At 34.2% G+C, this 72,089-nt stretch overlaps 2 protein-coding genes across 6 annotated transcripts; both read left to right on the top strand.

The window, feature by feature from the left end:
* The first annotated feature begins 19,740 nt into the window (after positions 1-19,740).
* LOC144563142 (S-type anion channel SLAH2-like) lies at positions 19,741-45,136 on the top strand. Of its 5 annotated transcripts, none has more exons than XM_078312546.1 (6): positions 19,741-20,000; positions 20,287-20,778; positions 21,109-21,482; positions 21,573-21,969; positions 22,076-22,107; positions 22,201-22,855. In XM_078312546.1, exons 1-6 carry the CDS (start codon positions 19,863-19,865, stop codon positions 22,520-22,522), a joined length of 1,755 nt encoding a protein of 584 aa, XP_078168672.1. In that variant the 5' UTR covers positions 19,741-19,862; the 3' UTR covers positions 22,523-22,855. The 5 variants fall into 5 exon arrangements, with proteins under 5 accessions (XP_078168672.1, XP_078168675.1, XP_078168673.1 ...); XM_078312547.1 differs by lacking the exon at positions 22,201-22,855 and adding an exon at positions 44,473-45,130 and having other exon boundaries at positions 19,807-20,000; XM_078312549.1 differs by lacking the exons at positions 20,287-20,778; positions 21,109-21,482; positions 21,573-21,969; positions 22,076-22,107; positions 22,201-22,855 and adding exons at positions 42,190-42,681; positions 43,433-44,203; positions 44,351-44,382; positions 44,473-45,136 and having other exon boundaries at positions 19,795-20,000.
* Positions 45,137-63,022: 17,886 nt separating this feature from the next.
* TMM (Leucine-rich repeat (LRR) family protein) lies at positions 63,023-64,723 on the top strand. Its single transcript, XM_078312176.1, has one exon. It carries the CDS (start codon positions 63,085-63,087, stop codon positions 64,552-64,554), a length of 1,470 nt encoding a protein of 489 aa, XP_078168302.1. The 5' UTR covers positions 63,023-63,084; the 3' UTR covers positions 64,555-64,723.
* The last annotated feature ends 7,366 nt before the right edge of the window (positions 64,724-72,089 follow it).

The following is a 72,089-nucleotide window of genomic DNA, read 5'->3' as shown; positions in this document are numbered from 1 at the left end:
TTGTTAAAAATCAGTATAATGCAAAAATTAAAATTTTTAGGTCTGATAATGGGACAGAATATATAAATAAAAATTTCATATAATTTTTTAAACAAAAAGGAATTTTACATCAAACCACATGCATCAACACACCTGAACAAAACGGAGTTTCAGAAAGAAAAAATAGATATTTACTTGAAGTTACTAGATCATTGCTCTTTCAAACTAACATTCCAAAGACTTATTGGTCAGACGCGGTGTTAACGGCAACTTACCTTATAAATAGATTACCAAGTGCTAGACTTAGGAACATGAGTCCTTTAGAAATTCTTAAGGGTAGAAAAATTGATCTTGACCATATAAGAATATTTGGGTGTAGATGTTTTGTACATATAAAAAGACAAGACAAATTAGATAAAAATTCGGTTAAAGCTATTTTTTTGGGATACTCCTCAGAAAAGAAAGGATATAAGTGTTATGACCCAAAAAACCATAAGCTTTATATTTCACGAGATGTGTCATTATTTGAAAATGAACCATATTATCAAACAAATGAACAAGAAAATGCACAAGGTCAACCAATACAATTGTCTCCAAATAATTTTATATTTCCTGAAGAAATAAATCAAGAACAGGTTGAAGGAGATCACACTGGTGAAACAAGTGCAATCCCTTCAGGGGGAGAAAATGAAGAAACTGAGTCAAGTGAAGAAACAACTCAAGAAGAGATTGAAATTGACTTAAGCGAAGAAGCAACTCAAGAAGAAACTGCCTTGAGAAGACCGGTAAGACAAACTCGGCCTCCCATCAAACTAAGGGATTATGTAACCCATCAGGTGATGTATCCGATTCAAAATTTTATTTCTTATGATAAGGTATCTCCTACATATCGAGCCTATTTGGGTAGCATCAACAATCAAACCGAACCAGCCAATTTTAATGAAGCAAACCAAAGTCTGATTTGGCGTAAGGCTATGAAAGAAGAACTTCAAGCCTTAGAAAAAAATAATACATGGGATATTATTCATTTACCAAAAACAAAAAGACTGTAGGTTGCAAATGGATATACAAAATCAAATACAATTGTGATGGTACAGTTGAAAGGTACAAAGCTAGATTAGTAGCCAAAGGATATACCCAAACTTATGGTATTGATTACCAAGAGACCTTTGCACCAGTAGCAAAAATGAATACAGTTAGAATTTTGCTATCGGTGGCCACCAACTTGGGATGGGATATGTTCCAAATGGATGTAAAAAATGCATTTCTTCAAGGAAATTTGGAAGAAGAGGTCTACATGACTCTTCCTCCAGGTCACAAAGATGCATCGAATCCAGCACTGGCGTGTAAGTTAAAGAAAGCAATTTATGGTCTAAAGCAGTCACCAAGAGCATGGTATGCCAGCTAAGCTTTTCTCTTTTAAGAATTAATTTTAATAAAAGCACAGCTGATTCCTCCATGTTTGTTAAACATTCACAAAATTGCACTATCATTATTCTTGTCTATGTAGATGATATTATCATCACTGGAAATAATAATGAGGAAATTAGAAAGGTAAAACAATATTTGAAAGATGAATTTGATATCAAGGACCTTGGTAACCTTTCATATTTTCTGGGAATAGAAATAGCTCACTCAAGTAAAGGCTTATTTCTATGCCAAAGAAAAGATGTCATTGACCTGTTAAAAGAAACTGGTAAGTTGGGAGCTAAACCAGCAAATACCCCAATGGAAACCAATATTAAACTTGGAATTGAGGATGGTGAACCACTACCTGATATAGGACAATATCAAAGGTTAGTAGGTAAGTTAATCTATCTTACAGTCACTAGACCTGATATTGCATTTGCAGTTAGTGTTATAAGCCAATTTATGCATGCTCCACGTACCAGTCACTTGAGTGCTATCGATAGAATACTAAGATATCTTAAAAGCACTCCAGGTCAAGGAATTTGGATGAAAAAAAATAATTCTAATGAAGTGGTTGGTTTCTCTGATGCAGATTGGGCCGGTAGCTGTGACAGAAAATCAACCACAGGTTTTTGTACCTTTGTAGGAGGCAACTTGGTCACATGGAAGAGCAAGAAGCAGAATGTGGTGGCAAGGTCAAGTGCGGAAGCAGAATATCGAGCCATGGCATCTACTGCAAGTGAGCTCATCTGGATCAAGCAACTACTTAGCGACATGATGATGGAGCACACAGGGGCAATGGAAATGTACTGTGATAATCAAGCTGCACGACATATTGCATCCAACCCAGTGTTCCATGAAAGAACAAAACACATAGAGGTTGACTGTCACTTTGTCAGAGAAAAAGTACAGTCGGGAGAAATTGAAACACCATTCGTCAGAAGCAAAGAGCAACTGGCAGATATTTTTACTAAAGCACTCGACAAAGCCAGTCATCTAAACATACTTAGCAAGTTGGGCTCAATTAATTTATTTGAATCCAACTTGAGGGGGAGTATTGAAGAATAAAGATCATTAGCCTCAGAATATTCATCATTGGCAATTTTAGGCAACAAATAAAATACCCTCCAATTGTACAACTGTTCAACTATTTTTGATACATAGCTTGATTCATGTAACGGCTAGTGAATCTTTGTAATTAAGACACAATTAGGGTGTAGATTACAGCATAGGTAATTTAGGAAATAGTCCAACGGCTAGTTAGAATTTTAGCCTATATATACTCATGTATAGACCATGTAAAAAACAGAAATCAATAAAACAATATTTTCATCATTCTTCTTTCCACTCTAAATTTCAATAATGAGCTCGGTTAAAATCTAACTCGGCTCATTCTGCCATGAGTCGAGTTCAGCTCGGCTCGTTACAACCCTCTCTGCCCACCTTACTTTGACCCACAACCATCGCACTCCTTTTTTTTAGCTTTAACTGACCTTTTTGCGATTTCTCATTTCAGTAAGTAAACACATTTATTCCCTCTTCCCTGTATATTATTTTGTAGTAAGTAAACAGTACTTGACAGTAAATGTATAATTAAACAACTAAAATATCAATATAAACATCTAGCATTAAAGATATACACACACGTGGATGCTGACATTAAGTGTGGAGCGTATGGCCAAGATTGAGCATGTCTGCGTGTGGGCCTCATATGGTACACGACATATTGGACTGCGATGGACCAGTACTGTAGTTACTACAAATAATAAAATAGTTAGAAACATATATGGATTTAACGTTGAAAGTTGAGATATAATTAAAAGCTCTAAAATGAAAAAAATAATACCAACTTAAATTTATTCAATTTGAGGTTCCCACGATTTTATATATTCCGAAGAAAAATGAATAACCATAATAAAATTGTTAGAAAATTGTGCTATCCAACTATTTGTTTATATTGTAATTTTAATTTTAATTTTATTAATTTGTCTAAATTTGTCCAAATTAGATAGTTTCCTAATTTACAATAATTGAGTATTATAAAAGAAAAGTGTTGAAGCAGACTAAAGAGGGAAGACGGCAGCTAGCTCTCATAATTAATTCCCTTGATTCCCTAGTTAATTTGTTTTCTTATTCTAGAAGATTGTTCCCTAATTAATTTGTTTCCTTATTCTAAAAGATTGTTCCCTAGTTAATTTGTTTCCTTATTTTAGAAGATTGTAATAATAAGAAAAAAGTAAAGAAAGGAAAAAAAGGAAAGTAGGATCTAGAAAATTGGAGGGAGGTTCCTTTTATAAAATCTACTCTCATTCCCCTGTAAGAATTATTCTTGTGTAAGAAATTAAAAAAGGTGTGTGTGAGTGTGGAGGACGTAGGTACCAAGTTGGTACTAAACCTCGTTAAATTATGTGTTCAATTCTTTCTGTGTGAATTTCCGCTGTTCAAATTGTTACATGGTATCAGAGCCTAGAGTTGATTGGTTGTACTTATTGTTGATGGCTATGCCGAAGGTGATCTAGATACTCAATCTATTTCGTTCTTTTAAAAAATTACCAACCATGTCAGAAGAAGAGACGAGCACCAAATCTTTGCTGGAGAAGCTAACTGAGCTTGTAATGATTCAACAACCTCAGATGACACAACTAGTGTCTCTCCAATCATCTACACGACAACCAACCGCTATAGTGCCTAACCCTGATGCTCATTCATCATTAATTTCTGTAAAATTGGATGGTACCAACTACTCAATATGGTCCCAAGTGGTGAGTGTATACCTCAAGGGACGAGACAAAATGAAACACATCACCGATGATCCACCACCTCCGACGGCTAGTGATACAATTAACTTCCCAAAGTGGAGTGTAGAAGATTAAGTTGTCAAAGGGTGGTTGCTAAACTCGCTAGATACGAAGCTCATGCCGAATTTTATTCGCTATGAAACCGCGAGTGAGATGTGGAAGGTTATTGCTATTACATTCTATGATGGCAATGATGAAGCATTGGTGTTTGATCTCAACATAAATGTGTCTCGGCTGAAACAATTAGGTACATCCATAGATGAATATTATAACACTTTACAGGGTCTTTGGCGAGAAATTGACTTCCGGTGCCCTAACCCCATGACAAGTGCAACTGACATTGAGAAGTTCAAAGAATACCTTGAGAAGACTAGGCTATATACTTTTTTGGATGGTCTAGATGATCACCTGGACAATGTGAGGGCAAGTGTGCTGCAAGTGGTACCACTTCCATCTATGGAGCAGGACTATGGCATGGTTAGAAGGGAGGCCATGTGTCAGGTAGTCATGCTTAAAGGAGAAGAAGGTACGTTTTCAAACTCAGTGGTTATGATGTCAAAGGGGTTCTCAAATGTTGGTAATTAGGAAAGGTTGAAACAAAAATATTTTAATTGTGGGAGGATGGGACACATAAAAGACAAATGTTTTGGGATAGTTGGATATCCTGATTGGTTCAAAGGGAAGAAAGAAAAACAACAGGGAAGAAGTTAAGCCTATGTTTCAACTAGGCAACAACAGAATGACGTAGAGAAGGACCAGATATCTGGAAGCATGGTATGCGCAGATGGTCAGACTGCTCAGCCTGAGAAGTACACGGTCCGTGCACAGCTATGCACGACCTGTGCAGATACGGAAGATGGTGTGAATGCTTATGGTATCAATTCTCAGAAAGGTAAAAAGAGTGAACAAGGTATGTCTCTGCTAACTCATAACAATCTAAATAGTTGGGTGATTGACTCAGGTTCTACAGATCATATGACCTTTAGTGATACAGATATTAGGGAACTTGGGAAATAAAAAATTGACATAATTGTGAATGCCAACGGAATTGAGTATCCAGTAAAAGGAGCTGGGAATGTAGAAATCTCTCAAGCCTTGGTGCTTAACAATACCCTCTTGGTTCCATCTCTTACCACACATTTGATATCCGTTGGTTAGTTAACCGAAGAATTAAATTGCGTGGTTCTAATATTTCCTGATTTTTGTATTATCAAGGATACCTCACGAAGGAGATTATTGGGCAAGGTTCTAAGCATGGTCGTCTGTATCACTTAGAAGACCTAAGGATTAGAAGGACTAACTTAGTTAATGGATCTGCAAAGTCTGAAGGTCTCATTTGGACATGGCACAGGCGGTTAGGATATGTCCGACATGGATCAAAGGAAAGAGTCATCGTGTCCCTTATAACATTAGTTTAAATCAATGTGTAAAATCTTTTGAACTTGTTCATTCTGATGTTTGGGGTCCTTCTCCGGTTGAATCTATGCATGGTTATAAGTATTTTGTCTTGTTTGTTGATGATTGTACTCGTATGACATGGACATACTTGTTAAAAAGGAAAGATGAAGTGGAAATGGTGTTTAAAAGTTTTTATGAAACGGTGCAAAATTAATTTGAGACTAAAATTAAGTTTTTTAGAAGTGATAATGGGAGAGAATTTGTAAATAGTAACCTAAAGGTGTTCTTTATAGAAAAATGAGTTATTCATGAAACAACTTGTGTAGGAACACCTCAACAAAATGATATAGCTGAACGAAAGAACAGACATGTCATTGAAACATCTAGAGCACTCTTAATTGAAAATGATGTACCACAAAATTTTGGGATTGTGCAGTAACCATGGCACTATATGTTATCAATAGGATCCCTGTTGGGTTTCGGGGTAACCAAAACCCGTTTAGGCTTAAGTTGCGGAATGACCGTAGAACAAAAATTTCTACGGCCAACTTAAGCTCAGGATTAAACGGGGTATGTCAGGAAACTTTCCAAGGTTGTCCACCTTCAGTATTCCTTTGGCATCAAAACCCAATTTAATCATTTTTCAGATCTACTCCATAATTGATTTCTAAAACTTTAATCTACTTACCAATTAAATAGATTAATATAACATATTTATACCTTGTTTCCAAATCACAGTTGGAATGCAGACTGAGCGAGTAGAGCTACATCACGGGAATGATTCTCCTCGGAGCATCAGACGTCTGATGCCTCTATCGGTTATCCACCAGGACTAACCGGAGAGCGGTTTATTTCTTTTGCCAGAAATACTATAAACCGTGGTATTTTGCAAAAACACTATTCACAGGGAAAAGATGAAAACCCGTAAACACGAATTTTCAGCTACTCAGTTTCACAAATAAGCAAAACTGACATACCGCAAAATTTGGGAAAACACTATTCATCAATCCCATAAATATACTTCACAACAACCCGCAAGATTATACGTCAACTACGTATAACTTTCTTTTCTCAACCGAAACACTATTTGGGAGAGAAACCGAGAAAGAGAGAAAATACCGATTCGTTTCGACACGAAACGATACAAGTGAATTAGTGATTTTCTCTCTACCCCTCCACCCTTATTTATAGGCATTTGTGGCGGTTGCCAAATTACCAAAATACCCCATGAATAGTAAGGAGGTGTGAATAGTAAGGAGGTTTCAAAGTGAAAAGACCAAAATACCCTCGGTGGATAAGAATGATGACATGCCATGTGGATAAGGATGATGACATGTCATGTGGATAAGAATGACATGTAAAAAGACCAAAATGCCCTTGGCCCGAATTCAATTAACATCCATATAATTATTCTGAACAATTATATTTCTTGCGGTTGTTGTTTCGGTAACTTTTATACAACGTACCGTGTACGTTTATAAATTAGCCGTTGTTTTTTGCTTGTCATCTTATATGACATTTATAATTTAATTATAACACGTATAATTAATTATAACCATCTTACTATTGATCATAACCAATTTATAATCAATCACAATAAGATTCTCCGATTAACTCCTATATGGTGTGACCCAATAGGATCTGTGTTATGTTGGTAAATAGAGTTAAAACTGTTTTAACTTCTATAATCATGAGCGGTATCTGGCAGAATACATCATGACCATCCAATTACACAGATGATGCTGTACTGTACAATATCACGATCCAGTAAACTATTTACTTGTGTCTGTTCTTCTGTCTCATAGCTATCAGATTAGTTTCAAGGTAGATGTGTGTCATCGCTAACTGAATCTTTTCTTGGTCTTGAGCAGATTATCAAATATAATTACTCTTGTAATTATACCGCTAGTAGATAATCTTAGTCTATCAAGGGGCCCATTGATGCTATAGCTCGTATAAAATACGAGGGACAAATAGTATTCTTGGTAAACTATCACTTCCTCAGCTAAGTTATACATATGGAAAAGCTACCGTTATGACTGCTTTTTACGGACAGCGTTAGATAACAATCACATATACATATTTCTCAGTGGGAACGATAAATACCTCATACTGTAGAACCTGACACTGAATGAAAACATACATGACACGAACACAATTCTATTTAATGTTTCATTCGGGGTCTGTCAAATACAATGTTCCTAGAACATGTATCTATGTGATTAAAATGACATCTCGTGTCAGGTGATTTGTAAAACTTAACCATCTTTTAATCCACATACTAACCTTATCGTGGTAATTAGTGTTCCTGCTAATTACCTTGGTCAGTGACTTTTTAAGAGTATATATCATCTATATTATGGAGTTTCACAATTTCAGTCATGAACTTGAAATGATCCATAAATTCAATAATACTCAAGGCAACAAAATGATATATAAATAAACATTCAATTCATGAACAAAGCTTTATGATAATTTATCGTATTATTGACTTCTAGATTATTACAAACTAACAATCCCTTCCCAGATAAATGGATTTGAAACCACGTTGAGTAAACTTGCAAGTTTTGTACCTATACCGTCAGTCTTAAAATTAACACCAAAAATATTTGGGTGTGTTGCCTATGTTCATGTCCCAAAACATCAAAGGTCGAAACTAGAACCATGTGTTGTTAAGTGTGTATCACTAGGAGTTGGAATGAACCAAAAATGATATAGATGTTATAATCCTATGACTAAGAAATGGTATGTTACCATGGATGTAACTTTCATTGAGAATGATTCATTTTATTCATATACAAAACATCCCTCTCAGGGGAAGAAGGAGAGTGAGAGAGATATTTGGACTGAATCAGTACACAGTATGTATGAATCAAATTATCCGAGTTTAGAAGTGCACGGTCCGGATACAGAGATGCATGGTCCGGGTTCAGAAGTGCATGGTCCGGATAAGGAACTTGAATCAGTGATACAAGAAGACTTAGAACCACATCTCCAAGATGCTCTTGAGGATACTCCTGAGGTAAGTGTTTCTGATCCTCCCTCTACTTTACCACCTAGATGTAATAGGGGAGTTGCACCAAAACGGTATGTTCCTGAAGATGGTACAAGTGAATCAATCCAGTACCCAATTGCAAACTATGTTACCTTGAGCGGGTTACCAGAATCATTGAAACAATTTAGAGAAAAAGAACCTGAATATACCTATACCAGGAAATGTTGGTGAGGCTTTATAAGATCCAAAATGGGTTGAAGCCATGGATGTCAAAATTAAGGCACTGCACAAAAACATAACTTGGTTTCTTACTGAACTACCAAAAGGAAAAAAAACCGGTAGGTTGTAGATGGGTATTTATAATCAATTATGGTCCGGATGGTACTGTTGAAAGGTATAAAGCAATGCTGGTAGCAAAAGGGTACACTTAAGCATATGGAATAGACTATCAGAAAACTTTTTCATCTGTAGCCAAACTAAACACAGTACGAGTTTTGTTATCTCTTGCAGCTAATCTAGATTGGTCACTCCATCAATTCGACGTCAAAAATGTTTTTCTACATAGGAGTTTGGAAGAAGAAGTATAAATGGAAATTCCACTTGGGTATGAGAAAACTGGCTCGGAGAAACTAGTATGTAAGCTATATAAAGCATTGTACAGATTAAAGCAGTCACCTCGAGCATGGTTTGGCCGGTTTAGCAATGCCATGAGAAGTTATGGGTTTGCCCAAGGGGAATCTGACCACACGTTGTTTTATAAAAGAAGGCATAACAAATTAACTGTTTTGATTATTTATGTAGATGATATGATCATTACAGGAGATGATGCAGAGGAAATAAGTGCTCTTGAAGAAAAGTTGTCAAAGGAGTTTGAAATGAAAAATCTCGGAGGTTTGAAATACTTTATTGGAATTGAGGTAGCTAGGTCAAAGCAAGATATTGTCTTATCTCAGAGAAAATACATCTTAGATTTACTAGCAGAGGTTGGGATGCTAGACTGCAAGTCAGGGGACACACCAGTAGTTCTGAATGCCAAGCTTGTAGAAATTTCAGATCAGGTTCCAGCAAACAGAGAGAGATACCAGCGGTTGGTTGGGAAGCTCATTTATCTCTCTCACACAAGGCCGGATATTGCATATGCCGTAAGTTTGGTGAGTCAATTCATGCACAATCCAAGTGAAGAACACATGGAAGCAGTCATGAGGATAATCAAGTACCTAAAAGGAACTCCAGGGAAAGGTATTTATTTAAAAAAAACGGTCACTTGAGGGTCATTGGCTATACTGATGCAGATTGGGCTGGGAGCCTCACAGATCGAAAATCAACTTCAGGGTATTTTGCCTTTGTTGGAGGAAACCTGGTAACTTGGAGAAGTAAAAAAAAAAGTGTGGTGGTGCTTTCAAGTGTAGAAGCTGAATTGATTGGGGTAACCAAAGGAGTGTGCGAGTTACTCTGGATAAAGAAGGTATTGAGGGAACTTGGATTGGCACCAGAAGAAGCCATGATACTTCGTGTGGATAATAAGACGGCAATTGATATGTCGCATAATCCGGTGCAGCATGAGTTGGAATTTGTCATATCCGAAAGTCAACTTGCAGATATCTTAACCAAAGGTGTAACCAGCAACATCTTCAATGGAGTAGTGAGCAAGTTAGGCATGACTGATTTGTACATGCCAACTTGAGGAGGAGTGTTGAAGCAGACTAAAGAGGGAAGGCGGCAGCTGACTCTCATAAATATTAATTCCCTTGATTTCCTAATTAATTTGTTTCCTTATTCTAGAAGATTGTTCTCTAGTTAATTTGTTTCCTTATTCTAATAGATTGTTCTCTAGTTAATTTGTTTCCTTATTTTAGAAGATTGTAATAATAAGAAAAAAGTAAAGAAAAAAAAAAGGAAAGTAGGATCTAGACAATTGGAGGGAGGTTCCTTCTATAAAATCTACCCTTCTTCCTCTGTAAGAATTATTCTTGTGTAAGAAATAAAAAAAAAAATGTGTGTGTGAGTGCGGAGGACATAGGTACCAAGTTGGTATTGAACCTCGTTAAATTATGTATTCAATTCTTTCTGTGTGAATTTATGCTGTTCAAATTGTTACAAAAAGCAGAAACAAATGAGGGCGATCAAATCCTCTCCGTTTTACAAAGAAAAAAAAAACAATACATCCGTACATACGAGAGATCGTAAGCATAGTTTCTTCATCCATACAATTGATCAACTGTTAGGGCCTCATACAAATAAAGATCGTGAACATGAAACAGCTACATAGATTTTATTTGCATGAATTATTCATACAATTGACATTAATGGTATGAGTAATTGATGTAAATAGATATTTTTAATTTCATGTTAATAATTGAAAAAATTTAGTAGTGCAGATCAGTACATAAAAAGAGACCGTCGGCATGATCTGGAAGCTACATTTTTTTTTTTCTAATGCCAAATCTTGGCAGTACCTGTCTGGTTGGATCGGACTGAGAATATTGCTTGGTACTTTTTCCCTTTTTATTTATTATTATTTTTTTATTTAGACCCATGGGGCCGTGGGTTATCAGCTTGGTACAATGGTATAGGTGCTTATCAGCTTATACCTAGGTTCATGTCCATTTTATATTATACTGAAGACTTCCATTGTTCTCCAGATAGTCATCTACTGATCTACATGCTTACATAAACAGTATCACCTGATCATGGCATTATGGTAATATCGTGTCTTCCATTATTAGATAATCATACTTTCATACATGCTACTAATTAATAATCTTCATTCAAATATTATATTCAGAACTAAGTCACTAACAGAAAAGTCCAATAGTACTTGACTTCTCTAGGAAATGGAGTCATGGAGAATATTAAACCAAATTCTGATAATACTGGACTTCTCCAGCTGTATTTTCCACTGCAGTGCGTGTACAACTGTATACACTTCAGAAAGGGGTGACCGCGCGACACTGATGCACCGTTTATATTTCCCCTCGTGCTGAAACGAAAGCCAGACGTGATAAGCACGCTACTCTTTTATAATTATCTGATAACCACACACTATTATCGCTTGGTACAATGGTACAGACATTTACAAGGCCGGGAGCCAAGAATTTCAAATTTGGGCTTATCACCAATGGGTTTGAGTTTAGTATATAAATATTACGTTTATTTAAAATATCGTCTGAACAACTGCTTTCAGCTTTTATCAATCTTATTTATATGCTAAGAAAAACCAGTATGCTTTAATCCGATATCACCTGATGATATATTGGCAATCTCTCTTCACTAGGCTTAATAATCAACTATATATGTAGAGGTTATAGAAGAGATTAGTATATATTAACAATAGAATACAAATTATATCGAGTAAAATAAAATTAAAGAATAATTATCTTATATTCCGCACACGCGTGCCTAATCCTTCGCTGTCTCGCATATATATATCCACTAATAGCACATTTAAAAAAAAAGACAGTCACACAGAACTAGCCTAGGTACATCAGTACATGACTATAATCGACAATAATCCAATTTTGATTCGTGCGTCATTAACTATCACAGCTTTTGATGATATAACGGATACAATGCATCTACCTAAAATGATTGTGACAATTTCAGTTTTCTACACTAAGAAGCTTACACGAGAGAAACAAAAGTAAAAAGTGGCTAACGCAACTTCAGAAAGTAAAGCACTTGGATCATGGCTATGCAATATTTTCACCTATTTCTTCCATTAACGGCTGTCTTTACAACTTAATTACAAGTACGCAAAAGTACCACCTTCTACATGATCTGGAATAATATGGCATGGTGAGTTTAAAACTATGTGTAGCGGGTTGTATCTACAGAGCATTTGATGACCCGCAATGCAAACATCCCCATCATATATGCTTAGTAGAATGGACTGCTTTGCAATTTAAATTTCAACATTTTACTTTGTCTTCTAATTTAGAAGATATATTGATATGAAGATAGTCACAAGATGATCACTTCACTGTTCATTATTTTTATAAATGGTTAGAGTATGGTGGTATACCAAATTCTGAATATGATACCATTTGGAAATCTCACATCCCTTTAAAAATCAAAATATTTCTTTAGCTGGTCCGACGAGATAAAATTCTAACTAAGGTTAACTTAGCAAATAAAGGTTGGCTAGAGGATCTTACTTGTGCATTTTGTAACCAACATGAGAGTACTAAACATTTATTTATACATTGTCCTTATGTACGATTGATCTGGAATTGGATTGCAATACACAATTCTTTTACCTTTGATTGTAATTCTTTAGATGATATTGTTAGTTTGTAATAGTCTAGAAGTCAATAATACGATAAATTATCATAAAGCTTTGTTCATGAATTGAATGTTTATTTATATATCATTTTGTTGCCTTGAGTATTATTGAAATTATGGATCATTTCGAGTTCATGACTGAAATTGTGAAACTCCATAATATAGATAATATATACTCTTAAAAGTCACTGACTAAGATAATTAGCAGGAACACTAATTACCGCAATAAGGTTAGTATGTGGATTAAAAGATGGTTAAGTTTTACAAACCACCTGACACGAGATGTCATTTTAATCACATAGATACATGTTCTAGGAACATGGTATTTGACAGACCCCGAATGAAACATTAAATAGAATTGTGTTCGTGTCATTTATGTTTTCATTCAGTGTCAAGTTCTACAGTATGAGGTATTTATCGTTCCCACTAAGAAATATGTATGTGTGAGTGTTATCTAACGCTGTCCGTAAAAGCAGTCATAATGGTAGCATTTCCATATGTATAGCTTAGCTGAGGAAGTGATAGTCTGCCAAGAATACTATTTGTCCCTCGTATCTCTATACGAGCTATAGCATCACTGGGCCCCTTGGTAGAGTTAGATTATCTGCATGCGGTATAATTACAAGAGTAATTATATTTGATAATCTGCTCAAGATCAATAAAAGATACAGTTAGCAAGGATGACACACATCTACCTTGAAACTGATCTGATAGTAATGAGACAGAAGAATTGACACAAGTAAATTGTTTACTGGACCGTGATAATGTACAATACATCATCATCTGTGTAATTGGATGGTCATAGTGTATACTGCCAGATGCCTCCTATGATTATAGAAGTTAAAACAGTTTTAACTCTCTTTACCAACATAACACGGATCCTATTGGGTCACACCATATAGGAGTTAATCGGAGAATCTTATTGTGATTGATTATAAATTGGTTATGATCAATATTAAGATTGTTATAATTAATTATACGTGTTATAATTAAATTATACTTGTCATTAAAAAATGACAAAGCAAAAACTAATGGTTATAATTAGTTATACTTGGTATAATTAATTATAATTAATTGTGCGTCATTTAGAATGACAAACAGAAACACAGGTTAGTTTATAAACATGTTTGACATGTTGTATAAAAATTACCAAACGAAAACCGTAAACGAATATAATTGTACATGACAATTATACATATTTGATTTGGATATTTACTATTCATAATGGATTTGGGTTAATGGGTTTAGAATCCATTAAACTAATCTAACCAATATGAAGTTGTAAAATCAAATTTGAATGCCAAAATGGCATTTTGGTAATTTTGGCAACTTCGAGGGTATTTCGGTCTTTTGCGAACCTCCTCAAATGCCTATAAATAGAGGGGCATAGGTGAAAGAGAAAACTCACTAATTCACGTGTTAATCCGATTACTTCGTTAATTGGAATTTCTCTCTTTCTCTGTTTACGATTTTTTGATCGATGAATAGTGTTTTACCGAATTTTCACGGTATTTCAGATTTGGTTTATTAGTGAATCTGATTAAGTGAAAATTTTTGGTGAATAGTGTTTTTGCATAATTCCGCGGTTTATAGTATTTCTGGCAAAAGAAATAAACCGCTCTCTGGTTAGTCCTGGTGGATAACCAATAGAGGTATCACACGTGTGATACTCCGAGTCGATTCCTTCCCTGGTGAGGCTCTACTCGCTCGGTCTGCATTCCAACTGTGATTTGAAAACAAGGTATAAACATGTTATATTAAATCTATTTAATTGATAAATATATTTAATATTTTAGAAATCAATTATGGAGTAGATCTGTAAATAGGATTAAACGAATCTTCTTGATTCATTTAATCCGTAGCTTAAGGTAGATGTAAAAGTTTTGTTTTACTCTTTTCGCACCTTAAGCATATAAATGGGTTTGAACAGTCAAAACCCCAACATAATTAATCAATGGGTTTGAACAGTCAAAACCCAACAGATATGTGGTTACTTGATGCTTCTATTACCTTAAATGATATATTACTTGTAGAATTGTTAATGGGTGTTATCTTATGAAATGTATGGTTAGAAAGAAATAGAGTTATTTTTAATGATGATACTACTCTCATTTTCGCTAAATCATTAGGGTTTAAGATAATTTCTTTAACTACTTTTTGGTGTAAATCTAGATCTGAAAATTCAAACTTGAAATTAAGTTTAATGTTTTCATGTGATGTTAAGGACTTCTCAGATCAGATACTGGAGGAGGAAGAGGAGTCAACCCAGACTCTTGGAGCTGGCAGCCCTTAGGTCAAATGTCTGGAGACGAGTTGACGGATGATGATTTATTGGACAACTAGTCCTCTAGGATATGACTGATTTTTGAACTTTTGCTTGCTTAGTATTCATTTTGTTGGGAGATTAGCTTTTGATGTGATACTGTTTTTTACTTGTATGCTTTTATGTCTGTTGATGTTTGAACTGTTGTAAGACTTATCGTATTTGATTTTGGTATCTATTTTGGGTACCAAATCAAGTATGCTTGATTTCTATGAAATCGGTGGTAATATCACTATTTTTCAAAAAAAATATGCTTAATTATTAGTGCCTAGCTAGGATGTTGAAAAATGTTTCAAATTTCAAGAGGGGAGTGCACCTGACCTAATTAAAGCATCCATAGCACGATAATGTCATAATTCCACTGCCAAATCTATTTCAATCCTTTATATTAGATATTAACAATATATGTTTACATTTGCGTCCCATGTGCATGCGTTGCAGCCTTGCAGGGGTTTTTCTTTTAGAAATAAAACAATCAATTAGTGCTGAAAAATTCAATACTGCATTACTTCAAACTAAAGAAACAATATATAAAAATGATTCTCAAATCTCGTAGTCTCCAGGGATTAATTAGAGTGTATTTGAACTAAGTAAAAATTCTACGATATATGAGAATTGCAACTGATTTTAGGCCTAAACATAAATCTGATAATATATATAAAATTAATTCTTGTTATTCACTTGATTCAACTATATATTTTAGTTCTTTTTATTCAAATGAACTCAAACCTGTCTATTTTTGTGACCTAATGATATTATATCATTATTTATATTTATATTATTTAATTATTATCAACATTATTTTTTTTGTTATTATTGTTTTCATTAATTTTATTAATTATTGTTGTTATCATCTTCATCATGGTCATTGTTATTATGATATTATATCATTTTTTTAATTAATGCAACAACATGAATGATATTTTTTTTTGAGATGAGCTACGGTGAGCCATGGAGTAAACCGCGTTTGTACTCCATGTCATATTTTCATTTTGAAAATCCAAACGACCGATCCGAACCGTTAGATGTGATCTCTATATTGAAATGTGTGATTGGAAACTAAATTTTACATTTTTTGGAATTTTTTTACTATTTATTAAACAATTTTGAAAATTTCTGTTTTGCTGTGAACAGTAAAAATTTCTGGACCATCGGATCAGCAATTTTCAAAGTGGCTTAATAAATAGTAAAAAATTCCAAAAAAATATAAAATTTGGTCTCCAAGCACATTTCAATATGGAGAACATGTTGAACGGTTCGGATCAGTCGTTTGGATTTTCAATATAAAAATATAGTGTAATGGAGCACGAACTCATTTTACTCCATGGCTCACCGTAGCCCATCTTTTTTTTTTTTCTTTTTTTTCTATTCTCCCCCTTGTTTAACTAAACAAAAAAAAAAATTATAATAACATAACTTTGTAGAAACATTATGCCTTGTATAATTTTATACTCAAACAAAATATAATATACGGAAGACGGTAGTATTGGTATATATTATAAAACCAACCCGATCATCATGTGCACGCTCTAATTAAAAACATCAGTTATTAATTCTTTGTTTTTCCACGAGAAGCTATTAATATTATTATTCCCTCACAAAATATCGCCATCTAAGCTACAAAAAGAGTGACGGCGCATGCAATCATTTTGTTTTTAGTGCATTTAATTACATATACATATAAGCACAATTTAATTGTAGCAAGAAGGCAAGCAGCCGATAATTTTTAATGTACCGGATAAATTTATTAATGTACCAGATAAAACGTACCTTGGCGATAGTGACATTGTGGCAATCAGGTAAGCAGCCGAGAATTATTCCGGCTGAGATTCGCTTTTTAGTCAATTGGTGTGTGCACGAGTGTCATAATCTTACATTTATTTTAATACTTCAAAATTCAAATTAAATGACAAAGTTCAATTGTGAACTTAATTCGTCTACTTGGTGCGGGTGCTCTTACATGATATTTTTTAATTTTTAAACTCTTGTTTCATCAATTATTAATTAAGAATGAATAATATGAATCCATCAAGTTAATTATATATAATAGTGTATTTTGATGTGCTAATTTTTTTTCTTTTTGCAAAACAAATTTTAAATACTGTAAAATTTACATGAACACATTCCTCCGGGAAAAAAAAATAAGCAATTTAAATTCATCGTCTGCATTTAGAATTTGAAATATTATTGTAAAGAACGTAACAACTTACATCATCTAGAATTATAGCACTGCAATTATTCCGAGAGCCTGTCCTTTTTACGTATTTCATGAATATTAAAATATTTATAGAAATTATGCATGAGAGCCTGTCCTTTTTACGTGTAGTTATTATTATATTTGGATTTCGAGATCTTTCTTTGGAAAATAATAATATTTTTAATTAAAGACGGTAGAACTTGATATTAGCACATCTTCTAAAATATTGGATAATTAATTTAAGCGCAAATATAAGTTTCTATGTACATTTAATTTTAATGTACATCATATACTTAAAAATTTATGCACATTCTTAATGTACTTAATTAAGACATCGTTTTCATAAGAAAATTTATGCGTGCTATAATTACTCAAAAAATTTAACCAACATTTGAAATATAAAAATGTGTGTGTGTGTGGGGGGGGGGGGGGGGGGGGGGGGGGGGGGTTAATTAAGTAAAGGGTAAATATAAATAAAATGAAATAAAACCAGACCAATCGTAGAGTACAAAACACGGGGGGCAAAGGGGAAGTCAAGTGAAGGGTACATATATAGTTAAAGAAAACCAGACCAAATCGTGTAGTACAAATACGGGAAAAATAATATAAAAGCTCTATATAGGGTGTCAATGGAACATTTTTATCTGTTTATCCGATCCGTATTGTATCTGAAAACATGGCTAAGGATAAGATATTTTTTTCATTAATTTGTCAGGAACAGCCGTACAGTACAGGTAAAAGGTAATGATTTTTTTTTTTTGTTATCTTATCCGTTATCATATAAGATAATTTTTAAATACAAAATTTTATATATAGATATATTTATTTGTATGAAGATGATACATAATACAATAAAGTTTTGTATTTTATTAAATTTTCATAATACAAATTAGTTGTATTTATTTTTTTTTTTCTTGTTTTGAAAAATATTATATTGAAAATACAAATCAAGATGTCAATAGAAATTTTTTATACATTGATCCGACCCATACAATACTTGAAAAGACAAATAAGAATAAATTTTTTTTTTGTTATCATAACGGATACAGGTATGAAAATACCTCCACCCGATTCATATCGTACCCATCGATACCCCTAGCTCTATAGATTTTTGTTTTGGATAAACGAATCCAGAAATTAACAGTAGATCGAGCTCCCCCAGTCTCAGCCCCTGGATTATTTGTGGCTAGCAACCGCGCCTATGGTGTAATTGCATGGATACCTTAAGAACTAGATAAGTTTTAACAAAAACTAATAATGTCCTTTGTTTTTTCAACAATTTGTAGAAGATAAGTCGCAAGTGGAACCGATAAAAAAGGATATCGCTAGAAACATAAATTTCGTTACATGTGTACCTTGTATTGCAAAATCCAAATAGATAATTAAGAAAATTAAATATGTTACGTGTTGAAATTTGTTTATGCATGTAGTGCCGATGGCAAGCAAAGTATGTTTGACTACGATATCGATAGCTCCATATTACATCATTTTAGATCTGAATATCTGCATACATTATTTTAAACACCTAAATTTGTTCGTGTATCTGATATTATTATTTATTTTTTTAAGACACATTTACGGTCCAAACATGCAGTACTGGTCAAGTCAAGAACAATAAGACCCCACCAATCAGAGCAGCCACTGCGCCACTGCCCTGGCCAATCAATGACGACCACCAGGGTATTAAACTATAATAAAAAAAAAAAACATCAGTGCCGAATTGCTCATAAGAAACATGTGTTATATAGTCATATTCTAAGCAAGTTCTTTTGATTATTTTACTTAGTTTTTTGACGAAATAATCGGAGGCAATTTTGTTTGAACCTTCAATTTTATAATAACATTTTTGCAAGCATTGTTGTAGCATCCCACAATGTAGGTGAACTACGTATACAACAGAAGTAAGTTTTTTTTTTATTATTATTATTATCGAAGTAATTTTTAAAATTTACCACCAGAAGTTAGGATCTTTTTGCGAGGATATAAGTAAAGGTTATTTTGAATTCTCTTTAACGGCAAGCTACAGTTCACCATCCCATCCACTGAACTGTCTCACTTAGGTACGAAAACGAAAAAATCGTCTTTCTTAGTAAACAGTATAACAGCTTGATTCCAGTCATGATCCAAAATAGATTTTCCTTATTTCTAATTAATTATACTCCAGAATTTATGAAGAAGTGTTGGACTTTGCCAAGAAAATAGCCTCCTTTTTTTCAGAAAAGAGTTGTAAGATTGATAACTAGTGTTGGAATTTACAGAATTTTAGTGCATGTTATACGTCACATCAATAAACAAAAAGTGTTTTCCTTTGTAGTCTCTTTCAATTCAAAGAACCCATCTTCCTCCTTGGCTCCTTTTTCTTTTTTCACACTTCATATGTACTTTTTTTAATGCTTGTACAGTTGTATATTATAACTTAAACCCTCTATATAAAGAAGGGGGTGTAGAGGTTGTAACTCAACTTATCACATTATCGCTGAAATGGAGAAAAGCGATTTGCCAGTGGAGGCCCCCTCTGTTCTGAAGCAATCTTCATACCAGAATATCAAGGGCTTTGATTGCGTCGATCTTGAAAACGGAAACGATCATAATCGTTTAGGAAATGCAACTTCCGATAAAGTAAGAAACTAATTCGATTTATCATTTCGTAAATTATTCCAATTAATTGTTCTCCTCTCTGTTTCACCAACCATTTCATCATCTTCCATTGCTCATAATCCGTCATCCTTCAAAATGGAGTTGCATGTAATCCATTCAAACCTCCTTTTGTAGCAACTTACTTATAAAGAACAGGTTACATGGTGCTTGTATCTTCTACCAAACTTTGAAATTTAGACCTACTGCTACTCTGTCTTTCGCATTCCCATTTTTGTTTCTTATGGAACTTTCATTTTTGCTTCATTAGGAATCAAAAGGAGAATCAGTGGCAATCTCAGAAAGCACAAAATTAGACGGACAAGACATAGCAATAAGCATACCTCCTATGATGCCATTATCCTCCCTCTCTCTAAGCCTACCATCTTCTCCTTCGGGGCTTCACATTGGACAGACAAAACTGGTAGTATACCCGGAAAAATGCAGGAATACCAACCAAAATAATCCAACAAACCAGAACCCGCAAATCTCCAGACAAAAACAGTTCCGCTCACAACCGATCCTTGTGGTGGAGGGAACAAAGAGAAAGTTGGTACGTAGTGAGACTATGAGAGATAGCCGGTTCGACCCATTTAAAACTTGGTCGGGTAAACTTGAAAGGCAAATCTCTAATTTGAGAGGGATGCCCACTGAAGAGGAGGCTTTGGAGGCCGGCGAGACAAAGAGACATGAAACCGAGGAGGCACCTGGTGTCGATCGTTACTTTGACGCTCTTGAAGGTCCTGAATTGGATACTTTGAGGGTATGTACAATTCTTAGTAATCAATCGTTTTCTTTGTGCTAAATATATGGTGAATCGGTGCCTTATTAGTCGGAAAATTAATGGACTCCATGACCATGAAGAAAAAATAATATTTAGCCTTGGACGAAGTCATAGTCACAGAAATTTCCTGAGAGCCACACTGTGGAGAACCAAATATACATTTGGATTGGTTGCCATGAATATATGGTTCATAAAACATGTTAAAATATGAGAAATGGCAGTTTTATCTCTTGAGTTTTGAGACTACGTCTCTAACATTTTTTATTTTATGGATCTAATGGCATGTTTAATCATACAATAATATTGCAGGCTACGGAGGTGTCTGTTTTGCCAGAGGACGAAAAATGGCCATTTCTTCTGCGTTTTCCAGTAAACGCTTTCGGGATGTGCCTAGGTGTCAGCAGCCAAGCAATCCTTTGGAAGACACTCAACACATCGCCTGTAATGAGCTTCCTCCACATCAGCCCGATCCCAAATCTAATCTTATGGTGGGCATCACTTGTGCTGATGGTGTTTGTATCATTCCTGTACCTGTTGAAAATTGTGTTTTATTTGGAGGCGGTCAAGAGGGAATACCACCACCCTGTGCGGGCAAACTTTTTTTTTGCTCCGTGGATTGCGTGTTTGTTCTTGTCACTGGGAGTCCCCCCTTCTATTGCGGCGAATCTGCAGCCAATTATATGGTACTTGTGTACCTACATTTCTCTTCTATTCAAGGGAAATATTTCTAAAATTACCTTATATTCTGACCTTTTCTTGTTTAATGATATCAGGTACATTTTAATGGCTCCGTTATTTATATTTGAATTAAAAATCTACGGCCAGTGGATGTCGGGCGGCCATCGTAGGCTCTCCAAAGTCGCTAACCCATCAAACCATTTGTCAATCATCGGCAACTTCATTGGTGCCTTGTTAGGTGCCAACATGGGTCTTAAAGAGGGGCCTATATTCTTTTTTGCCGTGGGGTTGGCTCATTACATGGTGCTATTTGTCACTTTGTATCAGAGACTTCCGACCAATGCGACTCTTCCAAAAGAATTGCATCCCGTGTTTTTCCTCTTTGTGGCTCCACCTAGTGTCGCTTGCATGGCTTGGGCCAAGATCCAAGGAGAATTTGATCATGGCGCCAAAATCCTATATTTCATTGCCTTGTTTCTTTATATGTCACTGGTGAGTTTTGAAATCTTCCTAATTTATCAGTAACTAAAAGGAAGCACCTGTGGATATAAAGTAAATTACTAATGCTACTTTTTTGTCTTTATTTTGTGATTTTCAGGCAGTCAGAGTTAATTTCTTCAGAGGATTCAGGTACCAAATTATTAATTATGCTTTCTTTTCGAAATAATCTTATCACAAATTTGGAAAAAACATTCCCTAATGGTTATCTCTTTTAACTAACAGGTTCTCACTTGCTTGGTGGGCTTACACATTTCCTATGACAGGAGCTTCGATCGCCACAATAAAATATACAATGGCTGTCACAAATATATTTACTCGATCCCTCTCTCTTTGCCTTTGTGCTATCTCGGCCTTGACTATATCAACACTCCTTGTGTATACAATTATTCATGCATTTTTTTTGCGGGATCTGTTTCCGAATGATATCTCCATTGCCATTACAAAGAAAAAACCGAAGTTCAGCAAAATGCTGGCTCATTTCAGATCATCCAGTTCAGATCGCAAAGATTTTGATTCTTCTATTTCCGAAGGCTTGGAAATCTAAGTTGCAATCCCTCAAAAGAACTTTTTGCGATATAAATGTTCTTGAAAAATTTAATCTCACCATGGGGGACCTCTGAAAAGAATTTGTGCTCTGTACTGGTACATATACAGATTCTTTGAAGGCACTTTGTAATGTGATATTTCAGGGCTTCCTTCCATGAAATTTGGATTTCTCCTGTGAAGATTGGCCAATTATGCCTCTGTGAGGAGAAGTACTTCATTCTTTTAGTTACTGCATATTATTAATATATGGAACTGATCAATGTATATTAGACTGATGTTATGGTTGTCAGTATACAAGGTTTGGGAAAAAAAACAATGATTGTTTCATAATAAAATGAGATGTTATTTACCCACTGTTCTGTATTTCTTTCATGATTAATTGCTCAAGGGACCATTGTGTCAATATTATTTTCCATTGTGATTTCAGTTTGACAAGTTCCGTATGTAATATGTATACTTCAATTCATGTTTAGTATACATGGAAAGCAGGAATTTGGTCGGCTTATATTTGTATTAGGCCTACATGACAGCAGACTAGTCTCCGTAGTATTGTTATAATATGAAGTCAAATAAATGGGCTCAGCCCATTTGAGCTTTGCCATCGGCAGAGAAGCCGAAACAGATGGCTTTGATTGATTTTAGCAACGGCAGGAAGTCAAACCGTTGGCAATGGTTTTGCTTGCAGCTGTTTGATATATGTTATATCGGACAATTCGTGTAACCGATGGTAGCTGCTGCTTAAGGTTTTCAATTGAAGCACCTGAATTGGTATTGGTTTCTATATCGGTCAACATGTAAACCATTGGCATTGAACCCTTTGATTAAAAGGCTACAGCCAATATATTTCGTGAGAAAAGAAATGAAGCGGCTGCTCTCTCTCTCCACCGATTTTTTTTAAAATACTCAAAACAAAAAATAAATAATTTAAAATAACCAGGTTTTGGACAAAATTTTAAAAATGCCCAAACCGCCTCAAAATTCGGCGGTCCGGAATTTTAATTCCTAACCGCCCCAAAATTCGGCGGTCCGAATTTTTTTGTTTTTTTTGTTTTTTGCAAATCAAATTGTTTTATATATTCAGATTTTTTGCAATAAAATGTACCTCTGATTTTCTTAGCAAAACAGCTTCAAAAATCATGAAAATGTACCGACATGTAGTCTCGACATCCTAGAACAGCACTGCCAAGTTTCATATAGAATCTCTAAACAGAACGTGAGATATAAGCTCGTAAAAATAGCCCCAACTGATTAATGTTTCATCCGGGGTCCAACTTTGCACTTCTGGTTTCCTTGGTAAAAAATCTCCAAAAATCATGAAAATTTACCGACATATAATCTCGACATCCTAGAACAGCACTGCCAAGTTTCATGCAGAATTTCTGAACAAAACGTGAGATATAAACTCGCAAAAATAGCCCCAACCGATGAATGTTTCTTTCAGGGTCCAACTTTGCACCTCTGGTTTTCTTAGCAAAACATCTTCACAAATCATGAAAATTTACCGACATATAGTCTCGACATCCTAGAACAGCACTGCCAAGTTTCATGCAGAATTTCTGAACAAAACGTGAGATATAAGCTCGCAAAAATAGCCCCAACCGATGAATGTTTCTTCCGGGGTCCAACTTTGCACCTCTGGTTTCCTTAGCAAAACATCTCCAAAAATCATGAAAATTTACCGACATACAGTATCAACATCCTAGAACAGCACTACCAAGTTTTATTCAGAATCTCTGAACAAAACGTGAGATATAAGCTCGCAAAAATAGCCCCAACCGATAAATTTTTCTTCCGGGGTTTAACTTTGTGGTTATTTTTATTAGTGTTTTTTTGTTCTTATTTTTGTTGTTGTACTATTTTATTTTAGTGTTATTTTTGAAGTATTTTTGTGTTCTTATTTTTTTAGTGTTTTTTTTTCAAAATTGTTTAATATTTTTTTATTGTACGAATACTATCATAAAACATAGTTCAACCCAAAACTAAAACTAAAACATAATAAAACATAATAAGCTAACCATAATAAGCTAACTAAAATATAAAACATAATAAGCTAACTAAAAACACAAACATAAAACATAATAAAATATAAAACACTACATAATAAAACTGTAAAAAAAAACCCACGAGCTCTAAAACATAATAAAACTAACTAAAAATAAAACAAAAAAAACTAAGTGCTCAACGATACTGCGAAGGTGTATATCGGTCAGCTGGTTGGCCCCTGTTCTCTCTGGTGAAAACCCGAGCCTGATGCCAATCATTCCACTGTACTTCTCCTTCCTGCGCCACGCGAGCTGTTGTGATCTCCTCCATGGGCTCAGCCTCTCTGCTCATCATGAGTGCTGTACCCCATGGATCATCGGCGGTGTGGGTAGCTGGCGGTGGCGGGGGGGTATGGAACAAGGATGCCGCAAGCTGGGAACCATAGTCAGGCTGAGTCCCGCTACCAGAGGCCTCCCAATCATGAGACATCTCCGGATACGGCTGACGCGGTGTCGGGGAGGCAGCTGTGTCCAACTGATACTCTGGAACAAAATCTGCAAGGCTGAAAGTCAAGCTCTCATCCTGCGTAGGGTGGATCTCCGGAGACTCTCGCATAGGCTGGATCTCCGGAGACCCAGCCTGGTGCTCAGCCGGTGTCGGCATGTAGGCAGGACCCTGCAAAGATACCAATAATTTAATAAATTTTACCTAACTTACTTTACCGAAGGAGAAAAGTGTAACTAATTTGACATAAAATATAAAATGCCATACCTGGGGAAGAACCGCACGTCAATGCTCATCCCAGAAGCCGTGCCAACCGGTAAAATATGATAAAATACGTCCATGCTCATCCCAGAAGCCGTGCCAACCTGCAAAGATATGCTAAAATACGCTTATCACGGTAAAATATGATAAAATACATTAATTACGACAAAAATATACTCAAATATGCTAAAATATACTCAAATATACTCAACTATCACTAATTATAACTAATTTTGTACCTACATTAACACTAATTACCACTAAATTGGTACCGTAATTAATTAATCCTAATTATAACTAATTAACACTAATTACTATCAAATTTTGGACTAAATAATCCAAAATAAAATTACAACTAACTTTGGCCTCCTCAATTATCACTAATTAAAACTAATTTTGTACCTACATTAACACTAATTATCACTAAATTCGGTACTTTAATTAATTAACACTAATTACCACTAATTAACACTAATTATGATCATAGCTTGGACTAAATAATCCAAAATAAAATTAAAACTAACTTTGGTACCATAATTATCACTAATTACAAATATTTTAGTACCTACATTGACACTAATAACCACTAAATTGGTACCATAATTAATTAACCCTAATTATAACTAATTAGCACTAATTACAATCAAATTTTGGACTAAATAATTCAAGTTAAAATTAAAACTAACTTTGGTACCATAATTATCACTAATTATAAATATTTTGGTACCTACATTGATACTAATTACCACTAAATTGGTACCGTAATTATTTAATCATAATTATAACTAATTAGCACTAACTCAACTAACTAAAAAAAAATACTAATTTTGGTACCTTACTAACATAATTGGACTAATCTACAACTTTTTTACACTACAAATGAAATTTAAAAAAAATATAGGGACTTACTTGCAAAATTGGAAGAAGAGAGAAGAAGAGAGTAGAAAAGAGAGGAGAAATTCGGGTGGGGAGGAGAAAGAGTGAGATTTTGAGAAAATGAATTGTGAGGAGAGAGAAACAGCCATTTGGGGGTATATATAGGTCCGGACCGCCGAATTTATTGGCGGTTCGGAATTAAAATTCCGGACCGCCGAATTTTGGGGCGGTTAGGAATTAAAATTCCGGACCGCCGAATTTTGAGGCGGTTTGGGCATTTTTAAAATTTTGTCCAAAACCTGGTTATTTTTAATTATTTATTTTTTGTTTTGGTATTTTTAAAAAAATCAGCTCTCTCCAATCTTGGGTTTGCTATCTTTGTATCAATTCACTGATACACTTGAGAATCTTATAGATTAGTGTGTGAAATTGTAAGAGAGTGTAAGAGAGTGTTATTGACTTGATTATCTTTTTATATTTGTAAAGACTCTTTAATCTAGTGAAGCTGCGCCGTGTGCTTCCGTAGTATTTTTTCTACAAGAGTTTGTACATAAAATATTGTGTCTCCCTTTTATTTTCTTGTATTTGATTGCTTGATTGTGTTGGCTTCTTGTTTAACTTTTATATTTCTCCATTTGATTAAATATTGGTGTGTGCCCGCAATGTGTTCGATGAAATCACTCCTTGAATGCTTCTGCGTCTGAACCCCAACAAGTATCAGTAATTTTTAAAGAAAAAAGAAAATGCTTGCCATTCCTTGTTGATATCATACAGATATCAAAATTTACTTGACCGGATTAATATTTTAACTGGTGACCAATTTTCTTTGACTAATCAATACTTTCTATTAACCCACATTCGACGGAGTTTCGGCGAACTTTTGCTAATTTCCTAGGGAAGCATTTAATGTGAATAACAAACACTCAGCATGAATAATAAAACAAAACAATTAATGCGAATAAACAAACACCCATCATGAAAATAAATGTCATGATTCATTATAAGTGTATATGATTTTATTGTTCAATTTAAGTTCTTTATTATTGAGCTTAAATTAATGCTTTAGTGTTTAGTTTATATAAATTTAAAGATATAAAAAGTTTAAACGGGAAAACTTTTTAAATAATCTTACTCGTCAGGAGTTTTGTTAATGAAAAAAATGGTTACGGATACTACATTGATTAGAAACAGGCGGAATTATAAAATACTACATTGGGTGGTTTAATTAATTCTAAAATGTACGATATGTGATACGTGATTGGTGATATTTAAATTCAAATTTTCATAGCCGTAAGTATAATTCTAACCACTATATATACTACTAGTAAACATTTGAAATTTATGATGAGACTAGACTAAATAACAACTTTTAAATATAAAATAATATTCTATTAAATTTCAAGAGAGGCTACAGTACTATGCATAGCGCAGATTGATTGGTACTAGGGACACATATCTTAATTTTAAAAGTTTAAATAACTGATCTGAACCGTTAGACATAATCTTTATACGAAAATATGCTTGAAGACCAAATTTTTTATTTTTGAGAATTAATTTTACTTTTTTTTTAAATAGGTAGAAAATTACTACTTTCAAATGATTCATATTTTTTAGATCATGTTATTTTCTACATATAAAAAATAGTAAAAAATTATAAAAATACAAAATTTGGCATACAAATACATTTTCATATGGAGATCATATCGAGCTGTTCGGATTGACTGTTTGAATTTTGAAAATTAAGATATAAATCCGTAATATCAACCCATGTTGGCTTTGCTATGTAGCCTCACCCAAATTTAAATATGCATAATTAAAAATTTAAAATCATAAGGGTGACTAAGCATTTCTATGAATAAATGTAGATTTGCCTCCGATTAGAACACTTTGTTGTTATGGTTGGTTTTTTTTATTTTGTAAATATTAATTAGCAAAACTTAAATATAGTTTTAATTTAAAGGTGAAATCTAACTAATTATGTTTCATGATTCAAGCTATTTTATCTTTCGTTCCATGTTAAATTAAGTTAATAATGAGTAATGGGCAGATATATAGCTAAATGGATTGTGAGTTGTGACTAAAGATAAAAAAAAGATAACATAATTTAGAAACTAAAGCACTTAGATCATGCTATGAAATGGCTTCAGCTATTCTTCCATTAACGGCTTGATGCCTCAAGTAGTCAAAAGTACCACCTTCAAAGGATGCGAATTCCCTTCTTTGATGATCTCCGGATATAATATTGGACGATGAGCTTATAAATTAAGCCGTGTAGCGGGTTATACATTGTGTGAGCATTAGGCAACATTTTGGTGACCCGCAATGCGAATAACCCCATTAGGATTTGTGCATATTAGTGCCTAGCTAGGATGGAGAATTTTTTCTTTTACATTGAAATGGGGAGTAAATGACACCAGACATATCAGCATGAGAATGTGGACTTTAAAAAGAAAAAGAAAAGGATAAACACTTTTCATAACTACAAATGTGCATTATATGTCGGTAAATTTATCAAACACTTGATGATCTTGCTTTATATCTTAGTTATATGCATCCTGTTGGTCCTGTATTTTTCTTTATAAAGATAATATAAAATCATCTAAATTTAAATATTTACAATTTTTTTATAGTGAAACTGCAACTTCTGAACTTCTTTTCTTCACTAATTTTAAGCCTTATCAGGATTTCTGCTCTTCTGCAAATGTTCCCAAATTGAACCAATAGTGCTGTACTGTTGTGTCTTTTTTCTGTTGAAGTAAATCAAACATACGATTTGCTAAGCTGTTGCCCAAAAAAACTTTTACATAAAGCATTGAGAGATTACTTCAGTTTGAGAGATTTCCACATTTCTTGTCCCAATATTATGTATGTGTATCGAACTTAAAAGTTGTTTTCGAAAACCCAACTATCATTTCTAAATCCAGCTTACATTTCATCTACAAATTAATTCAACCTTGTCACAACCCATTAACTAATAAAAAAAACAGCCCATAAAATATTGACTCATGTTTCTATTTGACCTCACCATTCAGATTCATCTCTTTTATATCTCCTTCACCATGAAATCGAAAATTTTCTTCAGATCTTGACACCATCCGATACTTTCTTAGAATCTTGACACTATCTAGCAGATGATCGGTTTGATTTCGACAAAAACTCAGTTCAGGGAGAGGCAATTAAATTTTCAAGGGGGAGGCAAACAACTACCGGATCTATTTTTTTTACTAAATTTCAAAATTCAGAGGGGAGGGACAACTGCCCCCCTCTGAACCAACGTGGGTCCGCTCCTGATTCAATTTATACCTAGCACGTGATCCGTTAGATTGGTTGTGGTCTTGTGGAGATTGGTGATCGGGTTAGAGATTAAAGAAACAAGTATGGTTGAATGAATCAGTAAGGTGTGAAAATTAGTGTAGCGGGTGGCCAAAACACTCCGATGCAATCGGGAATCCAGAAAATAATTCTTGAGTCACCGCCGCATAAGATCGAGTCAAATTTTTTGAAGAAGACGCGGCGTTACCAAGGTTCCGGGATGGAGTCCGTATTCCTTCAAGTATCTGAGTTACAATTTAAAAACACAGACGATTCAGATTAATTCTAGCTATGTCTAACTTAATCCGGTACCTATTAAAACTATAAAGAACTGCTATGAGATTGGTGCCAACTGTCAAGTTAAAAGAACCTCAGGTACCTGAGGTGATACGGATTCTCCGGGATGCAGATGTCGAAGGAGTCGGTGGAACGCGGTATAGATAGCAGCACCGGATTAGACATGGCAGAATCGAACGGCTGAGGTTGAACCCAATTGACATCCATGAAATAAGTAAATAACTAGCAAAATCAAGAACTCGCTGCATGGCCGACTTGAGATCTGTGAGAGCGGACTGGAGATCTGGGCCGTAAGAAGGAGAATACAAGAGATTATGGATTTTCCGATGGGCTTCGTTAATGGGCTGTAGATCCATCTTTTCTGTTGCACACCGCACACGCATGCCTAATCCTTCGTTGTCTCGCATGCACCAACTAGCACACTAGTCTAGTACACATCGAAAAAGTGAAAGACACTAGACACATAAGATAACTGGCCTAGGTTCATGTATGAATGTAAAATAATCCAAATTTGGATCGTGCGTATTAATTGTCACAACTCTTTGATAATCTAATGATACCTCTATCTCAATTGATTGTGTGACCTACAACTTTGCACACTAATAAGCTTAGATAAGATTGTAAATAGAGTTGTATCCATACATATACATAGGGCTGTACAACCTGTTATTTAGGTTTCTTTGTAATTGTTTTTTGTATCTATACAAATTGTTGGAGCATTGTCTCCAACCTTCCCAAAAAACAAACATAAGTTTAGAAAAGATAAAGTAAAGGTAAAAGTTGCTAACGCAATTTTAGAAAGTAAAGCACTTATTGGATCATGGCTATGCAATGGCTTCATCTATTTCTTCCATTAACAACTTGATATCTTGAATTAGAAATTACAACTTAATTTACAAGTTGCCAAAAGTATCTCCTACTTCATGGTGAGCTTACAAATATGCATAGTGGGTTCTATCCAATCTAAACAACATTTGATGGCCCACAATGCAAACACCCCGTCATATTTGTCTATTAGTCTCTAGAATGTTAAAAAAAATGTTTGAATTTTCAAGAGGAGCTTATATTTTGAGAATCAACTTTTGATCTAGTGGACATTAAAAAATAAAAAAAACTTTTGATCTAGTGGACATTAAAAACTTATGAATACTTTAAAATTGATATCCATTTTGCTGGTTTAGGTCTTTTGTTTCAGGTTTTCAGTTTTGTTTTTGTAGTGTTTTGATCATTTACTTTTATGCATTGTTTAGACTCTTGTATGAATTATTTGGTTTCGTAATGAAACAGGTGGGAATTTTCACTTTTGTCAAAAAAAAAAAAAACTGATATCCATTCACAGCACAAAATTTTAAATAATTGGTCATCATTCACGTTTGATTCACATAATTCAAAAGTCAAACTCTGTGGCCCTACATACACCTGACCTAATAAAGCATTGGTAAAACGATAATGTCATAATTCCACTGCAAATCTATTTCAATCCCTTATATTACATGTTAATAATATATATTTACATTGGCGTCCCATGTGTGTTGCAGGGGTTTTGCTTTTAGAAGTTAAAAAAAGATACTGAGAAATTCAATAGTGCATTCTACTTCAAAACTAATATATATATATATAGAGGTTGGCTAAGATCAAAGTGGTAGTTCCTGAGCTTTGGTGCTACTAATTCGTTTTTCAATTTTCAAAGTTCAAAACGTCGATCCGAACCGTTCAAGTTGTTCTCCATATTAAATTGTGCTTGGAGACCAAATTTTATATTTTTCTGAATTTTTTTACTATTTATTAAGCCACTTTGAAAGTTGCTGATCCAACGGTGGCTTAACAAAACAGTAAGATCAGAAGCCACCGTTGGATCAGCTGTTTTCAAAGTGGCTTAATAAATAGTAAAAAAATTCAAAAATATATAAAATTTGGTCTCCAAGCACAATTTAATATGGAGAACAACTTGAACAGTTCGGATCGACGTTTTGAACTTTAAAAATTGAAAAACGAATTGGTAGCACCAAAGCTCAGGAACTACCACTTTGATCTTAGCCAACCTCTATATAGAAATACATATTGTGATCTGTGACTACATATATCGATCTAATCACCTAGAGGAACCAACGAGCTAGCAACATAAAAATTGTAGTCTGCACTTAATTAACTAGAAATAAATAGAACTTTACATAACTACGACAAAGCATGAATTAGTGGTGAATTTCATGAAACACGTGATGTTATAATTTTGGAGCTTAGGTATGCACCCTTAGTCGACTGCGCACTTTGAGCATTTGCATTTTATTCTGAATGGTTTACAATCTTGGTTGTTTCTCGGTCTTTCTAGAATGTGCATATCATGTAATTCCTCGCATAGGAGAATTTTAGTATTATAAGTTTGCGCTACTTTTCTCTTGTATTTTTTATTATTTGAAATTTAAATGATGAACTTTAATAATCGATCTTATTCTTTTAAATTCTTGGACCATAAATTTAATATATCCAAAGTTTAATTGATGTACTATTCTAGATAAAATAAAAAGTGAACTAGAGTTCATCTATTGTAATTTATTGATGTTACAAGGGATAGCTTAACAAATAAGTTTATTCATAAATACTATTTGGTTGCAAATGCGCGACTTTAATTACCACCATTAGTTTTCAAACCACATGAAAATATCAAATTAAAAGTACTGATTAATTACTAATTGTCAGTAATCTAAAGTTCTAATTAAAGAAACCAATTTGAATGAATTTTGAAATGCAAGTTAGAATTATGAGAATTCTCTTTAATATATTATTGGGGACAATATTCTTGAATGCAGGTTAAAGTTTTAGAATGCATGCTGATTGAAATGTAGAGGATAACTAAATAAAATAAAAATAGTATATAAGATAATGAGTTCGCGAAATAACTTAATTATACCACTTTAATTATTTTCTTAATATTTAAATTGTGGTCATGAAAGGGTATTATTTTAAGATAAATAATTTTTGTAGCATCACATTGACTTCAAGTCAGGGCTTAGGACACTTTCCGAATTTTGGAAATATTTTGAATTTATATTTTGCGGGTGATACTTTGTTGTTCCTTAAAGCTGACAAGGTCATCTTGAATTATATTAAATGACTTCTCTTGACTTTTGAGAATGTTTCAGGTCTTAAGATAAATTTTGAGAAAAGTGAGATGTATCCTCTCAATTTATCTATATCGGAATGTGATGAATTATCTTCTGTGTTAGGATGTAAAGTAGATAATCTTCCACTTACTTATTTAGGTGTTTCAATCAATAATAAGTCTCTTACGGATATAGATTGGCAAATTTTAATTGATAAAATTGAAAAAAAAACTTCAAAGTTGGAAGAGATATTTATTATCTTTAGGGGGTCGAGTTACCCTTTTAAATTCAGTTTTGTCAGCGATTCTTTTATATTGGATGTTTATCTATAGATTACCCACAAAAATTAGGCATAAAATCAGGGGTGTAAACGGAGCCGGATTATCCGACGGATATCCGCTCCGAATCCGTCTATTATCCGAATCCGTTTGATTCGGATACGGATATTACCGGATACGGATCCGGATATTTTCTCAATATGTTGAACTGGTTCGAATACGGATTCGGATATATTATCTTATTTAGAAACGGAGCGGATATCCGGTAACTATCCGAAGCGGGTATCAGAATCTATTCATTTAAATCCGCTATATGCTTTTGAAAGACTTGGTAGTGGAATCCACCTCATGCTATCATTTTTCAAAGACTTGGTAGTGGAATACAGCTCAGCTCATCACGTGGGTTAGAGAAATTTCCTCCAATCCAGTTGATGCTCGTGAAGTTAATGAAATTTCTTTAAAAAAGCTTCTATATATACCTCACAACAGCTGTTTATTTATAAGTTGTGGGACTATTGATTAAATATAAAACCGGACAACAACTCTGTTTTTGTCTTCTTTTTTCTTTGTAGTATTACTTAAAAAAGAATTATGTTTTGATTATAATATTTGTATTATATTATATAATATAAGTGGATTATTTAAGTGAATTATTCATATGATTTGATTATCCGACCATTATTTGTTTTGTATCCGTATTCGAATCCGTATCCGTAGATTATCCGTTTCGTATCCGTATCCGTTTAAGGCGGATTTGGTTTTGAATTTTGATATCCGTTTACTATCCGTATCCGTATTCGTATCCGCTAATTATCCGACGGATGCGGATATGGTATCAGCATTATCCGCTCCGTATCCGCTCCGTTTTCACCCCTACATAAAATAGATAAGATTAGAAGGAAATTTTTATAGCATGGAGATAATTCTACTAGGAAAAAAATATTCTTTGGTTGCATGGAATGTAGTATGTAAGAGTAAGGACCAAGATGGTCTTGGTATCTTAGATCTAAAAAATATGAATAAGGCTCTTCTAGCCAAGTGGTGGATAAGATTCCATGACAATTCCATTACTGGTATATGGAAAGATATTTTTCACTGTAAATATGGTTTCAGAACTACCCCTTTTGTATGTTCTCCTTTTTAGAGATCTATTCTAAAAGATCATGCGATAATTAATTTAGGCCTTAATAAAGAAATAGGTAATGGTAGAACAACTGCAATTTGGTTTGATAGATGGTTTACTGAACATGCTTTGCAACATTTATATTCCAATTTGTTTTCAATTGTTTATAATAGATTTATTTATGTGGCAGATGTTTTTGCTAACTCCTTACAATTGTCTTTCAAGAGACAACTTACAGGTATTTACTTAGTAGAATGGAATGCTTTACAATTTTAATTTCAACATTTTACTTTATCTGATCAGCTAGAGGATAAGCTTATATAGCGTTGGTCTAAGGATGATAATTTTACTATTCATTCTTTTTATAAGTGGTTGGAATATGGGGGAATACCAAATAAAGAATATTCAACCATTTGGAAATCTCATATGCCTTTGAAAATAATTTTTTTTATGGTTGGTTAGAAGGGACAAAATACTTACCAAACTCAATTTAGTAGCTAAAGGGTGGCAAGGGGATACTACGTGTGTTTTTTGTGATCAACCAGATAGCACTGATCATTTGTTCACTCAATGCTCTTTTATTAGATTAATTTGGATATGGATTGCAAATCATAATAATTTTGTTTATAATTGTCATACTTTAGATGAATTATGTCTGATTGATGCTTCTATCCCTTTAAAAGATAGACTATTAGTTAAATTATTGAGAGGGGTTGTTTTATGGATCATTTGGTTGGAATGAAATATATTATGCTTTAATGATAGTTCTCCATGTTCTATTAGGGTTATTGGTACTAAGATTATTTCTCTTACTCAATTTTGGTGTAAATCTAGAGGGGACAATTATTTCTTTAAATTAAATCTTATAATGTCTTTTGATGTTAAAGATCTCCCAGATCTCATTCTGTTGGAGGAAGAAAGAAGTCCCGATACGACTCAAGCGATGGACCTTATGTTGTCCCTGGCCCAGGAAACACCAGTGGAAGATATGCAAGGTTCTGGCAATGGCAACCCTCCATCTCTAATGTCTGGAGAAGAGGAGGAGGATGAAGACCTTTTAGATATGTAGTACTTAGTTTTTTGTGTACATGTTATGCTGTTTAGATATTTTCTTAGGTTGCTGCCTTATGTTTTGTGCATGTTATTGTGTTTTTGCTACTTTCTCATGTTGCTACTTTTGTTTTGAACTATTGTAAATACTTGCCACATTTGATTTTAGTACCAATTTTAGGTATCAGGTCGATTGTGCTATGGATTCTGATTTCAATGAAATCAGTGGTATATACCACTATTTTTCAAAAAAAAAAAACATTGACTTCAAGTCAATTTCGTCTCCAACTTTTGTGATTTATCATTTTCATCTACACCGTGCGGCCGTGCCCAACAACTGTCTCAAAAAATATCATTTTCATCTACACCCATGAAGTTTTTGATAATCCGTGTTTTTTTCCCAAAGTCTTTGGGCTACTTCTGTAGCTCTAATATTTAAATTTATTTATGATTTCATATATTAGATTTTATCTCATAGTTCACGCATGATCTAATTGCTTAGGGTGTGTTTCAGAAGAGCCGAAGAGGAAAGAGGAGAGTAGGAGAGAGAAGTAACATGATCAAGTTTTGTTTTCTTATTTCAGAATGTTAAATTTTTAGGAGAAGAGGGGGAAGTAATATTTGAGTTTTTAGGAGAAGTAAAATTTGAGTTTTTTAAATTCTAATGGTCGATCCGAACCGTTCATCTTGTTCTCCATATTAATATGTGTTTGAAGACCAAATTTTACATTTTTTGGAAAATTTTTACTATTTCTTTAGCTAGGTAGAAAATCACTTGATCTAAAAAATTATGCACCATTCAGATATTTGATTTTCTACCTATCTAAAAAAATAGTAAAAAAATTTCAAAAAATGTAAAATTTGGTCTCCAAACACATATTAATATGGAGAACAAGATGAACGGTTCGGATCGACCGTTAGGATTTTGAAAACTCGAATATTGAGCCGTAGCACCGTAGCCCTCTATGCTATCCATAACACCCAAGCCTTACTCTATATATACATGTTTTGTATCACCAGTTAATTGATCATCAATAATTACATCCTACATCCTACGGTTCAACAAGCTCTTTGGACAGAAATAGCCCAAATGACTTCCAACCAATTCCGCTCCCTTCATTTTTTGGTGATAAAAAAAACAAAAAAACAAACAAACTGGAGTTAAGAGTTGAGAAGAAATATATGTACCGTGGGTTTTTTTTTTTTTTAGGGTTAGCCCGCGTAGCCGGTTAACAAATATATCGATAATAAAAGTTTATTTACAAAGCCCTAACTATATATGTACATAAATAGAGAACCACATTCGCTGTAAACTACACTACTGGTTATATGCTATGTATTTTCCTCTTGTCTACTGCTCCCCTCATGTAGCCAGAAGTGAACTTCTGTGGCGGCACTGTTGATGAGTACCGGGACTGGCCTAGATTCGTCACTAAAAGTGCACCTGTTTATCTCCTTCCATAATGCCCATGTCCCTGCTACCCATGTGAGGTCCCATCTTTGCCTTGTCAACTTGTCCAATGGTTTCCTGCCCTCAAACCATACCTCTTCTATTGAGCTTCCTGTCGGTCTCCGGAGGTTAAACTGTGCAAGCAATCCTACCCAGAATCTCGTGGCATAGGTGCATTCCCACAACATGTGGTCTCTAGTCTCTAAAGTTCCCCTTTCGCACATAACACATTCTGGGTCCACATTACAACCTCGCACCCTTAGTACCTCCCTTGTCATCAATTTGTCCCCCAACAATAGCCAAAAGAAAACCCGCACTTTAGTTAGCACCTTCAATTTTCATAGCGTCTTTTGGTATCTACATCGGTATCCTCTGTCGTGCATTGCTCTGTAGGCCGAAGAGCACGTGAATTCTCCCTTTGTATTATAGCGCCAAGCCCAAGCTCCCTTCTGAGTATCCCACCTGCACGATGCTGAGTAGAAATGTTTGAGTTGCACCAGGTCCTTTATGAAAAAGGACATTCCCTGTTGGAATTCCAAATCCCCTGATTTTGTGGTCCCATAAATCGAGAGCATCATATTTGAAAATTGCCTCTGATAAGGATTTTATTTTTTTATCTTGACTGATAAGGATTTTATATTTTTTTAATTTTTTTTTTACACAACAAATCTGCAAATCAATCAAGACAAATATAATATATTAAGATTTTAACAAATTAAGATAAAAAAAAATCTAGTCATGCACATAAACCAAGACAAATTTGAATTTTCTTAAATGTGCAAACAGGTGTAGAAAACCATAAACTTTTAAACGAGTACAGGACACTACATAAAATGTTATTATGAAACTTTAAATTTAAGAGTTAGCAAGAAAGAATAATAATTCAATATAATTAAATAAATAAGAAAAATGGCACAAATAATTATTTCACTAAACCGTGAGAACCTCAAACTCCTCATCCTTTCTTTTATTTGTGGACCCCACCCCATTAAAATCCCTCTCTCTCCTTTTGTTATTCCTTCCTGGAGAAGGAAATAAATTCTCAAATTTACAACCAATGAGATGCATGCGCACTCTCCCTCTCTTTGAATTTTGTGATAAGTCAACCTCATCCCCACTCAAAACCTTTTTCCTCCTATTTCACCTACAATCGGGCCCACCCCTAATTAAACCCATCTTCCTCTTCTTTTTCTCGCCGTGATTTTTAGAACTCAGGCTGTAAATATTATATACGGTTCGGAATTTTAATTCCGGACTATATATATTTTGTACGGTTTGGGCAAAAATAAAAATCTTGCTAAACTGTGATTATTTATATTAAATTATTTTTTTTTGGGTAAAAATAAAAATCACGGGCATTCAAATATTCAAAACCCTTCTTTTCTGAGCCGTGGATTCTGGATTAATGGCTCAGATTCAGTGCTGGAAACACCCTTCTCCGATCCGTTAGCACTTTGCAGGAATCTAATGCAATGGCCAATAGATTATTTTATCAGGACTACGGATATATTAATCAGGAACGGAGTTAGGATTGCTCTCAGTTCTCATTGTAAGGCACTAATTATATTCAAATCTATTAACTAATCAAATATTAGATTAAAAAAAACAATGAGAGATAAGTTTAATTATTAAAACCTTAAATAGACTGAAAGCTCTTAATTTGGACCGTAATTGTGTCTGAACAAGATAGATATGAGAAAAAAAAAACAGATATACGGACAAATTTGGGTGTTGATTGTTGAATACTTGAATATAATATGCATATAAGATTACTTAAGATTCGATCTGATGTGATATGTAGCTATAGTAGTCAAACATAACTTGCTTGTCATCAGTACTGCATGCATAAACAAATCTACAAGTAACATAAGTTGTCATCTATTTCAATTTTCTAATACAAGGTACACATCTAACGAAGAAATTATTAATATGAAATTTATATTTCTAGCTAATTCTAAAAATACCCTTTCGGATCGGTTCACATACGATTTCTACAATCTTGTACAAATTGGTGATGTATCAAATTTGTATTGGTTGTTTTGGCGGAGTCATATTGAAGCAGGGATGGGCAGTTATCTATTCTTAAATTTTAAAAATCAGATCTCTGATATTGAATATTTAGTCTAGGCTCATATATATATATATATAGAGGTTGGCTAAGATCAAAGTGGTAGTTCCTGAGCTTTGGTGCTACCAATTCGTTTTTAAATTTTTAAAGTTCAAAACGTTGATCCGAACCGTTCAAGTTGTTCTCCATATTAAATTGTGCTTGGAGACCAAATTTTATATTTTTCTGAATTTTTTTACTATTTATTAAGCCACTTTGAAAACAGATGATCCAACGGTGGCTTCTGATTTTACTGTTTTGTTATGCCACCGTTGGATCAGCGATTTTCAAAGTGGCTTAATAAATAGTAAAAAAATTCAGAAAAATGTAAAATTTGGTCTCCAAGCACAATTTAATATGGAGAACAACTTGAACGGTTCGGATCGACGTTTTGAACTTTGAAAATTGAAAAGCAAATTGGTAGCACCAAAGCTCAGGAACTACCACTTTGATCTTAGCCAACCTCTATATATATATATATATAGAGAGAGAGAGAGAGAGAGAGAGAGAGAGAGAGAGTACGCCAGCTGTTATTTTCGCTATTGAGAATCTAACTTGCCAATTCACTATCAAGCTATTCAATAGTTTTAAAAATGGAGTTGTCCATTACGTATCACATTTGCTTAAATCATTGAAAACGTAAACAAGCCAACCAATGAGAAAAAAAAATCAAATTTAATACAAGTTACTAATTTTTACTATGTACACATTTAAGTTAATTATTTTATTTATTGTAGAAATTTTATAGACACCCTCGTATTTATTTATACTTGAAACTAATTAATACATTTCATTGAAATTAGAAGCTAAAGAAAAATATATAAGGGTCTTCTTTTTCTAAAGAAACTTTACAATTCTTGATGAAAAGAAAAATATAAAAGTCGTACTTTTATATTGTTTAATTTTTTTTACGATTTCAAATTGCTATTTAAAAAATTAAATGGAGGCATTAGGCATTCATACAACTCAATTTTTTTGAATAAAACTAAAAGATTTAATTCTACGGCTTGTAACGATTTAAGTAAATAGAAAAGCTAATGGAGATTTTCATTTTAAAAAATTATTGAAAGACAAATGGCGAGCTAGATTTTTGTTTGGGTAAGGCTACGGTGCTATGAGTTGCATAGAGGGCTACAGTGCTACGGCTCAATATTTGAGTTTTCAAAATCTTAATGGTCGATCCGAACCGTTTATTTTGTTCTCCATATTAATATGTGTTTGGAGATCAAATTTTACATTTTTTGAAAAAAAATTACTATTTTTTTAAATAGGTAGAAAATCAAATATCTGAATTGTGTAGATTTTTTTAGATCAACTGATTTTCTATCTATCTAAAAAAATAGTAAAAAATTTGGTCTTCAAACACATATTAATATGAAGAGCAAGATGAACGGTTCAAATCGACCGTAGCACCATAATCCTCTATGCAACCCATAGCAGTGTAGTCTTACCCTTTTTGTTTAACAAGTCCTTTGAACAAAAAAACGGTCCAAAAACTTCGGATCAATTCTGTACCCAAAAATGAAAAATAAAAAAAGGAATCTCCAGTTGTTTGCATTCCAATCCAGTAAACTGTCTCATTTCGGACTTCAATAACGAAATCATCCCCTTGCTTAGGAGCTTTCTTTATAACAGAGTATCTTTCTTTCCAAAAAAAATAAAATAAAAACAACTTGATTCCAGTCATGATCTAAAAGATATTTTCTTTTTTATTAATTCTACTCCAGAATTCCGGAAAAAGTATTGGACTTTGCCTTCTTTTTGTCAGAAAAAGAGTTGTACGATTGATAGCGATGGTTTACAATTTCATTTAGCACTGCCCTTGATGTGACGTACAACATGCACTTTTATATATATATATATATTTATATATATATATATATTTATATATATATATATATATATAGAAGCTAGGGTGTGATGAGTTTGGTGAGCACAATTTTAAAAGTACGTCAAATTAACTTTAAACGATAAACTTTATGAGTGATGCATCTATATGTAAAATTTTAAAAGTTTCAAATTATTTTGCTACAAGATTAAGAGGTCAAAGTAATTAATCTTTTATAAGTTGTTTTATATATTCATTTTTCATTATTTTTTTGGCCGCTTGACTTTGTAGCAAATAAATTTGAAACTTTTAAAATTTTGCATGTGCATGTATCAGTCATAAAGTACATGAATTTAAATAGTTTTGGTTCGTCGTTTGAAATCGATTCGATATACTTTTGAAGTAGTGCTCACCAAATTCTTTTAATTAACATATCACACCATAGCATTGCTCATCTATATAGAGATGGGCTATGGTGCATTGCAATGCATAGGCCATGGTGTGCATTGGACCATAAATCACCGATTCAAAGTCCAAATGACCGATCCAAACCGTTCATCTTGTTCTCCATATTAATATGTGCTTGGAGACCAAATTTTATATTTTTTGGAATTTTTTTACTATTTATTAAGCCACTTTGAAAATTGTTGATCCAACGGTGGCTTCTGATTTTACTGTTCCAAACAGTCACCGTAGGATCAGCAATTTTCGAAGTGGCTTAATAAATAGTAAAAAAATTCCAAAAAATATAAAATTTGGTCTCCAAGCACATATTAATATGGAGAACAAGATGAACGGTTTGGATCGGTCATTTGGACTTTGAATCGGTGATTTATGGTCCAATGCACACCATGGCCTATGCATTGCAATGCACCATAGCCCATCTATATATATATATATATATATATATATATTTTAAAGCTAGATACAGTTGTACAACTTAAAACCTCTATATAAAGAAAGGGGGTATATAGGTTGTAACTCACCTTATCACATTAGAAGTGTCAGTCTCGAGTGGAATTACAAGCGGTTTCTTTACAGCTGATATGGAGAAAAACGAATTGCAAGTTGAGATCCCCTCTGTTTTGAAGCAATCTTCATGCCAAAATATCAGGGGCTTTGATTGCATCGATTATGAAAATGGAAACGATCTTAATCATTTAGGAAATGCAATTTCTGTTAAAGTAAGAAACTAAAGTCGGTTTCTCATTTTGTTAATTATTTCATTTAACAATCCTCTGTTTCACAAACTTTTTCAACTCTGCTCTGGTTCTTATCTTCCCTTCCTCATAATCCAACCGTCAAAGTGGAATTGCATGTAATTTATCCTTCATAGGAAAATTTGCAGGGTGCCATTGTGCTTGTGCCTTCGACTCTTGATTGCATATGCAAACAACAAATTACTACAATCAATTTACACGAATTTCATATCAACTTATCAAATTTCACGTTTCCGTTTTTGTTTCTTATGAAACTATCACTTTTGAGTCATTAGGAATCAAGCCAAGAATCATCAGCCAGCTCAGAAAACAGAAAATTAGACGGAGATGGCATAGAGATAGGCATAACTCCTATGACTTCACTATCCTCTCTCTTTCTAAGCCTACCATCCTCTCCTTCAGGGCTTCACATCGGACAGACAACACTGGTAGCACACCCGGAGAAATGCAAGAATACCAACCAAAACAATTCCTCAAACCTGAACCCACAACTTGCCAAACAAAAACAGTACCGCTCGCAACCGATCCTTGTGGCGGAGAGAACAGAGATAAAGTTTGTACGTAGTGAGACTATGAGAGATAGTCGGTTCGACCAATTTAAGACTTGGTCGGGTAAACTCGAGAGACAAATCTCTAATTTGAGAGGGAAGCCCACTCAAGAGGAGGATTTGGAGGCCGGTAGGACAAAGAGACATGAAATTGAGGAGGCGCCTGGTGTCGATCGGTACTTTGACGCGCTTGAAGGTCCTGAATTGGATATTTTGAGGGTATGACATACAATTCTTAGTAATCAATCATATTTTTTTTTTTTTGGTAACAGTAAAAGCCCGTAGGCAGTAATCAATCATTTTTCGTTGTGGTAAATATACGGTGAATTGGTGCCTTATGAGTGAGAACTGACAGGAATGGACCTTTTCTCTGTTTTTTTTCTTCTTGTTAGGGCATTAGAGACATGAATTATTTATGGTTATTTAGGTATAATATTGATCATCCATAATCTGGTTTTGCTGCTTCTGTACTTTAGTCAAGAGTTGCACAACAGTTGGTGAAAGAGAATTTTTCAAAATTTCTTGAAGAATGTTTATCACTAATACAGTTCAAGAGAAATTCAAAAAAGTTGTTTGAAACTCTTGAAAATTAGTAAATTCCATGACTAGAAAAAAAAAGAAAAAATGTTTAGCCTAGTATAAAGTCATAGTCGCAGAAATTTCTTGAGACCCACTATGCAGCACCATATACAATTGGACTGGTTCCCATGACTATATGGTTCACAAAACATGTTAAAATTTGAGAAATAGCAGTTAAATCTAAAAAATTAAAAAAAAAAGGCACTTGGGCCCATTTCAATTGATTGAAACATAGTTAAGTTACAGCCAAGCAACTAAAAAGAAAACAACCACAAAACATTGATATAGCGTCAAGTTCTAGTATCTAAGGCTACTATCAGCAGCTGCGACAACATTTTGTATTATATGGATCTAATGCCATGTTTAATCATATGATAATATAATATTGCAGGCTACAGAGGTGTCTGTTCTGCCAGAGGATGAAAAATGGCCCTTTCTTCTGCGTTTTCCAGTAAACGCTTTCGGCATGTGCCTGGGTGTCAGCAGCCAAGCGATCCTTTGGAAGGCACTCAACAAATCCCCTGTAATGAGCTTCCTCCACATCAGCTCAATGCCAAATCTAGTATTATGGTGTGCCTCGCTGGTGCTGATCGTGCTTGTGTCGTTCGTGTACATGTTGAAAATTGTGTTTTATTTTGAGGCGGTCAAGAGGGAATACGACCACCCGGTGAGGGTGAACTTCTTCTTTGCACCGTGGATTGCGTGTTTGTTTTTGGTGCTTGGGGCCCCCCCTTCAATTGTGGAAAATCTGCAGCCATTTATATGGTACATTTTAATGGCTCCGATACTTTTGCTTGAATTAAAAATTTACGGCCAGTGGATGTCAGGCGGCCAACGGAGGCTCTTCAAGGTCGCCAACCCATCAAACCACCTGTCAATTGTCGGAAACTTTGTCGGTGCCTTGTTAGGTGCCAACATGGGTCTTAAAGAGGGGCCCATTTTCTTCTTTGCGGTGGGATTGGCTCACTACATGGTGCTGTTTGTCACTTTGTATCAGAGACTGCCGACCAATGCAACTCTTCCGAAGGAATTGCACCCAGTGTTTTTCCTATTTGTTGCCGCACCTAGTGTCGCTTCTATGGCTTGGGCCCAGATCCAAGGAGATTTTGATTATGGCGCCAAAATCCCATATTTCATTGCCGTGTTTCTTTATATGTCACTGGTAAGTTTCTGTTATTATTTTGCGATAGTAGATGAGTAATTTTATTAGTCTTCCTGATTTATCAGTAACTAAGAGAAAAAACATTTGTGGATATATACTTAATTACTAATGCTGTTTTTGTTCTTGATTAATTTAAATTTTTTCCAGGCTGTCAGAGTTAACTTCTTCAGAGGATTCAGGTTGCTAATTATTAATCATGCTTTCTTTTAAATGATCTTAGCACAAATTTTGAATGCATTTTCCTATTGTTTACCTTTTTTAACTTACAGGTTCTCACTTTCATGGTGGGCTTACACATTTCCTATGACAGGAGCTTCGATCGCTACAATAAAATACACAACGGCTGTCACAAATATAATGACTCGATCCCTCTCTCTTTGCCTTTCCGCTATCTCGACCTTTACTGTATCAACCCTCCTTGTGTACACAATTATTCATGCATTTGTTTTGCAGGATCTATTTCCAAATGATATCTCCATTGCCATTACAAAGAAGAAACCGAAGTTCAGCAAAATGCTGGCTCAATTCAGATCATCCAGTTCAGATAGCAAAGATTTTGATTATTCTATTTCCAAAGGCTTGGAATTCTAAGTTTCAAACCCACGAAAGAACTTTTTGAGTTTAGATTGTGCTGGAAAAAAGTTATCTCGGCATGGAGAGTCTCTTAAAAGTTTCTGTGCTCTGTACTGGTCCATATACTGATCCTTTGGAGGCAACTTTTTATGTGATATCTCTGGCTTGCTTCCATGAAATTTGGATTTCTCCTGTGAAGAATGGCCAATTATGCCACTGCGAGGAAAAGTTCTTCTATCTTTCAGTTACTGCATATATTAATATTCGAAATTAATCAATGTATACTAGACTGATGTTATGGTTGTCAGCATATAAGGTTTGTAAAGAAGGAATAATCGTTTCATAATAAAATGGACTGTTTTTACTCACTGTTCTTGAGTCTATCATGATAGTTTTAAGGGAGCATTGTGTCAAAAAAAATTTTGCCCTGTGATCTAAGTTTGACATGTTCCATATTTAATATATACACTTTAATGATATTTTTTTATGCACTTCAAGCAAAAAGAAATACAATTACCAAGGTTTAGGGTTTAGGGTTTTGGGTTATTATTTTCTTATATGAACGTACTGTCTTACAGTTATTATTTCATAAATTATATCTCTTCAACAATATAAAGTCGAAAACAAATACATTAGAAATAAATTGATGTACGAAAAGAATTCATAATTATCTATCATATGGGAAGAAAAAAAATAAACAATAAACAAAATGAAATAAAAAAATTTAAGATATAATTCTTGATATATCGTATACGTAACAAGATGTGCTTACGATAAACTATAATTTAAGTGATAAGAGATTTGAAGAGATATATGTCTTTTGATCTTGCTTCATGGAGAATAATTAAGTCCAATTGAATTATTTTTTTCCACTATTTGTATAGATTGAGATGTTACATGAAAAATTGCCAAACAAACGGATGTCGGAAAAACTAACCCACCAGGGTATTCGGCAGAGGTACGAAGCTGTACTAAGAAGAACCCGTTCGTTCGTTTAGATCACTAAAGAGGTGGTTTTAATTGAGCTTAAGAAAACTGGGTAAAAGGAAAACTAAGGAGGTGATATAAGCTTGATAAAGGAGCACTTATTCGGTTAGCTTAAGATTCCTTAGAATACTAACTAGGGAGCTCTTAAGGAAGCTTAATTCAAGATTGGCCAACACCCACAAGCTTGAAATCCAACGAACTCCCATGAAATAGATACCTTGAGGGTACGGTAAAAAAGTTTGGTGAAATCAATAGAGCTACATATGAAAGTATATTCGGCTTTTACCAAGAGATTTAATCCCGAATTTAGTACCTTAATCATATTTTTCTTATTTATTTAGAAAACATTACTGATAATTAAGTGGCTTCGTTTTCGGTCTAGAGTTGCAATAGTTGGACAGAGACATGCTAAGCCATCTCATTTGCTGTTGATTGATAAATTTTAAGCGAATATAACGAAAAAGATGCTTGAATGTTTTAAAAATCAATGCACTCCACAACTTGTCAAAATGTTTTAGCCTAGGATGATAACAGGGTAAACTCATCATCACACAAATCAGATAACTCGGTACTGTATTCTATCTGGTGCGTCAAATCCACTGTACACCACTATATACAGTGCCTGAGATGAATACATGATAGAGATGGGAGTACTGCCAAGTGCCGACCAGTATTTTTGTCATGATAATGTAATCAAATGTCATCTAATAGCTAGTCAAAACCGTTTGATCCACACCAACATATATATACACTTGACAGCACAAATCTTAAAACTATCTATTTATTGTGTGCATTTGCTTATTCAAGCAAATGGTATATGTTGACAATAATAAAATAATTTAATTATTCTCTAAAAAAAAATTGACATCATTGAGGCAATCTAATTATATTTTCTTGTGTATATTTGAATAAAATAATTATTAAGAATCAAGATCAAGTCCTTAATTAGTGTTATTTTTAGACTTGTGATATCTAACTGACAAATCAAATCAAAATTATAAAGAGTTACGACATCAATCATAAATATATCAAATGTCTTGTTTTTGGCATAACCCTAAACAATAAAACTAATTATTTAAATGAAAATACTAAGACTAAAAAAAAAAATAGTGGACCGCCCAGCAGAGGGGCGGTCAAGTCCCTAGTGGACCGCCCCTGCCCCTGGCGGTCAAGTAGAATAGTGGATTGCCCGTGCCCCAGACGATTGGGGCAGTTTTGAAAAAAAAAACGTAAGTTGGAGGCAGATTTGTAAAAACTTTTTTTTTAGGGTATTAATAAAAATCACCGCTAAATTAGCTGATACCTGCCATCTAGATGATCATATATATAGCATCTTAAACTCCTTTTCTGAATTTTGGTTTATTTTCTATTTCTTTTGCCCAATTTACGTGCTTTAATTTTATCACATTAAAAAGAAGTTACAATGAGAAAAGATGCTGACCATTGATGCTGAAGATAATAAGATCCTCATAATGCACTACTGAGATTTAACTGGAAGTTTTTTTGAGTAAAAATTTAACTGAAAGTTCAAAAAGAGTGAGATTTAACTGATATAAGATATCTTCTAACACTACCTCAGCAGTGAGATTTATATGAAAGTTCAAAAAGGAGACTCAGACTAATGCTCCAGAATTAAGAGTTCGAAACTTCAAATGCATGTATTCATTCATCACTTGACACTTGCTTTTCTAAATAAAAAATTTCTTAGCATTGGACATGCTATTTCGAAAGTAACAATGCAGATGTAATTAACAAAACAAAAAATCTACTAATATTGACATTAGCAACAAAATTTATAATAAATTTAATCAAGTTGCCAGGGAAACGAGAGTTTATAAAGCAGAGCCAAATACAAGATGTACATGGAGTATATAGACTTATAATTAAACAAACAACATATACTACCTGTTGGGATTTCAGGTAAGTTAAAGTGTAACAATTCGATTCATTTAATCATTTTGTTTACTACCTGAAGATTCTGTATAAAACTAATTACAAGATTAATATAGAGTTTACTACTAGACACGCAGCGGAAACTTTAATTAAGTCCTAGCAGTAATCTTCTTCACTTCGTACAACTCGTGTCGGATCCATGCAACAGCAACTGCAGCCGCATCTCTATCAGTATCCACACGAACAGATTGACAAATAACTACAAGTCGAAGTGCTAGTGCCAACTTGCAGTCCCCTTCTTGTCTTTCTGTTTTTTGTTTTCGGTTTCTGACTTAGTGCGAATTCAGACAGATCTGATTTTCGGTTTCATCCAATAAATCCGAAAATACTAATCTTCTATTTTCTGTCTCCTTTTTCTCTTACTATTCTTATCAGAAAATATGGTTTCTTTTAGTGTTTTGTCACTTTCACTTCTGTTCGAAAATAGAGCAGTTTAGAAAGAGAGTCATCAACGAAGATAGCATATGCATTGTATTTATAACACAACACATCTATCATCTATTGATCGCATTCATTCAATTTGCATTCATTCAGATATGTATATCCAATCATATCAAATCATATCATATTATAAAAACATATATTTTGAGCCCATATTTTGATGCAGCCTAAAAAAACTTAATCTATAATTAATAAACCATTAATTAGGACCTAAAATATTCTGACCTATTAGTATATATCTAACACTACCTATCTCATGCAAGAAATATATACCAAAACAACAATAGCCTTTTTAAAGATAAAGAGAACCTCTTTACTAAAAAATAATTAAAAAATAAAAAATAAAAGATAAAGAGAACCTACGAGCATGAGGCAGAGTGGAAAAAACGTGTCATGTCGTTTCATGACTAACACGTTGTGACTTTGGTCTCGTGCCGTGTCATTCCGTGACTAACACGCCGTGACTTTGGTCTTGTGCCGTGACCAAGTGAACAGTGACACGTGCCGTGTCGTGACTATTCGCATGCCGTGTCCAAACGTGACTGGTTATGTTTCTCACATTTAACTATTTTTTTCATAATTTAAGTTAGTTTATTCAAGATTAACCATTTAATTAAGACCTAACAGTCTTAATTACACATGACTTGCGTGATTACGTGCCGTGCCGTGACCAGATCTTTCGCATAACATACCGTGCCGTACCAAATTTTCAAAAACTGGTCACGACACAGAACACGTAAATTACGGCACGAAACAATCACACGTGTCGTGCCGTTCCGTGACAAAGCCGGCTCCGCCGTGCCATTTTTCCCTCTCTACATAAGGGCATGACAGCACAAAAACTATCTCTGACTCTTTTTTTTTTTGTTATTAATCTTATCAAGTATGACATACATACGACTTGCACAGAAATAGGGAGAATTAACAATCAATTTTAGACTGGTGAAGTGCTGAGGCCTTTCAGTCCTTTCTATTCTACCCTGAGTGCTCACTGTCACTGGTTGGAACTTTCACATAATCAATTGACAAACTGGGATCCAACAGGTGGGAAGTCAATGAATAGGACGAAAATTGGGTTTTCTTTTTCTTTTTTGGGGGAAGAAGTGGTATGTTACAAGTACCAACAGTTCCATTATCAGTAAATAAAGCAGGGACAAATTGTATTTAATTGAGTATAGTCTCGGATCCAGACAAGTGGTATTTTATATTTGTGCATATATTTGAATGGAAATAAGGTTTATTTCTAAATTTAATTCATAACTCAGTAGAAAAAAAAATATGCATAAAAGAAGACAAGTGGTATTTTATATTTGTGCATATCTTTGAATGAAAATAAGATCTATTTCTGAATTTAATTCATAACTCAGTAGAAAAAAAAAATTATGCATAAAAGAAAGAAGAAAAAAGGGCTGAGCTTCTTTCTATCGTTTCAGTTTTATCTAGTGGTTGGATAATACCCTTAACGGGTATACCCGCCCGTACCCGCCTGTACCCGCCGCCTAGGGTACCCGTGCCCGAGCCCGGGTATGGGTCGGGTACTCGGGTACGCGGGTACGGGCAAAAACCGGACCGGACCCGTTATTTTAGACCAATACCCGAGTTTACCCTACCCGAGTTAACCCGTACCCGACTAAACCCGTACCCGACTACCCGAGTACCCATACCCGTATACCCGAGTACTGTTCACCACAGTTCAAAATTCAAAAAATTTGATTTTTTCCCCCCAAACCGGTGCCATCCCATCCAGACCCGACCGGCCGGACCCACCCGGACCGGACCGGACCGACCGGATGGGACGGTTTTTTTTTTTTTTTTTTTTTTTTTTTTTCTGTTTCTGTTTCTGTTTTCTGTTTACTGTTACTGTTATTCTTTAAAAATTAAAAATTTAAATTTTATCCCTCCAACCAAAATTTCTTTAAATACCCCTCTTCCTCCCTTCATTTTTACATCTCCATCTCAATTCTCATTCTCTCATTCTCTTATTCTCTTAATCTAAATTTCTATAATTCTCAAATTTTAAATTTATTGTTAAAAAAATATATAGTTGTTCATTTAATTCCTTCTACAAATAAGCAAACGGAATTACGAAGGTATCGGAATTACGAAGTTCGGGAGCTTCCGCAAGATTTTTCCGCGAGATTTAAAGGTTATATTTATTTCATGTTAGATTAATTTATTTTTGTAGAGTAAATTTAGTTTATGTAGATTTATTGGATGTTAAGTAATTAGATATTTAGATTTGTTAGATTTATTTTATGTTAGATTTGTTAAGTAATTAGATTTATTAGATTTATTGAATATGTTAGATTTATTTAGTTTATGTTAGATTTGTTAGATGTAAAGTAATTAAATTTGTTTCTGTTTTTTAATTTCTGTTTTTTTGTTTCTGTTTTTTAATTTCTGTTTTTTAGATTTATTTTTGTAAATGTTAGATTTATTTTTGAAAATGTTAGATTTATTTTGAATAGGATAGATTTATTTTCTGTTTTTTAATTTCTGTTTTTTAATTTCTGTTTTTTTGTTTCTGTTTTTTAATTTCTGTTTTTTTGTTTCTGTTTTTTAATTTCTGTTTTTTTAGTTCTGTTTTTTAGATTTATTTTGAATAGGTTAGATTTATTTTTGAAAATGTTACATTTATTTTGAATAGGTTAGATTTAATTTCTGTTTTTCAATTTCTGTTTTTTTGTTTCCGTTTTTTTTATTTCTGTTTTTTTTATTTCTGTTTTTTTATTTGTGTTTTTCATTTTTGTTTTTTAATTTCTGTTTTTTAGATTTATTCTTGTAAATGTTAGATTTATTTTTGAAAATGTTAGATTTATTTTGAATAGGTTAGATTTATTTTTGTAAATGTTAGATTTATTTTGAATAGGTTAGATTTATTTTTGTAAATGTTAGATTTATTTTTGAAAATGTTAGATTTATTTTGAATAGGTTAGATTTATTTTCTGTTTTTTAATTTCTGTTTTTTAATTTCTGTTTTTTTGTTTCTGTTTTTTAATTTCTGTTTTTTTGTTTCTGTTTTTTAATTTCTGTTTTTTTAGTTCTGTTTTTTAATTTCTGTTTTTTTATTTCTGTTTTGTAGATTTATTTTTGTAAATGTTAGATTTATTTTGAATAGGTTAGATTTATTCTTGTAAATGTTAGATTTATTTTGAATAGGTTAGATTTATTTTTGAAAATGTTACATTTATTTTGAATAGGTTAGATTTAATTTCTGTTTTTCAATTTCTGTTTTTTTGTTTCTGTTTTTTTTTATTTCTGTTTTTTTTTTATTTCTGTTTTTTTATTTGTGTTTTTCATTTTTGTTTTTTAATTTCTGTTTTTTAGATTTATTCTTGTAAATGTTAGATTTATTTTTGAAAATGTTAGATTTATTTTGAATAGGTTAGATTTATTTTTGTAAATGTTAGATTTATTTTGAATAGGTTAGATTTATTTTTGTAAATGTTAGATTTATTTTTGAAAATGTTAGATTTATTTTGAATAGGTTAGATTTATTTTCTGTTTTTTAATTTCTGTTTTTTAATTTCTGTTTTTTTGTTTCTGTTTTTTAATTTCTGTTTTTTTGTTTCTGTTTTTTAATTTCTGTTTTTTTAGTTCTGTTTTTTAATTTCTGTTTTTTTATTTCTGTTTTGTAGATTTATTTTTGTAAATGTTAGATTTATTTTGAATAGGTTAGATTTATTCTTGTAAATGTTAGATTTATTTTGAATAGGTTAGATTTATTCTTGTAAATGTTAGATTTATTTTGAATAGGTTAGATTTATTTTTGTAAATGTTAGATTTATTTTGAATAGGTTAGATTTATTTTTGAAAATGTTAGATTTATTTTGAATAGGTTAGATTTATTTTTGTAAATGTTAGATTTATTTTTGAAAATGTTAGATTTATTTTGAATAAGTTAGATTTATTTTCTGTTTTTTAATTTCGGTTTTTTATTTCTGTTTTTTAGATTTCTGTTTTTTAGATTTCTGTTTTTTAATTTCTGTTTTTTTAGTTCTATTTTTTTATGTCTGTTTTTTAATTTCTGTTTTTTAATTTCTGTTTTTTTAGTTCTGTTTTTTTATTTCTGTTTTTTAATTTCTGTTTTTTAATTTCTGTTTTTTTAGTTCTGTTTTTTATTTCTGTTTTGTAGATTTCTGTTTTTTAATTTCTGTTTTTTTAGTTCTGTTTTTTTATTTCTGTTTTTTTAGTTCTGTTTTTTTAGTTCTGTTTTTTTAGTTCTGTTTTTTTATTTCTGTTTTTTTAGTTCTGTTTTTTTATTTCTGTTTTTTTAGTTCTGTTTTTTAATTTCGGTTTTTAATTTCTGTTTTTTAGATTTCTGTTTTTTAGATTTCTGTTTTTTAATTTCTGTTTTTTTAGTTCTGTTTTTTTATTTCTGTTTTTTTATTTCTGTTTTTTAATTTCTGTTTTTTTAGTTCTGTTTTTTTATTTCTGTTTTTTAATTTCTGTTTTTTAATTTCTGTTTTTTTGTTTCTATTTTTTGAATAGGTTTAAAATATGACAACTCCTCCTCGGGACGGGGAAGAAGATTTTGCCTCGAGATTATCGGCCTCATTTTTTGGCCCCAATATGCCACGATCTCATTATCCACAAAATTATCCACCTAATTATCTTGATAGTTCTTCCTCCCAAATGCCACCACCTAATTATCCACAAAATTATCCACACAATTATCCACAAAATTATCAAAGAAGGGACCAAATGCTAGATTTAAATTATCAACAACCCCCACAAATGAGTACACCGCCACCGTATTATACTTCAAATGATCCAAACGTATTCATTCCACAAGAATCACTTCAACCGACACCATCGTATACATATGGAGGCATGGGCTCTTCTGTAGCATCGAGTCAATTCACTGACACTGCCCCTTCGACAGCTGAACCTGAAATTCAAGAAGAAGTTGTCGCTCCTTCGACAAGTAGACCCCCAGAAGCACCAACAGAAAAGAAGACTAAAAGAGAAAGAGCTCCTCCCGAATACAATCAACCGTGGGCGAGATTTTATGAGATTACCAAAGATGAAAGAGGTATTATGAAATATCTAGATTGTCTGGTAAAAAATTGCAATAGACATTTTGAGTATAAAGGAGGTAGTGGTATGAGCAGTTTTAAAAGACATTCCGAAATGCATGAAAAAAAGCATGAGGAACCAAGTGCAGATGCTCAACCGAAAATAATCCAAACCCTTATTAACGCGGATGGTACCAGAACCAACCCAAAATTCGATGAATCAAAAATGCTTAGTGAATTGGCTCGGTACATTACCCACAAAGAACAACCAATAAGTATGGGTAGTTGCATGAGTTTTTCCCGGTTATGCATTCGGGGGTTAGGCCAACCAATGTACAAGAGGATGCATCATAAAAAGATGGTTGGTGAAATAAAAAAAACAGTTTCTCTCTAAGAAAGATGACCTCAAAGCTCTATTTGCATACCAAAATAATAAGGTCTCGATTACATCCGATATATGGACTGCCGGTAAACATGGACTTGGGTACTCTTGTGTTACCGGGCATTGGATCGATGATCATTGGTTATTACAAAAAAGGATATTAAGTTTTGGAGTGCTAGATTCCCCGCACACTGCAAATATAATTTTCAAATACATTATTTCCGTTTTAGAAGAATATAACCTTAAGAGGGATATGGCTAACAAGGTTTTTTCTATCTCATTCGATAATGCGAGCAACAACATAGCTTCCATTGAGATTTTTAAACGGTCACTAAACCCGATCATGAATGGTGAAATGTTTCACCAAAAGTGTGCGTGCCACATACTTAACCTCGTCGTGAAGGCGGGTCTTAAAACAGAAGCCGTAAAACTATTGATAATTAAATTTAAAAATGCTCTCAACCACATTGTTTCGAGCCAAGAAAGAAAACAAACGTTTGGGGCTCTGTGTGCCAAATATAGATTGGATAAGTTGAAAGTACCTTGGGATATAGATACCCGTTGGAACTCTACCTATAGGTTGTTGAACCGATGCATTCCTTACAAAGCTGTCATAGGGGAGTTTTTGAGAAGCTCCACCCCCGAGGCACTACAATTGGAACTCACCGATGGAGAATGGGAGCAACTACAAAGGCTATGCAATTTCCTTCAAACCTTTTTTACAGCAACCGTACAACTATCCTGCTCATACTCACCGACGTCATTTCAGTTGCTCAGACATCTCTATGACATCTCCAAGGTGTATTGTCATTTGGAACAAGCTGAAATCCACGATAAATCTCTCACACCAATCGTAGATGCCATGAAACAAAAGTTTCTCAAATATTGGGAAGATGTACCGCTCGTCGCGATTATCGCGAACTGCCTCAACCCGGCATACAAGAAGTTTTACACGATCAAAGTAGTTCAAAGGTACAAAGATAATCTACGTTTAGACAATACCAGGGTGGAGGCATACGTGGATTCGAAATTCGAAGAGATGTTTAACATATACAACTCAAGAATGAGTGCCAACCAAAATCCGTCTTCGTCCCGTGCCACCCCTAGGTATGAATATAAATATACATGTATTTTTTAATCTTTATTATTTATAATATATACATTATTTGTCCACTAACTTTTTTAAATTTTTTAATAGTTTCACTTCCAGGAGCACTAGCAGTGGTGGTTTGTTAGCAGATTTTCAGTCGGAGATCGAACCACAAACAACAAGCGAGCTAGTGACCTATGTATCGATGATGAACGAAAGTGAACATGGACTTGACGTCATGGCATGGTGGAGGAGGCATCAAAGGGCCTTTCCAACACTGGCGATGATGGCCCGCGATGTATTTGCCGTGCCTGTGTCAACCGTCCCTTCCGAAAGTTGTTTCAGTTCGGCGAACAGGATCCTCTCCGATAAACGTAGTAAGTTGGGTCCACATGTCTTTGAAAGACTTGTGTGCTTGAAAGATTGGATTCAAGCTGAAGAGCGCAGGCAACATGTGCCTGAAGCATCATCATCCGAAGTCGACACTGAAGAAAGCGGTACCGAGGCGCAGCACCAGGCTAATTCGGATTCAGACGGTGCGGAAGAGAGCGAAGAATGGTATAGGAATGAGAACTTCTAGATAGGTTGTGTCGGTATAAATTTCTAACCTCTTTTAGTCTTTATTGTTATTTTTTAAATTATAAATTTCTAAATATTTCAATTAGTTTTTAAATTATTCATTTTAAAGAAGAATTACTAACAAAAAAAAAGTTAGAACTCCGCCTATGTTTTTTTACATAGCCGGTCCCAAGCCCGGAATAAAGGAGGAGGGTAACTTCTATTGTTTTAAAAATTTCGAGATATAAATAAATTATGAAACTATATAATTAGAACGAGAATTTAAAAATAAAATAAAATGACTCGTGTAAAGAAATAAATAAATACATTTGTACTTAGGCGACTAAACAAACAAATTTTGGCAAGAATAATTTATATATATAAGTTACAAATTTTAATTATTTAGGAATTATAAAGATGTGACTTGATAATTTTATGTATATATACACACACTATTTGATATTGAATTATTCATATTTTAAAAGTCGAATTATAAACACGTAATATCATTTAAACGACATTGTTAAAAAAAAAAACAGCAAAAAATAAAAAAAAACAGAAAAAAAAAACAGCAAAAAACAAAAAAAAAAACCAACAAAAAAACCGACAAAAAAAAAACAGCAAAAAAACAAAAAAAAACATCAACAAAAAACCAACAAAAAAACCCAAAAAAAAACAGCAAAAAAAAACAAAAAAAAACCATCAGAAAAACCGGCAAAAAAAAAGAAAAAGAAAAAAAAAAAACAGCACAAAAAAAAACAACAAAAAAACAAAAAAAAAAAAAAGCAAAAAAAAAAAAAAAAATACCCGTACCCGCCCTACCCGTACCCGTACCCGCCTTACCCGTCAAGGGTACACGGGTAAGGGTATAGGGCGGGTAGGGTATGGTTTTTGAAAACTATACCCGCCATACCCGTACCCGAATACCCTTATACCCGAGTATACCCGTACCCGAGTCGTACCCGTACCCGAGTCGGGTATACCCGGGGTACCCGTACCCGCCCGAGTATCCAACCACTAGTTTTATCGTATGTCTCAAAAGAGACAAAACAGCCTATCGAACATAAATACGGGAAAGAACTTCAAAATGAACCAGGTGGGACTAATCAGGGATCGTGATCTCGAATACTGGAGCGTGATCAGAACTTCAAAACATTTCGTATATCATTTGGTTGTTGGCCCATTAAATGTGGGCTATTACGGATCAAAATAGAAAGTCCAGTAAGGAATACTCCGCTACATTTTCAAGGATGTTGATAAAATTTTATTAACCACCCCTCCCCGTCTAATCCAAATCCTATGAGGTAACAGAATATTTTTGTTTGGATCACAGCCGTTCAATCAAAATTCAGGTCAATCCGATAGAGATGGAACTCACGGAACTACTTTAATACTCGTACAGATTCTGATTGGATGGTCCAGATCCAAACTGAATTATTATGTTGCCTTAGGTGATACGAATTCCTACCCGTTCGTATTTATATCCAGTGTAAATGCGTTATACATTAAAATGAGATCTGAGCCATTCATTTCAATCTGATGCGAATCTCAAAACAAAAACCCTACAATTTAAATAGCCACAAAATGGCTAATAATATTCTATCTCGTACAGTATCATAAATTCATAAGAGATACTCACTGGGGTGACAACCAGCTGGCTAGGTAACCAGCTGGTTAGGTCCTAACTCAGTTTGTTAATTCTGAAACGAGCTACAGCAAAGTGAGCTGAATCTAGGGCATCCAAGCTATAACCTAAGCTTGAAATTGTGACAAGCCAGCCCAAGCTGGCTCGTTGGGTCTGGCTGAATCTTGTTTTAAGAAGAAAATAAATTCCAAAAGCTTTTTGGATCGAACTGAACCAAGCTTGACCGAACTAGACAGTATAAAATGCACAAAAATTCATACAAATTCACAAATTGATTCCTAGCCGGCTCGCGAGTTAGCGAGCAAGTTAGGCTCCAACTTGAACTCGTTAATTTTGAACCAAGCTAGTGGCGAGCTGGCTCGTTAACAGCTCGATCTAGTAACGAACGAACTGTTAGCAAACAAGTCAAGTGTGAGTCACGATCGAGCCACGAACTACGAGCTTTTTTGCCACCCCTACTGTTCTCCCTCCTTCAGTCCCATCAACTGAACTATAAGAACTAATTTTAACAGTCAACACATATATCTGTCATTAATTACCGATCTCATTTCAATACATACTAAATATTTTTTTTTAATACTGTACCAAACTGCTAGAAATTCTTACAGATCTGTGTTACAATAAACCGTCCGGAACACATACTAAACATCATTTAAAAAAATACTATAGCAAACCGTTAGAATTCTTGACGGTTGGGACAATTTTTTATTTAATTGAGGATACTACTAAAAAAATTGACTCATATGTCAACTCTCATTACAAATCATCTTTCACAATTATAGTCGTTTGTTCGGTTTATTATATACTGCATGTAAAGTTAAACTTGTTGTAAATCGACAAAATATGTTAATTATTCATACCAGATTATTGTTTTCACAAAAAATAAACAAGCTCTGGAGCAGTGTCTTATCTTAATTACCAAAGAGGCCGTGATTTTTATTAATACCCTCCAACAACAAAAATAGTAAATATGCTCTCTGGATTGAAATTTTTTTCAAAAAATACTCTACCCGTCCAGCATTTGGGCAGTCAGCTTTTCTTTTTTTTCTTTTTTTTTACCAAACAGCCCAGCGTTTGGACGATCAGCTACATTAACTTTTTTTTAGAGATCTTAATATTTTCATCTAAAATGAGAAATGAAAAATGTTATATTTTATAGCAAACGTTCATTTTGGTATTTTTCTTAATGTTCAGTTCAATGTTAAAAATGAGAAATGTCAAGGCAATACTCTCGCGCCGTGAAACCTTTGGATAATAAATCTAACTTGAAAGACATTAAAAAAGATATCAAAACATTCATTTTAATGTCCAATTTTTATAGCAAATATATATTCTATACACACTAAATATCTCTAAAAAAAATGTTTGGCTGACCGCCCACAGTTCGGCGCTTTGCTATATTTTTTTTTTTTTTTGAGATGTTCAGTGTGTATAGAATGAATGTTTGCTATAAAAATTGATATTCTACATGTTCGAAAAATAAAAATGAAGAACTTAATCGGAAACTTCAACTCAAGTTTGGAGGCTCTTTTCTTTGTTTTTTTGGCAACTTTGGATATGCATTTGCCAATTTTACATCTCCAATGGGTGCCTGACGGCTGTTCAAGTATTTGTAATCTAATCTAACAAATTAGAATGTATCTTCAAAGTAATTTAATCTGATCGATATAACAACACAGAATCTCTCTATGATTACAATCTACTCATCTAGTATAGATGTCATATAACATACATTTTAGATTAAAATATTAAAATCCCTCTAAAAAAAGTTATTTTTGGTAAACATCTATAAAAAAAATCACAATCACTTTAAAACTCGTATATATTTGCTATTTACTAGTATAAACTAGTTTGTACTTTGATAAACATCTGAAAATATTAAGATCTCTAAAATAAAATATTGTAGCTAACTGCCCAAACGCTGGGCGGTTTGGTAAACATTTGTATATAAAAAAATAAAAATAAAAATTGACTACCCAAACACTAGGCTGTTAGGGTATATTTGAAATTTTTTCAGCCCAAAGGACATATTTGTTATTTTTTTTGTTGGAGAGTATTAATAAAAATCAGGCCTTTGAAATTTAATGCTCTTATGAACTTGCAAAGGCTTCTCCAAGCTCTCAAAATTGAAATCTCTCCAACGCATTAACTTATAATTCCTAAATAGTCTATATAATATATGTCATCATCGTATGATCTCAGCTAGCTATTAATTTGTGATACATTGCAAATATACAAATGTAGACCAGAAAATTAATTTATATTTGAAAACTAGGTGACAGCTTTGATGATTTTGGTACAATATATAGACCTCTCCACCTTCTGCTCCTTAACTCTGTTGCTATGCAACTCCACAAAAATTCAAATTTTACCCTTATGCTTTATGTTCCTCTATTCCAATGACCAAATTTAATACTATTCTCCCGCCTGAATGTGTAGTTTAAATGGACAAGTTAGAATCTCAAGGGTTTATTATTATTATTTTTTAATATTATTATCCAACATGTTAATGTTGCAGGCATTCATTTTAAAGTCATGGAGGTTGGCTACTCTACTTACATAAGCATATGAGGGTATATATTTATAAGTCATTTTTTTGTTTTCAAAATCCAAAAAGTCGATCTGAACCGTTAAATGTAATCTCTATATTGAAATGTGCTTAGAGACCAAATTTTATATTTTTTCTGAATTTTTTTTTACTATTTATTAAGCCACTTTGAAAATCGCTGATCCAACGGTGGCTTCTGATTTTACTATTTTGTTAAGCCACCGTTAGATCAGTGATTTTCAAAGTGGCTTAATAAATAGTAAAAAAATTCAGAAAAATGTAAAGTTTGGTCTCCAAGCACATTTCAATATAGAGATCACATCTAACGGTTCAAGTCGACTTTTTGAATTATGAAAATGAAAAAATGACTTATAAGCATATACCTCGTATGCTTATGTAAGTAGAGTAACCTACCTCAAAGTCATGCCAATAAACTCGTATATAGTATAGTACAATAAACAATGTAAGCCTATCTCGCAAACAAAACGCATGATCACTTTATTTAAATTTGAAAAGCTTACCGTAAATTATGGACAAATAGTGAGAAATTAAATTTCATATGACAAAATTTAACTTGAGTGAAATTTCAATAATTTCAGTATTTTTTTTTATTAAAAGTCCCGGTATACCAATCATTTTTTAGTTGTTAACTTGTTATTTTCTAAAATTGTTAAATCTAAGAATATTTTAGTAGAACACAATTTTTAGAAATAAAAAAATATGTCATATTTAGACATACATGAGATGTTGGTGGAATCTGACAAAAAAAATTTACTCTAGACATGAAAAAAAAACATTAATTTGTGTAACATTGTTTATCAGTATTATTAAAACTGGACCAAATCATCAGTTCGACCGAAAAATAAGGGAACCGATCACTTATTTGATTCAGTTCTTTTAAAATATCATTTCAGTTATTGAATCAGTTAAAACCAATTTAATCGTCTAGATTTTTATAAAACTACTGAACGGTAAAAACCCAATTGAAAATTGATTTCATATATTTTGAATATTTTTCCAGGACCTTCAAATTTTCTTGCATTTATTCAAATCACTAAGATGGAAAGACAACATAGTTTAGCTCTCCTTCCTCCAACAACCACAATGTTGTTAATTTGGCAACATTTTTCAAGTTTTTTATAGTGATTTAATATTATTCTGAAAGTTCTTAAAACAAAATCACAAAGAAGTTGCCAAAATCAAGCACAATAAGTAATTTCATTTAATTACTAAATTTGAATTTGTAAAATACGTGAAAGGCTTGAATTTTTGAATTAATTTTATTAAATTGATAAATACATTTCAAATGTTTGACAAAATTATCGAATCAAAATTATAGAATTTCACAGCCGCTATTTCAAATATATATTAACTATCTATTTTTGTAAGGTTCTTTTGTTGTAACATGGTTTTTTGTCTAACTTATATACCTATAAAGTTTCTTTGTGACCTTCATATATTTATCTTTTGTAATTTTTGTTAAAAAAAGAACAATTTATATTTGAACGAACATTAATTTCACATTGGCATTGCTTAGAACTGTCAATTTTTTAATGTTGTGATTGTTGATGATTTCTAAATTAATCTGATACTTAGCTCTGTTAAGGATCATATAGCAACTTCAAAACCTAACAATAGGAGCTGGCAAATTTTCTTGATGATAATGTAACTCGGTTTGTGACAATTTCAAACTGAGACCCCAAAATATATATAAAGGATTCCAGACCTTGTTCAGGCCCTGACTTGCATGTCCCGGGCAGCATATAGAAATGATTTTTTTTTTCCTATTTTTTCTTGAAGCAGTAGGCATAAATAAAGAAACCACACATTAGTGAGAACACAAGCTCAGTGTTGAAGAACCTCAATTTTTGTAATTTTATATATTTTTGAAGAATCTAATCATTATTTTGATAACAAATTAATGTAACGACGTTTAAAATAATGGTATAAAATATATTACAAGTTATATTTATTATGTTTTATTTCAGTAGAAAAATAGAGAATTTAACTATTTTTATTAAAACATCAAACAAAATGCCCTAATCTATAATTGTAAGCATTTGTCTTACTTCCCGCACTTGTAATTGTACGGAGGTCTCCCTTATTTTACACCCAAACATATCTTTAAATATATTATTATAGTGCCACTTCAAGTTATTTAAATGTGTGGTTACTTGTACAAAACAAAATTCTTACCAAAGACAATTTGGTTGACAAAGGATGGACTGGTTCAGTCTAGTGTTATTTTTGTGACTAAGATGAAACTGTGGACCACCTTTTCATTCAATATTATTTTGTTAGAAAAATTTGATTCTGATTAAGAGATTGGCAAGACCTTTTTAGCTCCTGCAGGACCTCAATTGCAGATATTATGCCTTTTGTCTTTTCCTTACAAGAGGCAATTCAGACAAAACTTTTTCTTGATTACATTTGGAACATTTGCTTGGAGTATCTGGAAACAAAGAAATTTGCTTTGTTTTGAACATAAACATTGCTCATCTGGTAACAACATTATTCTCTATATAATGACAACTATGTTTTACTAGACAGGTTTAGAAGAAGATGATGAGGAGTTCATGTCAATGGATGTCTAAGGATACCTCCCTCATCCCCTTGCATGTCTTGTCTCCAAACACTGAAGGGTAGCTGATCTCTCTCTTTGATGAGGAAAACAGTGACAACACTTGAAGAAGATTTTAGTGTGTCTTATTTAGTTCTATAAAACTTTCCATATTTGTCTATTTTGTAGTAATTCTTATGATAAGATGATAAAGACTTTGTCTGGATCTTTTATATATATATATATATTTTTTTTTTCTTTTGATGCTAGGAGAACGTTAATCTCAGACAAGTTATGTAAGTCTGACAAACCCTTACTTTTGTGTGTAATCTTATAACTTAGAACCAGAGATTCTGAAAGAATCAGCCTTTGGTCTAGTGGTAAAGACATATGGTTTCTATATTAAAGATCATGAGCTCAAAATCTGGACGGAGAAAATCCTTTGTTGTAATAACAAGAGTATTAAATAGTTTGGTTGCTTAACTTCCAACCTTTACTCAAAAAAAACGGCCCTAACAGCCTTTTTATAAAAAAAAGTTATTTAAATGTTTTTTAGGTTTCCACAACGCCCATCTTGAGGGTCCTTTTTTTTTATTTGCTAGAATCTTATAATTTCTTTTTTTTTTTTTGCGAGGGAAGAGACAGAATCTGACGAAACACAAGAAAATACGGAAGCGAAGAAAGCACATGGTACAAACCCATAATCTGACTAAAAAGCTCAAATCCCGAAATTGAAGCCAATAATGGTAAAAAAGAACGGATCCTTCATGGTATCATCTATTCAGTAATTTCTCAGGAGTTACCAGAGAGTCAGAGACAAGTCGGCAAGAATTTACAGCTTTTACATCTGTTCACTACTCAGAGCCTGAATCAGCATCTCTCTTTCTCTCTCCAACAATCAATCATAGAACATGGCCCATTTTTCAGAAACAAATGCCTAGCTCCTTTCCCCGTGAAACCAATTGAATGCTCCCCATGCACTTCTTAAACCCCGTGAACCCATTTATTAATCCAATTCTATGTTACACATACACCATATATATTTCCAATTAGACCGTTGCTTCCCTCCAAAATCCAACGTTCATATATATCTCATTTCCCTGTGTTTAAAAATCAACAAGCAAGCATGCCATGCATTCAACTTTTGTTGCTCTTCCTTATAATACATAAATTACCATCCTTATTACATGCTGAGTTCACAGTAATCCTGCCTGACACCTCCTCAGCCTCAATTCTGGACCCACCAGCTCAGCCTGGCGATGCATCAACTTGGGCCCACACCGACCCGTCAGAACAGCTGGCGGTGCAAGCCATCATGGCAGCTACTGGAAACGACTGGGCTGCATCAATCCCAGATGTATGCCAGGGCCGGTGGCATGGTATCGAGTGTGTACCAGGTGTCGATGGAGATGTGTACCATGTGGTTTCGCTCTCTTTTGGTGCATTATCAGACGACACTGCATTCCCGGCTTGCAGCACGGGCGCCACTCTGTCGCCCGCAATTCTCTCATTGCCTCACCTTCACTCTCTCTTCTTCTACCGATGTTTTACTAGTAACCCTCAACCAATTCCTAGTTTTCTTGGGCAAATGGGTCCCACAATCAGGTCATTAGTGTTGCGTGAGAATGGCCATGTAGGATCCATTCCGACTGAGCTAGGTAACTTAACTGCATTGCGTGTGTTAGACCTACACGGCAACCAACTCGTGTCGACCATACCTAAGTCTTTCCAAAGACTTCAAAATCTCCAATTGTTTGATCTGAGTCACAATAGCCTCAGTGGTGCAATACCTGAATTAAAGCTACCCAAATTGAGAATCCTTGACCTTGGCTACAATGCACTACATGGACAAATTCCAGAAGGTTTCAGCCAATGTGGGTCCCTTTTGAAAATGGATCTGAGTAGAAACCGTCTTACTGGACAAATACCGGATTCAATTGGCAATCTGGCTAACCTAATTCTACTTGATTTGAGCCACAACTCACTCATGGGTCCACTTCCAGTCACTCTAAGGAAAATGCATGCCCTAAAAGCATTGATCCTTAATAGCAATTCCATGCAAGAATTGACAGTTCCAAATGAAATATTTACCGGGCTAAATAATTTGATCATGTTGGTACTATCTGATATGGGACTAGTCGGTCCTGTACCGGACTCCATTGGATATTTATCAAGCCTTAGAGTTCTTTGCCTAGATAGAAATAAATTCAATGGCTCGATTCCAGAATCTTTCAAAAATTTAAAGAATATCAGCGAATTAAGTGTCAGTAGCAACAAATTGACTGGACCAGTACCATTTGGTAAGGAGATGGTATGGAAGTTAGGAAAGAAGTTGAGAGTGCATGACAATTTGGGTCTCTGCTATGATGATAGAAATTTAGAGTGGTATGAAGGGATTGGATCAATGTATGGAATTGGAAAATGCAAGTACGAAAATATAAAGGGTCAAGTAAGAAGTGCCAAGGCTATGGGTGTAGCTAAACACCAAACAAAGCATTTAAATGTGAGGTTTAGTTTAAAATTTTCTGGGGCTGGGCGTAAGTACTTGGTAAATTATAAGGTTTTATTATTTCTTGTGTTTATTCTTATATTGTAGAAGATGATTTTGTTGGGGGGCGGCATGACCAGTGTATGTAAAAACAGACATAAAATAAGGTGTTAGGGCTTTATAATTTTATAGGGATTGCGAAGAGATATTTAAATTCTAAAAATAAGAATCTGTAATATTATGTTTGCAGTGTGTGCAAATGTTTGCATCTTTCAACAAATATGTTGGTCGTTAATCGTTATGCATCTTTATATTTGTCGTTTTCTATATAGTATTGAAATTCTGCATTGGGCCTTCTTAAATAAGCTACAAGCAATGGCCGAGTCTTTTTTAATTCTTCAAATTAACATGGAGGCTCAATTAATTGAAATCACCTGATCATTTTTGTTGGAGCTTAAGTCAGTCTTGAATCCAGCCCATATACGACTGGCCCGGCCCATTTCCAAACAATGTTACTAGATTTGATAAAGAGGATCGTTCAATCTGTACTGCAATTTGCGCAGCGCCACACAAGATTTGAATCCGTCGTTTCGTTCGACAAATCATTATTACAATATTGGTATCAATTGATAGTGCCATAAGAATGAGGTAACATTTATTGCAGATTATAAAGTAATCAAGTCAAAATCACTACCAATGAATCCATTCCCAAGACCTTTCTGATAGCCACTATCAGAGTTTAAAAAAAAAAGAATCCATTCCCAAGGCAACTAATCAAGGCGCAAAAAAATTAATAATGAAAAATGTGTGGTTAGAAATTAAAGATCTGCAACATTAACATAAAAACATTTAAAATATTTTCTTCAGTCGTAAGTCGTAACCATGTGAACTGAACTGTGCTGTGAACACCCAGCTATGGAAGAATAGATAACTTTTTTTTAGGCTGACAGAAATAAAAATGGATATCTTCGGTGTTGTTAAACTGGGGGCCTGAGAAGATTCCGATTTTGCGACCGCCTCTCAGTAATTATTACTTTATTAGGTGTCTCTAAATCCAATCAATTTCTCATCCACCAGCAATCAAATCAAATGCCCTTTCTCTTTCCACTGTACGACTACCGAGGTGACCGGCTACTGACCGTCACCATCACTCCCCTAATCCACTTTCCCTTCTATCCTCTCTAATCCTGATTAAACACACACGTCCATTTCCAAGATTGCTCATAATTTGCTAGGATATTCAAAGTATATAACATTCTTCATTTTCAAGAAAGGATAAAAAATATTTGAATATATATTGTGCATTTTTTTATGTTTATTTTATATAATCTTGATTTTGACCTTAGTAGTGAGGCAGTAACATTCAAAATTATAAAAAAGTAAAGTTTAAGGGACGGATCCACATAGTATCAAGAGGGCAGTCGCATTACTGAATTTTGAATTTTAGTGGTGATCTATTGGTTCTGATTGACTTTATTTTGCTCTCTTCTGAATGTTTAATTTGATGTTAAAATCAAAATATTTTTTTTTAAATTATGATTGGTAATTAAAATTACCGTTTTTTTTTTATGTACCACCCTAATAAATAAGAATTAAATCAATACCATCCGTTAATTCCGAATTCAGATTCCGCCACGTTCGCACAGTAGATCTGCGAACGGGTCGCTACCCGTTCGCGTAATGGATCAGCGGACTGACCCGTTCCCGACGACCCGTTCCCGACGACCCGTTCCCGACGACCCGTGCGCGTAATAGATCGGCGGACGGATGACCCGTGCGCGTAACAGATCGGCGCACGTGGCAGATTCCCCCTATATAGAAAATCAGTTCTGCAGAGCATTCTACACATTTTCACCGAAGCTGCTGCATAGGTACGTTTTATTTCCTTTTCATCCTTTTTTTTTTTAAATTTATTTTTTGTAGTTGTTTTAATTTAGTTATTTTTTATTATTAGGTTTATTCAACCAATTATGATTGGAATTGCTTGTTATTTTGATGGTGAAGTATTACAAGGACCAAATGGCGCTTATTATAGCCACCAAGTGCCGAAAATGTTCAATATTCGGCTTGATTTGGATTTTAGAGGTTTAAATAGGGAAGTGTACCAACAACTCGGTATTGACCACCATAATTATGAACTGATAATTACCGCAAGAATCAATATTGGCCAAGGCAATCAAACCTGGTTCCAACAGCTACCGGTACAAGACGATAGCAGTTGGGAGTTATATGTCCAAATGACAATGAATATGACTTTCAAGTTCCTGGAGTTATATGTTGTAGCAAACCCCAGACAAAACTCCAGACATAACTCCAGACAGAATACTAGGCAATTGTTGCAGTTGACTCAGGGTTTGGGGCTCGAGCAATCTGTAACGGGTCCTAGCCGGGCCCCATCTGTAGCAGGTCCTAGTCGGGCCCCGTGTGTAGCGGGCCCTAGTAGGGTCCAATCTGACAGGGGTCGATCTCAGATTCCATCCTCGTCCTCTAGCCGAGTCCAATCTGAAAGGGAGCGATCTGAAACCCCTGAACGGCTTTATTATGCTGACAATACGGACGATGATCCTGAAGAAATGGAGGCAGAGGCTAATTGGGATGATAATGGGGACGGTGGGGTATCAGATCACAGTGATGAGGATACTGGTATTCCTGTGCTTGGTAGACGGAAGTGGCCTATAGTGGATCGTGGAGAAAGACATCCGTTTGAGCAATTTCACGATACATCAGGGTTTGGAGAGGCCGATAGCTCTTTTTTTGCGACTTGTGAGGTATGTTTGTTAATTTATATTTAATTTTAATTTAATTATTAAATTGTTGTTATTAAATTGATGTTGTTTATTTTTTGTTGTTTTTTTTGTAAAATAAAAGGGAGAAAGACATGAATTGTCTGAGGGGATGACATATGACAACAAGGATAAGATGAAAGATACAATTAACCACTGGCACATCAAACAAAATAGGGAGATTAAAAATACACACAGCGATACCACCAGGTTGAGGTACAAGTGTGTTAGCGCCCGGTGCAGGTGGGCGTTGGTTGCGAGGGCTACAGGCTTTGGTAATACTTGGGCCATCACGAAGAATGTGGCTAAGCACACATGTCACGCATCGGCATCCAGGTTAGATCATGCACAGTTGACGTCCGCTATGGTCGCCAACTGTATAAAATTGTCATTGGAAAAAAATGCTGATATTTCTATCCGGGCAGTCGCTGACTTATGCGCTGAAAGGTACGAGGGCATCGTTCCAAAGTACAACAAATTATGGCGTGGTAGAGAGTTAGCAATTGCTCGGGCCTTTGGTAGTTGGGAGGGGTCTTATGGGCTGATTGTCCCTCTGTTGGAGGCAATAAAAAGGTCAAATCCGGGAACCCAATATAAAATTGTTTCAAAGCCAACCACTAAGCCAGGGTATCGTTTTTTCATGAGAGCAGCATGGGCATGGGGACCATGTATTGCCGCAGTCGGTCACCTCAGACCCGTCATCAGTATCGATGCTTGTTTCTTGTCTGGCAGATACAAGGGTAAACTGTTAATTGTAACCGGATATGATGCAGATAATCAGTTAATCCCGTTAGCATTTGGACTGGTAGAGAGCGAGGATTTTGAGAATTGGGGATGGTTCATGAAGTGGGTGCGGGAGTTTGTAATTGGGCGAAATAGATACATGTGTGTGGTATCTGACAGACACAAGGGCATAAAAAAGGTGTTTATTCAAGATGATTTGGGTTGGTGTGAGGAGAAAGGAGAGTGTGCTCACCGCTACTGCTCTCAACATGTGTTTGAGAATTTTGGAAAGCACACTAAGGATAAGGTAGCTTCCACTTTTTTCAAGGTTATGGTTAAAAAGAAGAAGAGAAGAAGATTGCAAGAAGGACTTGATGCAATCGGGAGGCGAAATACTGCTTGGTTGGCTTATTTGGATACATGTGGCAAATATAATGAAAATGACGAGGAAGAACTGCCTAAGCCATGGAAGGTGTACCAAGCTATGGATGATGGATCTCGTTGGGAAATAATGACTAGCAATGGTTCTGAATCGCTCAACCATGTCTTCCAAACTTCTCGCAGGTTTGTATATTGTAATCCTCCTATATTTTATTAACGTTTTCTTCAATTAATTGTAATTTTTAATTATCGTAGGTTACCAGTTGCCGCAATCATTGAGGAGACATTCTACAAGTGTGTTAGCTGGTTTGAGAAAAGAAGTGAGACGGCTGTGCAATTGCAAGCAGCGGGTCAGCTTTTTTCCACTCGCGTGCATAAGAAGCTGGATAAGCACATTGAGAAGACTAAAAAAATGTCAACGCTTGCATTCGGCCATAATGAATTTATGGTGACCTCACATGGCGAAAAGATTAATTTTGACATGGATAATGGCAGATGGGTACAACATGACCTTCCCCACCTTCTTCCAGCCTCTTGTGATCCCATATCTTGCAGCTTTCAGAACTGCCTTGATGTTCATCAGTACCTGTGAATAAACCATTTCATCAATATTTCAAAAGATGATTACCATAACTGTATTGAAATAATATAGTAGAAAATATAAAAAAACTTACAATCTGTGCAGCCGGACCACTGCTAGGGATGAAACCATACTGGGGGGTAGTCGTGTCGCGTGGTACATGAAGCGGCTTCCTATTGATCTCTGACATGAGACCGAACATGTACACCGTGAATGCACAATTTTCCTGGTACCACTGTCGATACTGCTGGTCCCACTCCTCGAAAGCATAAATCTGGTACATATCAGGAACCATGTCATCCAGACTCATAGCCTCTAGTCGCTGTACATGCAAGGCGTGCTCCGTCCGCCAATCCTTCATGACCGTAGTGCACAACGGTTGGTGAAGATCATACCAGTCGTCCTTTGTGATAGGATCCGGGACTGGAAAATACTGGGCCATACCAAACTGTCTCATTACCCGTCCAGGGTAATAATGCTCAACAACCTGGTAGTAGATAAGCGGCACCTGCAAATATTTTATGTGTCTAAGTTTCAATTTTAAACTACAATATGTTTATGAAATGTAAACTAGAAAATAAAAAAAATCTAGTCGCACCTGAGCAAACCAGTATTCTCGCTCGCGACTGCAGATCGAAGGAAGTTTTGTGAGGAAAGAGTAAGGTTCTTCACCTTCTTCATACACTGTGACGCGAAAATCATACGGTCGCCACTCGACATGTAGATCTGGAGTCATCTGCTCGAATTGAGTTCTGAAAAAGAAAACTCCCGAAGGCTTGCCGTGAGGGGTCGCGACAAAGGTCTTTCTGGCGCAGAATCTCTGAGCATACGCAGGACAGGTCTCCCCGTCCGGACGACCCCAGTTTGGAGCCCAACCCTCGTCTAGTGGTTGTGGACGACCAAATGGAAATCTCGTCCACGACCAATGCTGAAGGAGACCAATCGGTCCGTACAGACCTTGTTTGTCGACCTATTTTTATACAAGTTGCATTTATTTTTAAATTCGATAAGAGAAAATAATTTATTTATAATAAGAAGAGAAAGTAATTTATACCCGGCACGCAATGCATAAGCCTCGGTACAGACATGCCAAAACTGCTGCACCCCAATTCATCTGTGGAGGGTCATCCAAGTCCCTTAGCCACTGTAGCATACAAGCAGGGACGGTGTTCCCAGAGGAATCTGGGAACAACCAGCAAGAGAATAACTCCATTATGTAAGCACGTGTCCACCGATCTATCTTCTCCTCAGGCGCATCTTCTTCCAATTTTCCACTACATATACGAACTAATTTAGTACAGAGTATGAAGCATCACAATCAAATACTTACTATTACAAAAAAAATACTTACCTGAATGCCGCCCGCAAAAGAGGGATACTGATGTCATTCTTCGATGCAACCTTCGACCTCTTCAGGGACCTTTCCTTCATCAGGTTGGGTCCCAACAGTTCTTCGACGTCCTTTGTGAAGTCCCCGTACTCCACACCCGTCACAGCCCGTCCAGTAATAGGCAGTCCCCAGAGACAGCTGACATCCTGGAGAGACACCGTAATCTCTCCGATAGGCATGTGAAATGTGTGTGTCTCCGGCCGCCACCTCTCGACCAACGCAGATAGAAGAGCGACATCTGCGACAATGGGGGTCAGCTGTGAGACATGCCACAGACCCAAACTCTTCAACACGGGAGCGTATCGGTCGTCGTAGAGGATACTCATCTGATTGTTCCGCGTATTCGTCAAGGTATGAGTCTGCATTCAATTTCAAAACAAACAAACATATAACTTACCTATTTTTATCTAAATGAAAATTAAAATTATTTGCATTTCTCAAAACAAAAACTTACATATGCGTTTTTCATCTTGTGCTCCTCGAATTTATACCAGCAAAGAGGACTGATACTCTCTTCCGTCATATTTGGAAATACGTGACGGGCCAGTGATAAATCTAACTGTAAATCATCTTGCGTCCGATTTTGATTGGTACCGCTGGTTGACGCCATACTAACAACAAATTTAACAATTTTATCAATTTTGACCTCTATTGATAATTTCAAATAGTACAAATCTAACAATAATACAAATATCTATGGTAATTCAATAATATATCACCATTCTTGAATGAATCGGTAAAAAATCTTACAATCTACGCTAATTCAGAAAAAAAATAAATTCTGAATTGATGCATTTATACTCTATTTTGGTCTAAATACAACATTTCTAAATTTGTCGATTTGTAAATTGGTACATTTCTAAATAGGTACATTTCTAAATTCTAAATATAATTTCTAAATATAATTTCTAAATTATACATACAATCACAATTCTAAATTGGTTTAAATACACAAATATTTTGGTACCCAACTAAACTACTATTTTAGTGTAATTTATAATATACTACTATTTAATAAAAAATATACACAAATAATAGTATATCGTAAATTACACAAATATTTACAAATAGATCACAATATACTACTTTCATCTAATTAACACAAATATTTACAAAAATACAAAAAAAAATAAACAACTATTTTGGTACCTAATTTACAATATACAATATAGAACTATTTTGATCTAATTTACAATAAACTATTTTGGTACCTAATTTTGATATAATTTACAATATACAACTATTTTGGTACCTATTTTTTATATAATTTACAATATACAACTATTTTGGTACCTAATTTTGATCTAATTTACAATATACAACTATTTTGGTACCTAATTTTGATCTAATTTACAATATACAATTATTTTGGTACCTAACAAAAATAAACTATCTAAAACTAGAAAAAAATTTAATCTAATTTATATACAACTATTTTGGTACCTAACTAAAATAAAATATCTAATAAAACTAAACTACTTACTAACTAAATTAAATTAAATTATTTAACAAAATTAAATTAAATAAAAAAAAAATTACCTTTTTGCTGTGCTGGACGCGGCTGCGGAGACAGGGACAGAGCAAAAAAAACCACTGCGGAGGGGTTTTTATCCGGATTCGCCACGTACGCATATCTATCATGCGAACGGGTCGTCGGGAACGGGTCAGATCGCTAACGGGTCGTCGGGAACGGGTCAGATCGCGCACGGGTCATCCGTCCGCCGATCTGTTACGCGCACGGGTCGTCGGGAACGGGTCAGTCCGCTGATCCATTACGCGAACGGGT

This window comes from Carex rostrata, chromosome 12, assembly GCF_964058835.1.
Source record: "Carex rostrata chromosome 12, lpCarRost1.2, whole genome shotgun sequence".
In the NCBI taxonomy this organism is placed as follows: domain Eukaryota; kingdom Viridiplantae; phylum Streptophyta; class Magnoliopsida; order Poales; family Cyperaceae; genus Carex; species Carex rostrata.
This window is presented reverse-complemented; position numbering and strand designations above follow the sequence as displayed.

Bases quoted from the DNA above. Each gene is read 5' to 3' on its own strand.
- LOC144563142 (XM_078312549.1), top strand. From the start codon at position 19,863: ATGGAGAAAAGCGATTTGCCAGTGGAGGCCCCCTCTGTTCTGAAGCAA. The intron at 42,682-43,432 runs GTATGACATACA...ATAATATTGCAG, and splicing joins CTGAATTGGATATTTTGAGG to GCTACAGAGGTGTCTGTTCT. The intron at 44,204-44,350 runs GTAAGTTTCTGT...AATTTTTTCCAG, and splicing joins TGTTTCTTTATATGTCACTG to GCTGTCAGAGTTAACTTCTT.
- TMM (XM_078312176.1), top strand. From the start codon at position 63,085: ATGCCATGCATTCAACTTTTGTTGCTCTTCCTTATAATACATAAATTA.